The sequence below is a fragment of the Cyclopterus lumpus genome, chromosome 23, assembly GCF_009769545.1.
Source record: "Cyclopterus lumpus isolate fCycLum1 chromosome 23, fCycLum1.pri, whole genome shotgun sequence".
Lineage (NCBI taxonomy): Eukaryota > Metazoa > Chordata > Actinopteri > Perciformes > Cyclopteridae > Cyclopterus > Cyclopterus lumpus.
The window spans coordinates 6306232-6377397 of NC_046988.1; the positions used below are offsets into that span (position 1 = coordinate 6306232).

General features: G+C 45.7%; 5 protein-coding genes and 1 non-coding gene across 8 annotated transcripts in view; 2 read left to right on the plus strand and 4 right to left on the minus strand.

Moving 5' to 3' along the window:
- Positions 1-12062: 12062 nt before the first annotated feature.
- brd1a (bromodomain containing 1a) lies at positions 12063-25298 on the minus strand. Of its 3 annotated transcripts, none has more exons than XM_034526512.1 (13): positions 24660-25298; positions 22500-23916; positions 21829-21985; positions 21335-21466; positions 21121-21249; positions 18921-19233; positions 18484-18840; positions 16555-17187; positions 16065-16206; positions 15400-15533; positions 14547-14656; positions 14046-14200; positions 12063-13838 (listed from the first exon to the last, which is right to left on the minus strand). In XM_034526512.1, exons 2-13 carry the CDS (start codon positions 23897-23899, stop codon positions 13655-13657), a joined length of 3846 nt encoding a protein of 1281 aa, XP_034382403.1. In that variant the 5' UTR covers positions 23900-23916; positions 24660-25298; the 3' UTR covers positions 12063-13654. The 3 variants fall into 3 exon arrangements, with proteins under 3 accessions (XP_034382403.1, XP_034382402.1, XP_034382404.1); XM_034526511.1 differs by having other exon boundaries at positions 13249-13838; positions 21817-21985; XM_034526513.1 differs by lacking the exon at positions 14547-14656 and having other exon boundaries at positions 13718-13838; positions 21817-21985.
- On the minus strand, positions 19485-19557 carry trnak-cuu. Its single transcript has one exon. It is a non-coding gene; the product is annotated as a tRNA-Lys (tRNA).
- A 421-nt stretch (positions 25299-25719) lies between the features above and the next one.
- On the plus strand, positions 25720-32919 carry zbed4 (zinc finger, BED-type containing 4). The gene is given in 4 exon segments (XM_034526514.1): positions 25720-25985; positions 28121-29856; positions 29859-29975; positions 29978-32919. Coding segments are annotated over 3 exon segments (3765 nt in total). The 5' UTR covers positions 25720-25985; positions 28121-28316; the 3' UTR covers positions 32086-32919.
- Positions 32562-36335, minus strand: alg12 (ALG12 alpha-1,6-mannosyltransferase). Its single transcript, XM_034526515.1, is given in 15 exon segments — positions 32562-33532; positions 33608-33683; positions 33963-34132; positions 34417-34638; positions 34776-34816; positions 34819-34863; positions 34866-34885; positions 34999-35193; positions 35291-35464; positions 35542-35635; positions 35637-35663; positions 35665-35676; positions 36080-36121; positions 36123-36176; positions 36178-36335. Coding segments are annotated over 15 exon segments (1530 nt in total). The 5' UTR covers positions 36292-36335; the 3' UTR covers positions 32562-33288.
- Positions 36336-36541: 206 nt separating this feature from the next.
- On the plus strand, positions 36542-40342 carry creld2 (cysteine-rich with EGF-like domains 2). Its single transcript, XM_034526802.1, is given in 16 exon segments — positions 36542-36903; positions 37085-37169; positions 37450-37560; positions 37885-37966; positions 37968-37977; positions 38097-38128; positions 38130-38153; positions 38155-38241; positions 38243-38282; positions 38414-38490; positions 38492-38513; positions 38640-38723; positions 38870-38940; positions 38942-38966; positions 39518-39658; positions 39980-40342. Coding segments are annotated over 16 exon segments (1095 nt in total). The 5' UTR covers positions 36542-36761; the 3' UTR covers positions 40042-40342.
- Positions 40343-68082: 27740 nt separating this feature from the next.
- LOC117726364 (serine/threonine-protein kinase pim-3-like) overlaps positions 68083-71166 on the minus strand; it is a 4925-nt gene continuing 1841 nt past the window's right edge. Inside the window, exons 5-6 of the mRNA XM_034526600.1 lie at positions 70194-70370; positions 68083-69857 (exon numbers count right to left, since the gene is read on the minus strand). Of these exons, the coding sequence (XP_034382491.1) occupies positions 69655-69857; positions 70194-70370 (380 nt within the window). The 3' untranslated portion in view covers positions 68083-69654. The remainder of the gene's footprint in view (positions 69858-70193; positions 70371-71166) is intronic.

Here is a 71166-nt window from a genome sequence, read left to right on the forward strand (position 1 = left end):
TGTTTTTTTTTCTTCTTTTTCCGGCAAACATTTCTTCCTTCCTCCGTTGAAAGCGACCTTCAGCAGACCTTTCGCTTCCCTCCCTCTTACCCATGCAAATAGCCTGGAATCCACAGGCCCTGCACTTTCCCTGGGTCCTGTTTTTCCCTTTGCAACATGATATATATATATCAGCCTTTAATTGATTTTTGGTTTTGATTTGCGAGATAAAGCCATTCGGCGCGATTGTTTTAGTTTGCTGGCGTATTTGCACTCGCTTTCATATGCTGTTCTTTAATTTGCAGCTAGTGGGTGATTTATCAAACTATTACACTCGCGCTTGCGCCCTCGACACACACACACAGACCTGCATGCTCCGCCGCCCGCGGTTTTGTTTCCCCCCCCCCCCCCCCGGTATGTTGGGGAGGCATACATGTAACACCGCTCTGGTGGCTGGTGCTGTCGTGGTTGTGCTAAAGGGCTGGGAGAGAGCCAGGCCCCGTCAGACTGCAGATGGATGGAACCATGGGCTGCACACACGCACACACACACACACACACACACACACACACACACACAGGCTGTTTGCCCTGGCCCAGCCCGGACTTGACTGGCCGGGTCCGGCCTGCTTGTGAGACACAGCGAGGCTAAGTGGGGCAGCCGGGCCAGGACTCCATCAAAATGCTAATGTCACAAGATTAAAATCACTTGTAATTACTTGATTCTATCACACACACACACGCAAATGTGCACCCATGTTTGTGTTGCATTAATCAAAACGCCATGAGTAGGCATTAATGAATGCATGAATACGCACTTCACAATCTCCGGCTTCTTGAGGAATGCAAAACAAAAAATCAATACGGTTGAAACATAGAGTAGAAGATATTAAAGTTGCCTGATATCTGCATGAATTAAACAGACTAACAGCATCCACGTAAAAAACTTTCGCTCCCACGTCTTTATGCTTCTGTATGAATCAGAAAGGCTCAAAACTACTGAGACGTAATTGGTTGAAAACGGACAATGAATTGGACTTGGAATATGGCGTTAATATTTACATAGCTCGCATCTTATTTATAAATATAATACATCAGCTGTGACATGTGTGGCTTTATATTGTGCAAAGTCCCATGCTGTTGCTTGTGAGAAGCCCTGATAAGAGAGGCAACCAACATTGCTGTTGTTGAGATTGCTTCAGAGAGCCAGCTAAATGGATTGTTTGGGCAGGGGTGTTATTTTTTTTTTTTACAAACCGCAGTTACAAAATTACAAACTGAACAATAACACTGTCTCTGGCTGCGATGATTTTCATCAAGTGGATTTTTTTTCTAGGGGGAGCGTTTGAAACGTTTGTTGGATTGTACGCCGACGCCGTCTGCCGACCGTCTGCAACCATTTAGTCCGTGACGGAGGAACTGAGACGACACCGCATGAAGGAAGTGGAAGGCGGAGTGCGTGTTATTGATTTTGGTCTGAAAGGCCTGAAGTCTCGCCTCCCGAGTCGGCTGATCTTTCCCACCGCGGCTGGGGGGCTCCGTCACCTCGCGGAGCGTCAAAGTCTTCAGGCGGCCGGAGTCACTTCCTGTCAAAGAAAGTCTCTCTCACGGGCAAAACAATGCTCGGCTGCAATGTGGGGTGGGTGTGAACAGAGAGACATCATCTTTTAACTTCCTCTTCTTCTTTTTATTGTATTTCATCTTGACACGCTATCTCGACTAAATGTATTTGTTTGTCAGACTAGACTGGGCCTGTCATCTTTGACTCGTCTTACATCACAATAAACACACATGAGCGTGTGCATCCAAAGAAAAGGGCTAACATTTTTAAATCCTCACTACAAAAAAACCCACCATACTTAAACCATTCATCCATTTCTTTCAGTTTCATATTTTTGACGTCTCTCGCCAGCTGAATAGTTTTCAAGCGCTCTCGATCTCTGTGTTCCAGCTTCTCTCGTAAATCAAATGGAAATTGCAGTCTGTGATCATGCAAGGTATCTGCACATTGTTTTTCCGCAGTTGAAAACATTTATAATACCTCTCAAAGGAGAAGAAAAAAAAGAAAGAAAATAATACGATAAAAGTAATTTGATTAAACCCAACAGGCGTATTCAACGTTCAAACCAATGGGGGGTCGCACCATCGTCGTGGGATGTAAAAGGTAAAGCAAAACGTAGAAACTACAACTAAAAATATTCAATCTGCCCCAAAATAGATTTCAATTCCCTCTTGGGATTCCAGACATTTCATTTAGGACATTTCTAAGACCTTGAATGTCAAAAACTGAATCTTAGACTTTTTTTAGTCTCCGCGGGGAGTCTGTCATTACTTTCTAATTAACTCTGTGAGCTTTCCTTCATTGCTGAGCTGCTGGACATTAACATAGATTTCATAAGACCCCCCCCCCCCTGTGCCACCTTAAAACCTGGCCAATCCAATTCATACAGCCACACAAACACATAAATCCATAAGCAAAGAGACCTCTAAGCCAAGGGCGCTTTCCTTCCTTTCTGTGCAAAGTACTTGCTTTAGTTTAATCAACGTTAATTAATTGTATGCAAGTATTTCTACTTAATGAGCTATAGCATGCACAACCACTACCCCTCTTAAGGAATCAATATTTCCACTAAAGACTTTTTGTTAGCCAACTTTCACAATTGCCTTGCTTTACTTATTTAAAAAGGGATGTAATGGTGGATATTGTTCAGCTTATCTTATTCCCAAACACAGATTCCCTAGCTGGGTGATACGTCCTGTTTCCTGTGGGCTTTAGAGCCTCACATCAAGCTCCTAATACAGAGCAGGGTTAAGCCCCCAGGCAAACCTGCGCACACACACAGACTCAGGACCAGTATGCAGATGAAATCGCAGCCGACATTAACAGGTACACACATCAAAGTAAATATACTCCACAGCTTTTTTTTGGGCCAAGCTTTTTTTTGGGGGGGGGGGGCCTTATCAGCTCGGCTGTGTTTTTGTGCAACGGACAGAGGGAGCCGGGGAAGGGATGCGAGGAGAGAGCGCTGCAGGTAATTATACACTCGTACTCCGGGGGTCAGCATGGAGTCCCTCCCCCTTTGTTTTACAATCAATGGCTTTGGAAGGAGGCGGCGAGTTCGAGGAAGAGAGACAGGGAGGAGAGGCGAAGGGAAGAGACGGAGCGAGAAAGTTGGTGGGCCCTTATATTCGGCATTAATCATTTATTAAGTGTGGGCCGGTGGGAGAGCGACACAACGAAACACAAACACTTAAGTAGTCAGGTGCAGGGAGATATCTGGTGTTGTTAACAGGCCCCTACAGGACAGACGGGGACGATGCCCTGCGGGAAAAAAAGGGGAAATGGTTGGAGGAGGAGGCACAATAAACGAGCTGAAGGGCGAGAGAGCGAGAGAGAGAGATTATCACTTTTACTTAATCCGGCAATCTATGTGGGAAAGAAACAGCAGTGACTTTACTGTCGCCATCGAGCAAGATAACCTGGCGAGTTTATTTGACAGGAGAACGACGCCAGACGCAGCAGGAAAAACAGAGGCAGAGCACGGAGGAAAGCGCATCCCTGTTTCTCCTCTAACCTGTGAGACAGACGATCCTTTATTTCATTTTTTTACAGTCTCCAACCTGAGCGCTGCATTCCCCTGCAGCTGCACCCACAGCAGCAGCTTCAGAGGGACATTGTATGGATTTATACCCTTCCCAAAATAAGGGCCTCTCTGTATAACCCTCTGGAAATACCCTACATACTGTGTATATATATATATATATATATATATATATATATATATATATATATATATATATATATATATATATATATATATATTTATATTTGGATATATGTTGTAAGGCTGGAACTCAAGGCTGGAACTCAATTTTCATTCTCATTTTTTGTTGTTGTTATTTTCTGGATCGATTGATTAATCGATTGGTTTATAAAATGTTTAGTATAACATACTAAAAAATGGCCCTCACAATTTTCCTTGAGCCTGGCCGGTGGCATATCTTGGTGGAAATATAATCAACAGAAGACAAAGAAAACCAGCCAATATTCCCATTTGTGAAGCGGATACCAGTGAATTCGCGGGACTTTAACCTAAAGCGATGAAATATGACAGTTATGTTTCTTTCGATTACTTAATTGACGAATTGACGAGTTACAGCTCCAGATCGTATAGGATTGTGCCCGATAGGCGGTCGGATTGTGTAACGACAATCTGCCGATTTTAAACTTACGGACAGAACTCAGATGTTATGAACATGATTTCTAGAATCTGTGTCTCGCTGTGCATTCGTGTCTGCCCGCTGAGCCCCGTTAATCAGCACGAGTGACGAGAGAATCTGGAATCCTTAATTACAAACCGTGGATCTGAGGCCCCCACAGGGGACGGCTCACTGGAACCCTCTGCTCTCCACCAGATAAGTTATATATAGAATCAAATGTCATCTTTTTTACACTCGAAGCTTAATTGAGATTTTCAAATGAAGCTCTAAATGTCTGTCATCATATTCTATGATGTCATCGCCCTTAGAGAAAATGTGTGTGTGTGTGTGTGTGTGTGTGTGTGTGTGGGGGGGGGGGGGGGGGTAATTGATGACGCTGTTAGATTGTGTGCAATTTTATCATTTGCAGCAAAAGCTTCTATTATTCTATTATTTCAAAGCTGACCCACGCCGCCGCCCACTGGCCCACGATTGGACGATATGAAAATGGATGAAAAAGGAAACAATCGCCCAACCCTACTAGGTTTCTTTTATTCCTTTATGGTTTGCTTTTGTGATCCTTAAAAAGCGAAACACTTTGTTGGAGCTGCATACTTAGCCTTGGAGGGAGGGGGGTCTTTCTTACTCAGAAAGACAATTTCTGAGGACTCCTGGAGAAGCTAATAAACGGTCAAGCTGTGTCAAATAGTTCTGAAGCGTTTGTAATTTCTAACAACAGAGAGCCGACAGGACACAGACGCAAGTTATAAACCAGCTGTGTTTGTTTGTGCACATCCACACACATGCATGAGTGGATGAAAGGGTCCCGCATTCAACAGCGTCTCCACACGCAGCCAAGATAGAAACCCATTGTTTGCTTCTCAGCCGAAATAGGAATCCGTCTTGGTCTGCATTCGCTTCCCCTAGCCTCAGAAAACAGACCGAGATAAGGAGGGACGTCAGTCTCCAACCAAAGGGATACACCTGGATGGCAGGTTTTTCGCCCGCGATAAGGATGTTCCTGCCACAGATCTGTGGGAGACAACACTCGGCAATCTAAAAGCCCGGGGAGAGCAGGGGGGGGGGGGGGGGGGGGGGGGGGGGGGGGGGGGGGGGGCCTGCTCGCGTGGCAGCGGCCTCACGACACGGAGCGCGGCGAACCGACGACACAGTTTTCAAAGCCATCTGAATGGCATCGCGTTGACGACGCGCTCGAGGTGTCTTTGGGATCGACGGTAGCGCCGCCGTTAGCTGAGTGTCCGCTGTGGAGAGACGCCGTGGAAGCGCCTCAGACCTCCGGCCCGCTCTCATATTCCGGCGCCATGCTGCCATTTGCGGACGTGATTAGGCCTTGATGTATGCGAGGCGGCGGCGGCGGCGGGGGGGGGTTCGCCTGTTGGGGGGTTCGCCTGTTACGCAACCGGGAGTCGCCCTCGAACGCAGCGGGGTGTGGCGCTCCTTGAAACGGCCGGCCACAAATCATTGTTTTCTTTCATCTCATCGGCGCTTTGAGGCGCGAGGAGCCAGCAGGGAAAGTGCGATTATTCAGCTAAATTCTACGAGGGGACATTATAGCGCTGTGGCAGGCAGCAGGTGCGTCTACAACCCCCCCCCCCCCCCCCCCCCCCCGCCCCCCCCCCCCCCCCCCCTCCTCCCCCCCCCACACACACACACACACTTCCCTGCCCTTTCTACCCCCCCCAATCTCCTCAGGCATAAACAGGCGGCCAAACATGGACACATATGCCCCAACACACACCTGTACATAAAATACAATACGCACGCATCAAAATAAGCTCCCACAGTCGCACCTGCGCTCTTTTTTTCCCGCCTGCCTTTCACTCGGACAAGTAAATCCCCCCCCCCCCCCCCCCCCCCCCCCCCCCCCCCCCCCCCCCCCCCCCCCCCCCTCTCCGCCCCCGCCGTGCCTGGTAAAACACGAGCAGCGCAATCAGTCGGCGACACAGAATCCCGCACACGATCTCAACCACAATGCGGCGAGCCGGTAGGCGGGAGGATGCTCCAGAAGAGGGCGTTCTGTTTCTGTTTGACGGAAGAGGAAGAAGGGAGGGGACGGTAGGAGTATTGGGGCAGGCGGGGGTGGGGGGGGCGGTTTATAGCTAACACAGCGGGGGAGCCTCGTGGCAGAGCCCCCAGGATCAAATACCAATTCTGGCAAGATACACATTAAGCCCCCGTCAGTCACAACAGTGTCCTTGGAACGCAGAATGCCGATGAGAACGGCGAGAGGGGAGTCTCTCTTCCACGAGTGCTGGGATGAAGCCACTTAAGACACACTAAACCTCACTCTGGGGCGTCGCCATGTTTAAACCAGGGGGGGGGGGTTGTGATCCACAAGTCTACATCCCAACTCAGGTACTCTCACACTCTGAGGATTTGTTTTACTCTCTTTAGGCCAACGGAAAAAAAGGAAGCCACCTGAGGATTGAGGTGTTGTAACATTGAGACTTTCAAGGAAATAGAGGTGCACAGTTAAAGTAATGAAATATGATCATCGAAATTAATTAAACAATTTGACTGACTTTTGGTTCCTCGTCAAAAGGGGGGTGGGTTGCGTTGGAGGTTAAGACTGCTACAAGGGCTACATACAGTCAGGGGGTTGTCAGCCAATTATTATATATGTAGCCTGAACAATAGATGTTTACCAATACTACAAATATTGATATATTCTTTTTAATCTAAAATCTTAGACTTAGTAATAACTAATCATCTTGATACGGAGCCCTTAAAAGAAGTCTGAATTGTGACCAAGATATAAGCGAGTCATTCTAAAGTGCACAAACACACCGGTGACATCATTTCAAGCATTTCAGTGATGCATAAACCATTATTTAACCTCATTCACACTATGAATTATTTATTTGCTGTTATCTTTTGTGAGCGTTAAATATATAATATATTAATTTCCGCTCATATTAGAGGACTACTTCGATAATCTCCTGTAGCGTTGTCAGAAACAAAATTGGGGAAAAAAAGGTTAAAAGAAATGAACTGCACAAGACGGCGTCGTATTTTCTGTCCCACAAATCCTTCCTCCTCGCCAAAGCTAGCGCCGACATTACCCACAATGCAACGCGGCCGCCGATCGGTCAAAGGTTCGCGTGACTTCACTCAGCTCCCTCCAAACCACAAAAGGCTTCTTCCATGCAACTCTTCACAAGACAGCTAGTTCTCCCCGAGACCTGCAGACAAACCGTGACGCGTGAACTGGAGCTCAACGTGCATCCACGCGTGAACGCGTATGTGACGCCAATTCAACTCTCGGCGAAGAGGAAAGTCACGTGCTGAACGGCTCGCAGCTTGAGTTCAGTCATGCCACGGTGGAAGCGACAGTTTGCCGATTTACTTTTATTCTGGACTTTTGCTAATTATCCTAACTACACAAGTAATTATCTTTCACATCAAAGGGCTGCGCTCTGAGCCCTGCTGGTCCCCCCCAACCAAGCAACCAACCAACCAAACCGCTCCCTGACACACACACACACACACACACACACACACACACACACACACACGCACACAACCAACACATTTCCGGAGCCAGCTGAATCATGACATTAGCGGATAATTGGCTGCGCTTGATGGGGGCACATGTGACGAGCAGCCGCCTGTGAGTGGAGTTCCTGAATGTGAATGCAGAGAGGTGTAATGCACCCGCGATGCAGCGGCTATACTTGATCACAGGTGTTTAGACTGAGGCCGACCGAGTGAATGCCTGTGTAGTCTGTTTGGGATTGGCAGTAAATAAATGACACCCCCGAGGGACCATTGATGATTCTTTTTTTTTTTTCCTTTCTCTTTTCTTGGCCTCCATCCGCGCCGAGCAGCCCTTTCTTCTCGTAACATTAGCGACGCTCTTTCTGATCAAGGTCCACTCTAGTCGATGGCCGCTGGTCTGAATGCTGGCCAAAAAGCCGCGACTGAGCTGCAGGACCTGTGACTGCTATGGCAAATGTTTTGTGTGCATATGCTTTCGTTCATTGCATCTACTTTACTCACCAATGCCCCCCCCCCCCCCCCCCTCCCCCCGGTTTCCGCTAGAAAACACACAATAATCAGGTCAGCTGGCACCAGGCGTGAATCCTTCATTAACAATCTAACGATAATCTCTGCGAAAACATGTGACTGTGGGAGAGAATTTACATGAACTGTGAATTTAAATTCCTTTGAAGTTGTTTGTTTTGCTCACCTTGGAAACACACTATTTCTACTTCTCCTCTGTGGTGAGAAGTAAACGCACCCCATAAATATTTATCTACCTCGGGCCTGTGCTATTCTGGCCCAGTGTTTTGAACATAGCCACTGGAGATTGGGCCTATCAGGGACCCGCCGAGAGAGAGAGAGAGAGAGAGAGAGAGAGACGGGGGCAGGAGAGAGTGAAAGAGGGAGGTGGAAAGGGAGCTGTGGAGGATAATGTTTTTTTCGTGAAATGGCTTGATGTTTAATGCAGGAGGGTGGGGTCAGGGTTCAGAGTGCGTTTCTTTTACGAGTCACCTCACACATCTCCCGAATTTAAGTCACAACAAAGACGAGTTTTTGCAGTATTTTAAGGAGTTTTTTTGTGCTTGGAGGGAACTATTTCTTGCCTATAATTCCATATGACAACATGCTCTCCTCTCCAAACCCACCGATTCACAGGTAGGTCCGACATGCGTTTGAATATAGTAGATTTAAACAACACACAGAATAAAGAATCAAACAAATCTTCATTGCAACTTTCCAAATTCCAAGGCGACATCTTAAACTTTCTGGTTTTGTCCGACAAAAATTCAAAAACTCAAAGATATTCTGTGACCAACGAGATATATATATATATATATATATATATATATATATATATATATATATATATAGACCAACAAAGACAAGCCACAAATTCCCCCATTTCAGAAATTTAATGAGGAGAATTATTTATTTTTTTAATGTTCTCCAACTCTGCTCTGGGTTTGTTATCAGAGAACCAACATTGGCTCAGGTGCAAAATAAAAGCAGCCTCATGGCTTTCATTCTGCCTCGGTGAGAAAGGTGTAAAAAATATATAAAGAGCCAAGAAATCTAAGAACATCTTGGGGAGCAAAGTTATCAGGAATTAGTTGCCAGGTCTGACACCAGTGTGCAACACAGGCAACTATTGCTGTCACCTCCTGACATGGGAGCCACAGTTCCTAATAATCGCATGCATGAATATGGAACATGCACGAGCGCACACTCTCACACACACACACACACACACACACCTACTCGTGAATACCCAAAGCGAGTGTATCTGTGTGTGACATTTCTTCCATGAACCCTGGTGACACCTCAGTGCAGGGGGGGGGGATTATATGTCTACGGCCCTGTCACACACACACACACACACACACACACACACACACACTCGCGTCTTAGCTGGTGAGCTCTACAGGCTTACATACTTTCAGAGGCCTCCACCTGGATGTTATTGGGGCCCGCGGCACCCTGCTCCACCGCTCTAATGAGCTCACCTCAACTCAGTCAAAGTCATATGATGACACTGATGTGGGGAGATTGATATTCACGCTTGACTCGCCGTCCTCTCCACTTGACTGCCGTGTTTACCTCCCCACGCAATTAGTATCTGGTGGAGACAGACAGACAAAGGGAGGAGAGAGGGATGGTGTCAGAGTCTGCGGCGCTACTACATTAGCCCCGATTGTTTATAAAGATGGGAGATGTCTTTCAATGTGGTTTGAAGGTGGCTTTCTGTATCACCGGGCCATTACCAGCTCATTTAATCTCCATAACGCTACTTTACCTCTCTGAATGTCAGTGGCTTGAAATAACAAAAGATGGATTGGCTTAAGTAAAATGCATATTTCAACAGCTTGCATCGAAAATTTGCATCTCCACAAGTACGAATGGGGAAGTTACGGGTTCAACTCACATGCACACACACTGTTTACACTTCTAGCCTTCCATCACCGTTAGCTAACTTCCGTCTGAATATTAGCATATAAACAAATAAAAAGACTTAAGAGCAGAATTGTGTGCCCACTCTCGGTGGGAAAAGAAACCCCAAAACAAAGGGGAATTAAGGGGATGAGAGATGGACCTGTGACTTTTAGCTGAGCTTGAGGAGAAAAGTGTCTTTAAACTGATTTAGCATTAATTGAAACTCTCTCTAATCGGTGCATTCACCATTTGAACACAAGGATGGGAAACGGTGTGTGTCTGTGTGTGTGTGTGTGTGTGTGTGTGTGTGTGAGAGAGTGTGTGTGAGAGAGAGAGAGAGCAGGTGGACGTTCAGGTACTCCGGGTTAGTGGACGACGTCTCCGGCAGCATAGAGGGAGGTTTTGTGTGGAGCCACAGCGCCTCCCTGTGGAGACAGGCCGCCACTTCCAGTTGAGCTGACGTCACACTTGCATCTCTCGGTTCACTTCAGCTCGACGGATAGCGGCTGTATTTTCCTCACTTCACACTTCCAATACATTTTAGACACATTGTGCTTTTTACTTAACTATAATTATTTTGTACATGTTACTTTTCAGTTAGCTTTAATGTTGTACACGTGTAGAGTTCCCCTTTGTCACGTTTTCAGATGAGGTTGGGACCCTTTCCCTCCCAACTTAACTCTTACATAGGCCTTATTCTCTGGTTTGCCTGCAGCATCACCCTAATGGCTAATACATAGAGAGTTAACATCAGGCACTCCCACCTTAAATTCATTAGGGGAAAGGTGGAAAGACTGTTCCGGTGATTGGGAGAATAACCCCCTCCATCATTTTGAGAAATATAGATTTTCTGTGTCGTGTGATCCGTATAAATTAATTTGAAAAGCACAAAGCCAAGTAGTTTCTGGTAGTGAGGGCCAGCTCTGAAAGATACGTGCGAGAGCTGGCAGACTGCTGCTGTTAGCATTCGCACTTGAAAAGCTGCATTAGCATGACACAAAGCAGGTGCTTTCCCAAATGCATTATGTACCGAAGCACGCTAAAATGACAGATCAAACACTTGAGACGGACATTGATAATTAAGCAATGACAAAAACGAGGTGGAAGTTCAAATGAGCAATAAAGTTGGCCTTTAAACGTGTGCAACTTTACTAAAACACTAAGGCTCCTAGTTCCAGGAAGTTAACAACGGAGGAAGGTGAAGACGGAAAGGGGAGTGGGGAATCTTGTCCAATCAAACAACTTCAATTAAGTCCTAATCGGCGGATTAGGCCCAATAAGGTATCACGTGTGCTCGTAGAGGAAAAGAACGGTGGGACCGGAACCTGTTTTCTGGTCTGAGAATATACATTTGATAGTTTAAAAAGTCTTGTGAACCGATTCTGAAGCTGAAGTTAAAAGTCGAGTCGACTCGTTCCTCTCCTGCACTTCCGTTACGAAACTCGCGATCTTCAAAACTTCATGTGAAATTTGCTGGAATGCAGCAAACCCCCCATTATAAAGCTGGCAACCTGCGGGACACAATTTTCTCCGTAAGTGGCCAATCATCGGCCGAGTAGATGAGCAGGGTGCTGTGCCATATGGCGAGAAGTGGGTTGAGTTAGTGTCGGCCAACCGTGAAGGAGGTTCTCCTTATGGGTGACATTGTGGAGGAGTCGAGTCCCTCTCGTGCCGCAGGTAAGGCTCGGGGAGAAAATTATTTTCATAATAAATTGAATTTAAATTTTTGCTCCGTTAATGTCGCTGTTTAGAGTTTGTGAATGCTTGAAACAAAAGGTGAATAATTGAATAAGCGTTGTATACCGTCACTGAGAGACACTACATAAACAAACTAAAGCAAATGTTCTTATTCGTCTTTTATTTTTTGCTAGAAAAAACAAACAAAAAAAGCCCCAGCAATATTTAATAAGCCCTGATTAAAAAAAATATATATATATAAAAAAAAAAAAACTACAACAGTTAAGTACAAAATGAAATATATAAAAAACGGCCTAATGCTACCCACAAAAAAAAATAGGCAATCGTATAAAATTAAATGTGTTGAAGTCTACAACAAAACAAATTAAAAGAAGCTAGAAAAGGTTATTAAAAAGAAGGCAAGTATCCACCACAAAATGTGCCACGTTACCACAATCAGTTCGCACGTCTTTCCTTGGATATAAAGTAATGCAAATGCTTTACAATAAGTTACCGCAGGCCCGTCTCCCCACGACTACAGCAAAACCAAGTAACAGTCAAATGTATCACATAAAAATACACTTTACTTTTTTTTCTTCTTTTTTTGGCAACAATGTCACACATCACACAGGAAATTAATCAGCAAAAAAGAAAGAAAAAAAACTTCGGGGGTAGCAACTTTTTTGGTTTCTTGAGAACAATATATACGTTCTGGGTCCACAACATCAGACTGCCTGTATGAGCTTCAGAGACTTCAAATCATATAAATATATATATGAACAAAAATATACTAAAACTATTTTTGAATACAAAAAGGGTTAATGCCAAATGGAAGCTTACGATTATAAACTTCAATAACTTAAAAAAAAATGAATACTTTCATACTTTTCAGAAACATGACATTTTAGCCCTAATCTCCTTAATTAACACTAAGGCATTTGCACTTTTATTCTCCTTGATCATACATCACTCAAAATAGCACTCTCATGTTAGTGCCAAGAATGCATCAAGTATAAATACTAAGAAAACTCCTGTACAGTAACCATTTATGTCAAAACTACAAAATAAGTTAGTGTCAGGCATCTGTACAGATTATTTACAGTTTAAATACAAAAGGAAGGTATTTGGAAATAGAGATGACCAGTATGGAAATGTGACCTTGACGTAAGGTCATTTATTTAAAGGCTACAACTGAAAAATATTTCATGTAGCAGCGACTAGATGCTTCTTCTTTTTTTTTTTTATAACTTGAAATGATGATTGGCTGCCTGCCCAAATTAACCGACGATCAGCCAGTCAAAAGATGTTCAGTCGGTGTGACGTTCTTGTCTTACTACAAAGTCCTGACACCACAGGCGAGGTTGGTAAGGCTGCCGCGATATACGGAATCAATCACTGACGGGGCTTTTTGCCTTGAAATGACAGTCGTGATTGGTGGAGGCGGTGGAGGCGGGGGAGGGGAGGTGGGGGGTGGGGACAGGGGACATAAAAGAGCGGTCTCTAAGCACAGTTACGAGTCTGGAGGTGGTGGAGGAGAGGATAAGATAGACACATTCATTTCAGCAGCAGCCGTATCCCATCGGCACATGGTAGGAGGGCGGGTGTGAGGAGGAATGGATGAGGAAGAGACACCACCTGTTACGGCGGGTGCCCAGTAAACATTTGAGTCTCCTTGCAGAAACGGAGAGAGTTAGGAGAGAGGAGGGTATTTGGTACAGGAGAGGTCAAGGTGTGTGTGTAAGAGAGAGAGAGAGAGAGAGAGAGAGAGAGAGAGAGAGAGAGAGAGAGAGAGAGAGAGAGAGAGAGAGAGAGAGAGAGAGAGAGAGAGAGAGAGAGAGAGAGAGAGAGAGAGAGAGAGAGCGTCATCAGTCCACGTCGCTGAGGTCGCTGACCGGCTCGTCCTGCACGATGCTCAGGTGGTTCATGGCGCGGCTGTAGGCGATCTGGACCGCCTTGCGAATGCTGGACGTGCGTCCCTCCATCATTTTAATTTTGTCGATGGTCTTGTCCATTCCCAGAGGAACCATCTTGGATCTAGGAAGCCACTGCCTGAAGGCGGAAAAAAAGACGGCATCGATGTCAACGAAACCGAAACAGCTGCAGAGTGTTGTTTGTTTTCTCCTTCATGATTATAAAAAGGCATCATTTCCCACGAAAATGTCTGGGATTCAATTAAATGAACTAAAGTTTGATTTGGACACAAAGTGTCGCGAACCCACGGCAGCTCAAATCACTCCCGCAGACGGGGGCACTCACCAGCTGCGCTTGTTGTCGAAGAAGAGGACGAGGTAGAGTTTCTCTTCGGCTTTGTACTGCATCTGTTCCCCGATGCGGAGCACGTCCATGGGGGGCATGGGGATGGAGACCCCGTTGTGCTGGCAGCCCACGCGCGGCATGTGCGGGTCGACGATCTACACGCAGCGGGAGAGGCGACAGGGGGGGGGGGGGGGGGCGGCCGTTACACACACACATTGATGATGCTCATGAATACAGAGACACACACGCACAGTAAAGATGTCTACACTGTGTACTCGTTTGTCCTTTTACTCGGAGGTCAAATTTAACAGGTTAACGGTGAAATGCTGCCACCTAAAAGGAAAAACAGGACATTCCCAGCCACCTGAAAGAACAGCTGTAGTGAAACCATTGCTTCATCCTGTGGGACAAGAGTGTCATAATTATGTTCCAATGTGATGAGATGAGTAAAAAAAAAAGTCAGTCAGTGACTGTCATGCGTTCTCTCCAACAAACACTCACCAAGGCAGGGTAGGAAGGGTATCCACTACATTTGGCCCAAACTAGCTTTAGGGGTTCCAATGCAACTGTTGCAGCACTAGCGGGCATCCAAATATTGCTGTTGCCAACCTCTATGGAAGCGGGGACAACACCAAACAAGTCACGTGTGGGTTTAAAACACAGAAGCACATTTCCAAAAGCCGAGCTGCCAGTGCAAAGGAGCCCGCGGCGCAAATCAGTGTGGGAGATTCACTTTCCCCCCCTTCAAGAGCCACAGTGAACGACGGTTATTAAAATGCGCCGGCCACTTTTGGCGTTTTATTGGCCAAATGTGCATTTTTAGATGAGGGAAGAAGCTCCAGCTGCTGACATGGTGGCAGGCAGAGCATGAAAGACTCACCGGGCAGTGCCAAGAGCCACAAGACGTTGGCTGCTGCAGGCTGCTGGTTTTTAATATGTGTGAATACCAGGTGTGTGTAAGTTCTATCAAGTTGAACTTTTAGGAACAAATAGCAAAGAGCCAATTCTCCCGTTTATAGGTATTTTACAGCCTGTGCCGACATCTGGGAATCGACACGACGACTCACTGGCACCATGGAGTACTGGATCAGACGGAGTTCAACAATATATCTCTATCTTAGTATATATCTTAGTATATATATATATATTTTGTTAGAAATTCAGTATTGTTCAGGCTGCGATTCAGTTTCTGTCTTCAGAACAGGCAAACAGCTGTGTAGAGTGTAGCAGATCTATTAAATATCAACGTTTCACTGGAAAGAATCCTGTGCATTTATTCAAAATGGAGCATTGTGTCCATCATGTTAAGACTAACCCTCACACACGTGTGCAGCTTTTCTTTCGACCCGCTTACCGGCAGCGATTCGAGCAGCTTTCGCAAAGTTCCCGGTTTCGATGCAGGCGATTAATTCACTTTTATCGTCCACAGTGTTCCTCCGGACCAAGGCGGGTTTCCCTTTCCCACATTTTGGAAGACTGAGAACGGTGCTGCAAACAGAGAAAAGGACAAATACACACCAGAGTGATTTAGAGCAGAACAGGAGGAAATCTTTAGTTATTTCAATATGTATGCACTTTTCAACACCATTTTCATATTTGCAGCTTAGCTACTTCCAAATAAATAAATCATGACAAAGGAAATAGGAAGAGGTGGTCAGATAGTCTGGTAACTATCCTTCTGATACATTTTGATGATGTAATTATAATTTCCCCATCTTTGTGATTCATACTTTTCCATTATATCGAATCCCGGGGTGGGGGGGATTTTTTTCCCCACCCTTTTGTCATTTGCTTCAGTTCTGTGATCAAAACGGAGCATTGTATTTTTTTTAATCTTGACCAAGGCCAGTTGGAGGTTTTCCCAGTATGATTTGGGCTGCTTTAAAAAAAAATAGACTCCTCTGTAAACTATTACTCTGTTAGACTTCTAACCACACTGTGTTTAAATAAAATAATCTGTTCAAGTCAAATCAAAATGAAAACCGCAAGACCAGACAGGTCCTCCATGTGCTGGATTACCTGGTGCTTCCGGGCAAACTGCTACATGAGGAGATGGAGGACTCGGAGGCACAGCGTCTCCGTGGCTCCACGGGCCGACTGGCCCGACCGGAGTCCACGAGCTCCTTCTCCTCTTCCACCTCCAGAAAACTGCTCAACAAGCCTGGGACGCAAAAGATTAAAACAAATATAAAAAACAGATTTAAACCCCATCGCAGATATTCAAACGTTAATGTGTCTGCATCGGCCTCGAATCGAATGAAATAAAACGGAAACAGCAGTCGAGTGTTGTGCCGTTTCGACTGTGATGACTTGTGTGTCGTGTAACGGCTAATTGAGACGTTTCAACTGTCAATTTCATGGGTTGGCGGCACAGATAAACACGGCTGTACTAATTCAATCAGAGCGTAGAATAAATGTCATTCATATTCTGCCATATGGCAGCTCAAAGAAGAAGAAAAAAAACACAGAAGAATTGTGAATCTCTCCTTCTGTTTACACTTGTTCTTACCAGTGTCAAGGCGTTTCACAGGGGACTCTCTCTGCTCCTCCTCCTCTTCCTCCTCGTGCTCTCCCTCTCCTCCTCCCCCCTCCTCCTCCTCTTCCTCCTCTTCCTCTTCCTCGCTGCCCCTGCTGCCGCTGTGCTTCCTCTTCTTGCTGTGGAGCAGCGTCTCCAGCCGAGGTATGACCACCGACAGGAAGGATTTGGAGCCCAGCTGTGCGCTGTCGTCAGCTTCCTCCTCCACCTCCTGGCCTTCTTTCCGGTCTACTCCACCGCCTCCCTCGTCCCCGCACCTCGGCGGCTTGCGGGGGCTGGCGCCCTTCGACTTGCGGAAGAGCACGGCCGTCCGGCGGTTAACCGTGCCCGTCGGCGCCGCGAGGGTCGACGTGGCCACCACGCTCACGTCCCCGTCCAGCAGCGAGTTCGGGAGGCCGTCGCGGGAGTGGCCGTTGAGGCGAGGAGCGGAAGACAGCAGCTCCGGTACCTCCACATCGCACCTCGCGAACTTGCCCGGACGCCTGTCCTCACGGTCGGGGGCGGCGCCGATTGGTTTGAGGGTGGGGGGCCCGGGGTCTATGTCCGAGTGGTTGAGGGGGGGGATGGAGTCCGAAGGCTCCAGTTTAGGAGGAAGAGACGTGTCTCCTGTGAAGGGGAAGAGGAGGAAAAAAAGGCACACAGACAAACTGCTTATAGTCATCATTTTGACTACACAGCCAACATTAATCATTCAAACTGCGGACATTAAGCACAACTCATATTATTCATCTGACGGCACACGGGCTGTTATTCCGTTTTATTATTCATGTTAATGTATTTTTCTCTTTCATCCTCATTACTATTTCCTCATGGTGCCATGGAAATAGAAAATAATGTTTTTTTTGTGGTGAAGCAAAATAACTACATTTTTTTGGCACACTATTTTGGAAGAACAACAACTGACGACAAAAAAAGCTATTCATAAAAAAAGTAAAAATCATAAAAGATACAACACAAGTCCAGGCATGACAAAGACAAAAACATGACCTTAATATAGACAGTAAAGCGCTGCAACACCCACACTTTGTCCTTGTGTTTGGAGATATGCTGACATTACACATTATCATATGGCTTTTAGGTTGATCCTAAAAGTAAAACAAGGCTCTATTTAGCATAACAAAAAGGCGTTTTATGAATAAAAAATTGCAAAATAACCTTTTAACTTGCCCCACCCCCCCCACCACCACCACCACCACCAATCTTCACCAGACTTAATATGACTCAGCGTCAGTGTGCTGAGAGTTTAAACTTTCAAGCACCACTGCAGTGACCTTGGGATTTTAGTACAATGTTGGTCCTGAGGTTCTTGGTGCACTCCCATTCCTCCGTCAAAAGGACATAATGTATTGGTGCAACAAATATTCAGTGTGCCGAAATCACTGTAAAATATTATTGCACATTAGGAAACAATATCACCACTAATTATCCAATAAAAATGAAAAAGGTTTTATCAGTTAACTATATAAGTAAAATCCTTCTTGATTCTAATCTAATTAGTGAATAAAGATTTATTTTAACAACTGCCGGCCGCTTTCCCAAATACCAGGAACATCTGCAGCGTTTTATACAAATTTCCCTGAAACAGCGGACAGGTGCTCACCTCAACACAAACAGTGCAGGGTTCATAACGATTATGCGTTATCGGAGCCTGATAATCACTCAATCACCATTTTCTTCTCTCCAAATCGCTTAAAAGAATCTGAGATGAGGAAGGAAGCAGGCCTGTGATGTATTACTAAGAGCGAAGATGGCGATACTACAATGTTGGGGGGGCTAACCTATGACCTCTGACCTGAGCATCAGGATATTAAGGACATGTGATTGTCTTTAAAGTCCCAATGCACAGCAAATGTTTTTTCTTAAAAGAAAAAAAACAAAAAACAAACCCAAAGCAATACATACCCTCGTCATCATGGAAATGTCCATTGGGTTTCGATCTCTCTTCTTTCGGTTCTTTACTCAGCTCTGGGTGGGAGGGAGCTGACAAAGACGATGCTGATGTGGAGGGAGTCGAATGGTGGTGGTGGTGGTGGTGGTGATGATGGTGGTGGTGGTGGTGATGGTGGCCGGAGGGCAGGACTCTCTTCAGGCTCATTTCATTGCGCACATCGTTGATGGTCTTCTTGAGCAGCTTTAGGCGCTTGCTGCGGGAGGGGCTGGACTTCATGGCGCAGGTCAGGTCAAACTTCTCCAGTAGCTGCTGCAGCTGCTTGTCCAGTGACAGGTGCTCCCGGTTGGCTGGCGCTAGCAGGCGGTCCACTGAGGAGAGAGACATGGTTTTGCTCAACACGTTCTGTGAATATGTTCTCATCCCGCTGCCCCCAGATTGTACCCCTTACCGTCCTCCCACGAGAAGCACGTGGGTGCTTTGATTTCCGGCGCTTCGGCCAGATGCACGCCGCTCTCCGCGTCGAAGCCGATTTTCTCCACGTCCCGCCGGGCCTTCCTGAGCAGGGACCCGCCCTGGTCTCGGAGGCGGCCAGCAGCCCGGTAGAAATAGGTGTCCTTTGAGTTGTATTTCATGCAATTATCAATAATGAGGTTGAAGTCATTCTCGAACTGTTCAAAGTTGTTGTAGGCCTGTGTGTCGATGCGCTGACGCATGGCGGAGAAGTCCATTGGGTGCTTGATGTGGTCGAGGTAGTCGGGCACCTACAGGAGACAGTAAATAATGATTTATTTCATAATTCGTTCTAGTGTTAAAAGAAAAATGAAGCGGGTATCATTGTACGTTGCATGTCAACCAAAGATTATTGGCAAATATGTAATACAACATTATAAAGCCATTCATGGTAGATCATGCTCGGGCATATTATCTTTTACAACACGACGACCTGTCCAAAAAAAGAACACAACATGGATACGAATCCGTATTTTTCCAAATTGACCCGAGTCAAAAGATCAGCCCAACGTGGGGCTCGAACCCACGACCCTGAGATTAAGAGTCTCATGCTCTACCGACTGAGCTAGCCGGGCGTGACATTCAGCCCACCAGTCACCGTTTTAGGGCGTGACCGTCTGCCAGTAGACTTTAATCTCAAGTTACTCATTCCACTCAACAGTCACATTGCTCAACACTGTCGATGCAGTTGTCGGCTGTCTGTCGTCTTTATGTCGTAACTTTTGTTACGTGGCAATGTATGGGAAAAGCAGAGGACGTGATCATTTGCTTTGGGCAACAACAAAAAACGTGTTCAAATTCGCCAACATTTCTGCAGCCGTAATCAGGCAGAAAAACAGGTAAAACAGACGCAGGTTTTTTCCATTGGTGGGCTTTCATCCTGTTGAAATATGAACCAGCATGCCAAACAGGAAGTCTCTGGGTGGTGTACTCTGTACCGTACACCTCTTAAAAAGTTAATCATGACTGTCATTACTTTCCAAACGACAAATAGCCACTCGACAAAGTCGAGTTTTACCTGACATATCTGATTAGCCAACACAATGACAGGAAAGAAAACCTGTCGAGCCAGAATCTGCTGTTTCGCAGCACTATCTGCATTCACTTGGTGGAGCTTCGTGCTACAACACTACAATGTTCCACTATTGCACATAATGTTGCACGGTGTATGGATACTAAAAAAGGTACAGCGGTACCCATACGTTAAAAAGGATACAGCATATTTTTAGTATCGATACTTCATTAAAATAGCGTGCGGTCAGAGCGCATTCACTGTTCCGCTCCCTGTCATGCTGTCTGCACCCATTGACTGCAAGGGGGTGGCGGGGCTTCCCAATGCCCACACACACACGCAACAGGAGACATGGCATCAACTGCAGGAGCTTTTGCCGACGAAAAAATGATGCCAGAAGTGAAATGTGGAAGTACTTTGGCTACATTGCAGACAGTGAAGGAAAGCCTACCGACACAGAGACTTGTCTACAAAACTTGTTTCAAAGCCACACAGACCAGGGGGTTTCTTCTCAAAAACACATCTGTAAAATGATGTAACTCTACAATTGCTCATATTTATGGAAGGAACTATGTAGTCATCTGGTCAGATACCGACAAAAGGCCTACATAGCCGTGTATAATCAATGCTATGATGGCACCATGTAGTTTTCATTAATATCTTGCTGTAGGCTAATACTAATGTTAATGCCATTTGTTAAGTGTTCAAAAAGCTAGGCAGGAACAAGCTGGTAAAAAAAAAGAACCATACAGATGTTTTATTTATTACTATTATAGATTGATAGATATACCAGTATTGTATTGAATTCTGGTATCGTAAGTATCGGGTATCATGATATTTATGGCAGGTATCGTATCAAATTTATAATTTTGGTATTGTGACAACCCTAATTGCACACAATAAATCAAATACCAGCACAACAGACTGAGATGAAATGCATTCAGAGAGCAGCAAGAAAACTAAATCATCCCTTCAGAAAAAATAAATAAAAAGAATTGTGACACATGGTTATGGGCAATATGTGGCATCCAAAGGAGAAAAAATAAATAAAACAACAACAACGTAATAGATTATGTGTGGACAAATTCCACACAGAACTTGTGTTCATGCATCTGCTGAAGTTCACCTCATTGACATCCACCGGCTGGGTGAAGATCTTGGCTTGGTCTTTTGTCTGCAGCTGGTCCAACAGGGCTCTGAGCAAAATACTGAAGGGACTCAACCGTATCTCTAGGAGGGTCTCCTGCAGTCTGATCTGCAACACAGCACGGAGAGAAACCGTTAGAAGATCAGAGCTGACCACCGGTTAAGTCAGAAGAGGTCGGTTGCTCCGCTCCTACCTCTTCCCTCTTGAGCTTCTCCCTCTTGCGGATCAGTTCCAGCAGCAGCCGGGCTCTCTCCAGGTCGTGTCGGAGACGGTGCCACTCCTTCAACTGGTCCTTCAGGGCCCTGCTCTCCTCCTCGCACTGCCGCTGGAGAACACATTGAAACAAGAAATGCATACATTAAAAGCACGCGATAGACTCGACGAGGATTCACAAGAGGTTACATGTTTTTTTTTCCCCCTTACAATGCGGCCGTCTATTTCTTTCTGGCAGACAGATCTGCATTTAGCTGAAGCAGCATGTGAACACACAGCACTGTCATCCACCTTGTTGACAACAGGACGTGTTGAAAAGCATACGAGGAGAAACATTGGAGGATTCACCGAATGTGTGAAAATGACTGACGGTAAAACTACAACATGTTTCACTTTCTAAAAGCTATGGGTACGTTTGTTAAAGGCAAAATGAAGACTGAAAGCCTTCTGTGGTTGACTGACAGATGAACAAACCGGTTGCGCATTCTTCTGAGACTGCATGCTGGTCTGAAGGCGTCTGATGAGGGGAAGCCCATTCCTGGATTGCCTCTTTAATGTCCAGTAATTCAGCACCAGCTCCACGAACGCTTTCTTCTTCTGAACCGACACCTGGTTCAGAATGGTTTGTAACCTGGGGGGGGGAGAGCCAGGAAGACGGGTATTAGGATACCGCCAGGGAGAGACGGCAAACAAGTAGCACACCTGAAGAGCCACGGGCCGCTTGCTCGGATATGGAAGCCTGAGTATAACTGAGGAAACAGGGGTTGTGGTTAATGAGTAATATTGACATTACCAGCCATAGACATGCCTCAAACGTTTAAACATATTAACGGCACTCGAAACAGACCAAAAGCATGCGAGCAGACTCCCCTCCCCCCAAAGCTTCCGTTTGTGAAGGAAAACATTCACCGGTGTCACGCGCTCAACACCTGCAACAGCCAATGTTTGTCCATCAACAACCGTATGCCCCGTCAGCGTCCTTGAGGAAGACAGAAGCCCTCCCACGAAGGCCACTCACACTCCAAGCAGCAAGCCTCAATACTAAAAGTAGCTGAATATGCCCCAACTGACCCAACACTTGATGAATTGTTTGACCGGGGAAGGTACAGTAAGTGGACAATCCACTTAATACAATTCAAGTGTACCTGTGAGCAGGAAACGTAGGCACAGTAGCAAGGGTTGCAGCTTCACTTTCAGGTTCCGGCTCGGGCTTCTTACTCTTCTTCTTCTTCTTCTTTCCTTTGGACCGTCCTTTACCAACGCCTCTCCCTCTTTCCACTTTCTTACATAGTCCATTTCTGGGTTTTGCATTATCGTAGATCGTGAGAGGCCTCCTCACACACCCGTTAGGCGTGTGAGCCCCACAGTAGGCTGTCTTTTTCACGGAGAACGTGGGCTCTCCGGCGTCCGTCACGTCTTTGATCGGCTCCATCTTCATGAAGAGGCCCGCCTTTTGGGCACAGCTGACATGGAAGGCGGTGTAACAGTTAGCTTTGTGGCACTGGATGCACGCCCCGACACCTTTCTCCTTGCAGAGGTAGCAGGTGAGCTTCCAGCGGGCTGGAGGAATGTGGCTAACGCCGTCGATGGGCTCGATGAAGGTGGTGTTGGAGAAGCCGACCTCGGGGACCCAGAGGGCGCACACCACGTGGCCCCAGCGCTCGTCGTCCGTCTTCTTCACCGCTCCGCCCTTGTTGGGACAAAGGATGCAGTCTGCGGGCTGCATGGGCAACTGGAGGCAGTGTCTGCAGAGCCACTGGCCCTCGGGAATGTAGGGCACACCGTAACACTCCTGGTGCACGGCCACGTTGCACATGTCGCAAAACAGGATGGCGTTGCTGTTGTGACACTCTCCGTCCATGCAGATGCAGCAGACGGCGTCCTCGTCGACAGGCGCTTGCTTTTCGCTGCTTTTGTCCAGGCTCTCCAAGTGCAGCTCTTTCTCGAAGCGGTCGACCAGGAACTCAAAGACATTGTGGGAGACCTGACTGGCCCCTTCGCTTCTCCGCTTCTCGTTCACCAAATCCAGCCAGGCATAATCCTCCTCATCCATGTCGTACTCCGTTTCCTCATCCAGCTCTTCCTCCGTCTTCTCCGTGTATTTGTAAAAGGCCGCGGAGCGCTTCGGAACTGCTGGGAGATTATATTCCACCGTACGAAATTTGGGCTCTTGAAGCTTTGGAGCGGCATTGGTGGCGGCCTGATGTCCGCCTCCCTCTCCCTGAACAGTGATGCCCAGGGCAGCGTTTCTCTTCTCCTGGTTGTTTTTTAGTCTGACTGACCTCAGGAGGACCTGTTGCTGCGGTTTCTCAGCGTTCTCCTTATTGCTGGTGCACTCCATCATCTCCTGCACCATGGGGTCGTCATCCGAGATAACGTCCAGCTGGTCGTATATGCTGACCCGATGGAGGCGGCCATCGACATTGAACTCCACCATGCGCTGCGCCTGGGCGTATGTCAGGATCTGCTTGTTGGGCGACAGTTTGATGGGAGACGGTGGCCTCTGCGGCACCGCGACCCGGTGCTGCCGAGCTTTCTTCTTCATCTTGGCGCTCCGTGTTGCTGAGGAGACACAGGGTGGAGAGAAGTCATTTACAGCATCCCGTGGCATAACGCACACTTCTCGTCAGACTCCCAGTGTGCACAGTACCAACACATTCAAACAGCAGTATAATGGACAGCGCATGTATTGTTTGCATCAGCACGAGATAATGCAATCACAATATTGTGTAAACCAGAAAATAAGATAGCAAATGCTATACATATAATTGCAAGAAATAACCATCCAGAAGTCTACGAGGATGAACTTGTTTCAAATTGTGTCATTATGCTTTAATAACGTTAAAGTCGAGCATCGAGAGGGAAGAACACTCCGTGGATGTTACAAAACTACAGAAACTATGGTGACCGACATGTAATGTTAGCGGCCGGCTTGTACGTTACAGTGTTGTCAATGAGCGGAGGCATTTCAGTGCGGTGGGAGGCGGCCACACGGGGCACTTTCAACACGACCGCGCAGGAGTTAGCGCTCGCCCATCCTCTCAGTTAGCGACCCGCAGTCCATTCTGCCCAAGTTGCTAACAATAACATTAGCGAGCAGGCTAACTAGCAAGAGGCGCTAGCCGCCACCACCTACCCCCGCAGCACAAGAGAGAAAAAACGGAGCAAATGGCGTCAAACAAAAAAACAACGTATGCTAATCATTGTTGAAGTACGCACTGGCTGTCTTCTCGTGGTCCCCGTTCAAAGTACAGGAGGAAAAAGGCGCATAATACCAACACAAATAATTTAAAAAATGAACATACCTCGGATTGAAGAGCAGCTTTGCTAGCTGAGGAAGACGGTAGCCAGCCAGCAGCCGTACAAAGCAATGGCGACACGGCCTGCTAAGTGGCTCTAATTCCGTACACAGTGTTCTCATCCAACGGGCGATACTGGGGTCTTTTCAGGGACTAAAACCAATAAAAAAAGGGGGCCTGCTTGGTGCCCGTGGGGGTTTCGACGTTGAAATCGAAACGGAGCATGCGACTGGTTTGCTTTGTGGACCACTCAGAGGCTGGAGTCGCTCGCTAGCCACAGCCGACCAGGAGCGAACAGCTCGAGCAGCTCTAGCGGCTCATCCCCCAACACAACAATGCGTTTCACGAGACAACTCCCACCCGCACGCACAACTCTACGTGTGACGCTGGAGGTCATGTCGGTGGTGAGTCGTGGATTTCACACAAAAGCCCATCTGTCACACGATCAATGAGTTTCCTTTTTTTTTTTCCTTTCTTCTTTTTTGGTGTTTGTGTCGATTCTTACGCAGACAAAAAAAGCTCGAACTTTGGGAAAGCGGAGACCTGTGTCGGTGTGTTTTGTGGATCTTGTGAGTTTCAAACGTTGTGTCTTTCTAACTGTCATGCTCTGGGCAATTGATTCAGTGTATCTCCTCTTGTTACACAGTCAGGACGCAAAACAACCCCCCCCCCCCCCCCCCCCCCCCCCCCATGGGGACCAGTTGACCCCAAACGCGGTCCTTTTAACTTGAGCAGTATTGCGGTGATAAACTCATTTAGTTTGATCCCGAATGAAACCAGTTTGAACTCCTAGTGACCACGAATGCAATGCACGATGGCAAAAAATAGTAATTAAAAAGTAATGATTTCGTAGTAGGCCTAAGTTACTTTAACAACAAGCGACCTTATTTGTGGCCGATTTCTTTTTTTAAATCTATTGTTGTTATGTTTTCATATCAACTTTATTTTGGTTCGTCCTGAACTAAAACACCATTTACTTTAGCAACTGTCCAATCATATATAATATGACTTTATTTTCACGAGTGTCATTATAAGTATTAACATCGCAACGCAGCGTTACTTCTACAAGGTATCGTCAATACAAGTAACGTTAATGCACATGTCGCTCGAACGCATCACGACACCCCCTTCGGAGGACCCTGCGCCCGATGACATCATTAAAACATGTTCCTTCCGTCCGACGCTGTGTGGAGCTGCTTCGGCCGAACGTGAACTGCGAGCGAGCCAGGAGACAAAAGCAACAAAGTGAACCCCCCCTCCGGATCAATCAAATGTGTCATATTTAACCGTTTGGGAGCCGAAAACCCAGCGATCCCACCGCCGCACTTCACGGTGAGTACCCCGAGCGCGCGTACGCGTCCGCGGGGGATTTGATGTGGCCGGGACGTCGTGGCGAGCGCCGGTCTGATTCGGATCCCGTGTGGTTCGTGTGTTGCCACGGCTGGGTTCTGCCTCGCCAGGTTAGCTAGTGCGTCCCGTGTGTGTGGCCTAGCTGGCAGCTAACCAGCTAGCATCCTCGTTGTGGTCCGATTTTTTTGGGGGGGGGGACTAAACTGTCCGCTGCGACGTCAAGAGGGTCGTTGTAGAAGTCGTAACGTGTCGTGTGTCCGTCCCGTCGATGGGACAGAAGCGACGGACCCCGTTTATTGGTGTTTTTTTATGCGTGTTTATCAGCCTCGGCGCTAACCCAGTTAGCACCAGGGATAGCCACCGTGGTGTTTACTAATGGTTTTAGCGTAACTGGCGACAGGGTTTCGTTATTAAATAAGTGGTGCGAGGGTCGTGTTCGGGGTTCGTGTTTCTCCGTTGTACAGTGAAGGCGAGAGCCGGTTTGTAAACGACGTTGCTCATTTGGTTCAAGTTGTGTGAAGATGTGAAAGCTAGCCAGCGTTTGGGCTATTTTTCTTTTCCTGCTGCCTCTCGCATCTTCCTGACGAGTCAATCAAACCCGGAAAAGCGGCTCTCAGAGGAAGTGGCCCAACGCTGGTTTTGTTTTTTTAAAATTCCCACTTAACTTCAAATTAAATCTTTTAATATTATACGATACAAATCGGTAATGTTGTCCACATTCGTGAGGTTAGAATAAGGATGAATGAGCAATTATGTGCGTTATGTAAGCTAGACTGCATCTGGGTGAAAACCTTACTTATGTAGTTATATATAATATTATCAGTGTTTGAGTCCTGCACGGACACTGTGCACTAGGTCCTGTTTGCAACTGTCATGTATTGTAAAGAACAAAAACAAACTTGTCTCGTAAAGGACTGCTGTCTCAATATAGTCCCTTGCTTATTGTAAAAGCATGTCTGTTTATTATCATGCACGATCTGGATTGCATTGTCTTTTACGATCAGTATCAAAGTAAAGCACTGCTCCTTCTTAACAGTCCACAGCAGACCTGATCAAGGTACAGGGAGAAAGCACACCTCGTTAGCAGTTTAGAACAGCCCTGCAATAATGACTACTTTCATAAAGATGACGTTCAGTTTATGTTTTAAAGAGCCGTTGAGTCGACTCGATGATCACTGGAGGCTGTAGACTGTGACGCTGTTTGATTGTATTGCATTATATCGAGAGGTAGTTTTGCTATTCCAGGATCGTAGTATTAGAGTGCAGTAAGGAGACTGTCTACACAAACCGGAGTCACTAGGTTCTTCAACCAGAACATACCGCAAAGCTGATTTCAGTCATTAATCAATATGTGCTTTGATGTTTAAGAGTTGTTGCACAGTTTCTGTTGTCCATAGATCTAATGTACCATGAAGCAGTAATACATTACCAAATGTGATTTTTTATTTATATATATATATATATATATATATATATATATATATATATATATATATATATATATATATATATATATTTTAAATAAACGTTACCGGCATTACAGAGCAGATAAGGTTCTGAAGCTGAAAATTAAATTAACATTTTAAGTAGTTATTCCAATACATAAAATGACAATATTAAGATTCAGTTTGAACGGGTGTAAGGAGGAAAGCGTGTTACATTTGTGGGGATGACTTAGTACAGGCCCATGAGATCCAGAAAGCCTAACAAATTGAGCTACAGGGCTGTAGGAGGAGTTCAGATAGGCATCCTCCCGATTAGCATATGTAAGCTGTGAGCCCGGTCCTGAAAGGGCAGATGGAGCAGAGGGCCCTGAAGGCTGAATTTAACACTGCGTTTGGGCGGTGTTTGCAAATTTTAACATTTCAGTCTATAGAACCACACCGTTGTTTACAAAGGGAGATTCAAAGTGCTTAACACCGGCGTTTTGTGAAACTTGATTTTCGAGCAGGACTTTTGATGCCCTACACTATTCTTAGGGGGCGAGCCTTGCATGAAGAGCTTGTTCAATCAGTATAAGAAACTATAATGTCATGTACGTGTTATTGCAGAACTTACCTGTTTGAGTGTTTTATTTCTTAAGAATACACTTTGATATGTTCTCTCTGTCTCTTTAGGTTGGTGTGTGTGGAGAGTTGGGACTACTTCAGTCATAAATGGAGAGGGACAAGCAGGCCCCCTGTGTCCCGGACAGCCACCCGCTATTGACGACACCTGCTTGAGAGCTGCAGTGCCGATGACTACACCTGAAAACACTGATTACTTTTGACAACGCAGACCTGACTATTCTACCGAAACCCTTGGGCTGCTGCCATGGATGGGGAGGAAGAGGTGTCTCGCATGAGTGAGGATATGGTCAGTGAACCTAATGGCCCCGTGGAAAGTAAAAAACGAGAGGCCAAAGGGACCTGTCTCAAAATTGAGGGCCAGGATGGCTACGTTTTTAAATCCTACAGCATCAACCCACATGAGGCTGCGGATGAAAAGTCACCTGCAAGCTCCTCAATAACACTGGATAAAGACTCTCCCCCTTCTCCCTCTTCTCCCCCATTATCTCCTCAGGATGACAAAGAGTTGGAGTCGGACAAAGCAAGTGAGACTGATCCAACTTCTTCCCCCCCTTCAAACAAATGCCTAAACACTGATACCGAGGGAAACCCGGATAACGAAAGTTATGAAAACGGGAAAGAAGAAATTCTGCATATCAAAGAGGAGCCCGGAGATGCAAATGGACTGGAGGAGGAGGAAGAGGAAACCCCGGACGATGAAGGGCTCGGGTTTGGCAGCTCTGTTGGCCCGTTTGTAACGAGAGATGGTGACGATTATAGTAATTTACTAAGTGGATACACGAGCACCCTTTATGATGTCGCCATGGACGCCGTCACTCAGAGCCTTCTGTCATCTATGAGGAGTAATACCAACCCGAGAAAAAAGTCCCCTGCATGGAATCATTTCTGTATATCGCCGCGAGACAGTACCAAAGCAATCTGTTTATACTGCATGAAAGAGTTCAGCCGGGGGAAGAACGAGAAAGACCTCAGCACAAGCTGTTTGATGAGGCACGTACGAAGGGCTCACCCCACTGTGCTTTTACAAGACGGAGCAGACGCATCCTTAAACAATCTGATTGGCTCCCCTGCCTCATCTTTGATACCTCCATCCCCAAGCTCACCAAAAAATGGAGACTTGACAAACAGCGTTATTTCTTCTGCCTCACCGTCCACCTCCTCAGCTGAAAATCCAGACCTGTCCTCCAAAGAAGTGTTGCCCAAAGTCGAACCAAAACTGGAACCGTATGCCAACAGCGACACCATTTTCAGCACGCTCTCATCCTCACATTCCAATGACCACAACAACCTTGAAGACATGTCCGATGGCGGGCCCGAGCGCCTCCTCGGGACCCCGAAAAGCTCGAGTTCCCGCCGGAGATCAGCTGTATGGAAACACTTCTACCTGTCGCCTGCTGACAATTCCAAAGCAGTATGTATCCATTGCATGAATGAATTCAGTCGGGGCAAAAATGGGAAGGATCTCGGGACAAGCTGTCTTATTCGTCACATGTGGAGGGCACACAAAGAGGTCGTCATTGAGGAAAATGGACAGGGCAACCACATTCCCCCACCCTACACAAACCCGCCCTCACTACTGTCCCGCACACAACTACAGGATCCACTGGAAGTGAAAAAAGAATCGCCCCTTCTTCCATCCTCCCCCGAAACCACATCGGATGAATTACCCCAAAGCATGGATATAAAAGAGGAATCTGATGAGGCGATGAATCTCTCAGGGCAGGACTCCTCTTTCAATCTCGCCTTCAAAACTCAGGGGGAGGACACGCTCCCTACTTTCTCCCCATGCACCTCTCTGAGGGCCCGAGCCTCAATCAGGATCATTCGGTTTTCCAGCAAAACAAGAAGATCATGAAACGGGTGAAATCTGAAGTGTGGCACCATTTCATAGTGTCGCCGGTTGACAGTTAAAAGCACTGTGCCGTTACTGTCCATGCGTCATCAGTCGGGGGAAACGGGGCGACTTTGGTACAAGCTGTCTGATGAGGCATCTGATGAGACGCCACCCAGACGTCCTCAAAAACCAAAAAAGCATAGACGAGAAGGAGTCCTCCCCTCATCCCTACACCAATCTCACCGTGACAGACGCAGTTTCAACCAAAGAAACTGAGAGCTCCGTTGGTAAGAAAAAGCCACAAACACTGCCCGCTTTCAGTAAAAAGACATCAAAACTGTGGAACCATTTCTCCATTTCACCCACTGACCCCACAAAGGTGGTTTGTTTGCACTGTGGCCGCACAATTAGCAGAGGCAAAAAGACTACAAACCTCGGCACAAGCTGCCTCTTCAGGCACATGCAGAGGTTTCACGGACATGTTCTTGAAAGTAACAATGCTATCTCAGGTGATGTGCAGTCTGCTGAAATTCACGTCAAACAAGAGCTCATGGACACTTCAGTTTTCAACACGGAACAGAACCGCGAGCGGTTCGACGAACACCACCCGGTTGCCAAAAAAATCACCAAACTTATCGCAGAAATGCTCGCACTGGATCTTCAGCCATCAGCCGTGGTGGAGAACGCTGGTCTGAACCGACTACTAGAGTACCTCCAGCCTCAGTATTCTCTACCACCGTCTTCTTACTTCACCAGCACTGCCATACCAGACATGTACGAGAGGGTGAAGGACGTCGTGCTGACCCACCTGAAAGAAGCAGAAAGTGGGGTTGTCCACTTCACCACTAGTATTTGGGTCAGTAGCCAGACCAGAGAATACTTGACCCTTACGGCCCACTGGGCGACGTACGAGTCAAGCGTGAGACCCCAGGGTCAGGACTTTCACTGCTCCGCTCTCCTAAGTGTCTCCCAAATCGACTGTGATCACGATATGCATGACATCCCAAAGCAGCTGGAGTATCTGTGGGATTCCTGGATCACATCATCAGGGCTGAAAAAGGGGTTCACTGTAACCGATAACACCACCATCAGAAACACCTTGGAGGACTACAGCCACGTCACCATGCAGTGTTTCGGACACACCATAGACCTCATTGTTAGCGAAGCCATAAAGAGCCAGAGAATGGTTCAGAACCTTCTGAGTATTGCGCGGAAGATCTGCGAGCGCGTGCACCGCTCGGCGAAGGCCAAGGAGAAGCTGACTGAGCTCCAGAGGGCCCATCAGCTGCCAGAGAACCCACTGATTCAGGATGTCCCTTCCAAATGGAGGACCTCCTTTTTCATGCTGGAGCGGCTGGTGGAGCAGAAGAAGGCCATCGACGAGATGTCGATCGAGTGCAATTTCAGGGAAATGATCAGCTGTGATCAGTGGGAGGTGATGCTGTCTGTCTGCAATGCACTGAAACCTTTCGAAGTCGCCTGCAGGGAGATGAGCAACCGCACTGCCACTCTGGGTCAAGTGATCCCGCTCGTTCACATCCTCAACAGGAAGATAGACCTGCTGTTCGACGAAACCGTGGGCATCGACAACATGCTCATGTCTCTAAAGGAAGCCATGGTGAGCAGAATGTCCGCGACGCTGCACGACCCACGGTACACCTGGGCGACCATGCTGGACCCGCGATACAAGACGTCGCTGTTCACAGAGGAAGAGGCGGAGCGATGCAAACAAGACCTGATCGGGGAGCTGGACACGTCCTCTTCTACCTCACCTGCCGCAAAGCCGCCGCTGCACAACGGCTGCAACGAGGCCCCCGTGCCATCCAACCCAAACAAAGACAACCTCTGGTCCCTGATGGCTGACATCCGACAAAAGATAAAACACGAGGAGAAGCCAAAGTCCTCAGAGCTGGCCGTGCTGGAGTACCTTGAGGAAGATATACTCGATCAAAGCTGTGACCCCCTCGACTACTGGAACCTGAAAAAGTTCCTGTGGCCTGATCTTGCCAAAGTAGCCGCCCGTTACGTGGGCTGCCCTCCCAGCATCGTCCCAGCAGAGACACTGTTCAGCACTGCCAGTGTCAACTGTGCCCTAAATCAACACCGGCCTTTACTGGAAAACATGGAGGGTCTGCTGTTCCTCAAGGTCAACCTCCCGTTGATTTATTTTCAGTACTGATTTCTGTTGAGCACTAACTTGAAACCCCTTTATCAAGGACCAAGTTGCATAGCTGTGAAATGGGGCTTTCTGTTGGGCAAAAATGTAAAATATTGATTTATACACTGATTGATTCTCACTGCAAAGGCCAGATTTGGAGGATTTATTTTATTGTGTACTACTGTTAAACACTTTGGAGCTGTTGTGATGAAAAGTCTCAGACAAAAGTGTATCAGGGAGGGAGGGTTTTTTCTAGCTGTAGGGGTTGGTGATAATGTGTTTGCTTGTTAATTGATGTTTTTTTTTGTTTTTTTCTGTGTCTACTCTCTCCTTGTGCCTTATCCAAAACTACTTCAGGTCAAAATGCTGTAAATATTTTTGTTAAATTACACAGATCACGTCAGGACACTTTTTGATTATTGTGTATTAAAGATGGATGCAGAGTTGTTTTCTGAATGAAAACATGGCCCAAAAATAAATGCTGTGACTGAAAGATGTTTTAAGTTAATGTTATTTAATTTTCATTGTGAAATTGTGGCTCATGGTACTGTCGTTTAGAAATAGAATCTTTTTTTTTTTTTACTTGCTGAAATGTTTTTAATAAGATCCTGTATAATATTGCTGTATTTTCAGAATAAGCAGTTTGTTTGGAATATACAATTTGTCTCTTAAGCACAATTTTAAGTTTATGTCCAGGGGATTAAATTATGGGTTTATTATTGAGTAAAAATTGTGTACTGTACATTTTTTTTTATATGAAATGACTTCTGAACTAATTTGATAAATGTTTTAGCATCGAGACTGAAACCACGCAAATTTTTTGGTCATTTTTAAATAAAGGTTTTCCTTATGCAATATCGCAGAGGTTTCTCTTTTTTTTTTAGCAATCAGCTTTGATATAATGTACCATGGATCCAATATGAATTTAATCCCCTCAGTTTCAGCTGTATTCATTTATAAAATATGTCTACAAAATATGCAAATAACAGGCTGCAGTAAACAATACAAAGCTATCTGCAAGACAACATGACATACACATACACATAGAGAGATGTCCGACAGTTCACTGCAACATTTATCTACATGGGTAGCACATGTCGGCAGTCAATGTGTCAGGTGATCGAACTGTGTTGTTGTTTACCTGACACCATTATAACCTTTGAGGACACTTGTTTTGATCACCTTTGTTCGCTTAGAAACACCTTAATCCAAGATTCCCTGAAGTCACTCTCTTTGCTGTCCGGTTGCAGTCTTTCTCTCCATGAGCACAGCTTTTCTTGCTAATCGCACACTAATGGGCGGGATGTGAAATATGTTGAAGGCAATGTTGCTGTAGCCTTCAATGACGGCCAGAGGCTGATGGGTGTCCTGGAGCAGTTGTATCTTGGTGACATTAGCCTCCATCAGAAGGTGTGTGTACACTTTCATGTCAAGATTCTTGAGATTCAGGTCCTCACGTTTGTCATATCTGTTTAAAAAATAAATACAAATGATTGCAATACTGGGTACACTTTTTAATTTTTTTAAAGGAAAATACACTAACCTCCAGTTTCTGTTTTGCTCTAAGAAGCGGGATACTCCAGTTTCAGCAGAATAGGTGTCGATATGAACAAAGACGTCTGAGGGGACAAAGGCGCACAATGTGAGAAGCATGCATTCAATGATTGATTACTAAGAAAGTAAAAGAAGACAACATTTTGTCTCATCCACAATTATTATATTCACATATGAATGGAGATCCTTAAAATAAACAAAAGGCGATTTCATAACTACCCCCATACTATATGCACATATGATTATTTTTCAGTTATCAGCTCCTCTTAAAAGGTGATAATAATTAATAGTGTTGTAGCAGCTCCCTGCAAATACAAAACTAAAGTGCTGAAAGTGATTCCAACCTGCTGTGACTGGCAACAGCCTGTGTAGCTCCTCCATTCCTCGGCCCCCTGGGTAGTTGTGGTGGGAAATGTAGAGACTAATACTGGAGTACGCTGCATTGGTAAAAAGATGGCCAACCACCACCGCAGAGCCCAGTTTGTACATCCAGGATTTCTGGTAGTTGCACAAACTAAAGCACAAAAGAAAGAGAGAGTGAGCAGTAGCCTGTGTGGCGTTTTCACCTCGCACTCAAGATGTGATTACAATGAGCAATATCTGGAAAAATAGCTGCTCAACATCTACCAGCCAAGGCACAGCACATCACCAAGTCAGCGTTCTCAAATTAATTCTGAAAAATTGAAGTGTGTGGTTTGTGTTGGAATCTGTCAGACATTGCCGTTGGTGAACAAATTGTACAATTCCTATCCTGCGCTTTTGAATGCAAAGCATTTTGGGTAATATGTTTCCACTTGCATGAAAGAACAGCCTCGGGCAACCACCAAGCTGAGCACAGGGAAAGTGTATATGACGAAGCGCAGCTCCTTATGAGGCAGGAGCGAGTAGATGAGGATGAAGCCCACGGTGGGCAGCAGCAGCAGCCTCATCCGCCTGTCGAGCAGGCCGAGGGGGAGGAACAGCAGCGTGCAGCCCAGGGCGCGGGGCACGGCAGAGTAGAAGTACCACAGGAAAGGAGCGGTTTACTGGGGAGACGAGAGTCAAGGAGAACTGCGGGGTGGAGATCAATCCCTTGATGACTTTCAGTGGTAGTAAATTCACAAAATGTTAAAGTGAATGGTTTGGAACATGGTGTACTCGAGTACATCAAAAAGGATATTCCCCAGTTGGAACTTTTGTTGAGAATAGTGGTTGTACCACCAAAACCTGACCTTCGGGCCACAACAATTTCCTCCCAAAAGATGCCTGTCAATGGCCACTGTCAAAGCTGTAGAAAACAACAAAAAAGAACACAAGAAATCAAAACCTGATTGGTCAGCAGGGCGTAATTTATATGTATGAGTGATGTACTATTCCTATACTGTACATTCTACTACTCACCCAGTGACGAGATCCCAGCAGGAACAGCATAGTAAAGCAGCTGCAGCAGTCCCAGCTTCCTGCTCAACATTGATATCAGTAACATGAGACCCAGGAAGATGCAGAGCTCGGACCGGAACACGATGATGACTAAAGCGGAGAGTCTGACAAACCGGCCGTATTTCTGAGCCATCCACGACGTGAACGCCACCAGAACTGAGGAGAAGAGCTCACTTATTTAGGAAAACAGAAAAAAAAATAATTCCAGAGTGTCTGGCCGACGAAGATCATGAAACCATGCGCAGTAGCTCACCTAGTGGCAGTGCGAACACATTAGGGAGCGTCCTGGTGCTGTAGAACATGAGGTGAAACTGAGAAGCACACGTCAGACAGAAGAGCCCCGCAACCGTGGAGCCAAACTGCCTCCTCACCTCCTTCTGCATGTGCCACAGTGCACCAACGACGCACGCTCCCAGGGAAGCTCGGACTGCAGAGAGCACATACAGGACGCATTTGTTTGGACTGCTTAAAAGCACATCAGTGGGTCAGATTAGACTTGTTTACCTGCCAGCTGGGTGTAGAATTTCGGCGCATCCAGTAGAGAGGACAGAAACGCAACAGGGGAGCAGAGCACGGAGAGAAACAGGGGGCCGAGGAACGGTCCGTGGCACCACACCAGGGAATTCCATGATGGTCGTACTGAAAAGACAACAAGGGCTCTGGTGTCAACAAACAATCAATATAGCCAGACCTGAATATGGTTGATCTAGAGCTCTCAATCACATAACTTGGTCTTCATCAGCAGAGGAAGTTTGCCTAGTTGTCATGGAACTGTAGAGGTTCACATTTCTATTTTGTGTAATTCATCCTTAATAATAGCCTTTGTATGCATCAAGTATGAATGTGCCCTCTTGGTGATTCATTTTACATTCTAACAAATGACTCTAAACTGCAGAGCTCTAAAATACATTACAAACTGTTTGTCAGCCGTGTGACTTTTAAAACAATTTTAATTGCATACACTGGTGCTCTGCAGTTAGCTTGTTAGCACACCTAGTGCCAGCATCTAGAGATGCCACAGACTTACACCTGCTTCACTTACCTTGTCAAAGTTAGTTCTGTGATACAGAATGTCGTGCGCCGCTTTGTAAATTAAAGCTTTCCTCAACTTTAGTGAACGGACAAATAATTAAATGCAAAAAGAGACACAGTTATTAATAAAAGCAATAGTGGCAGACCTAAAACATTCCTCTTTTTCAGCCATGACAGCTGAATTGTTATCACTTCCGGGCTGGACCGGAAGCGAACAGTCATATCGGGAAGATAGAATATCTAATTTATTTCTGGTAATGAGATAGAGATATTGCTTCGAAATTTTTTCTAAAACGTCACTCGACAGATTGAATCAAATAATTTTTAAATTCTACAACTAAAAGTAAAAATGTACTCACAATGGGGTAGGAGGCGTCTGACTGAACGAGCCGGTTGGCCCGCGCGTGGCGGCTTGTGATTGGTCGTACATTTGTTTGACAGGCAATCTGAGCAAATCAGCGCAAAGCCACAATTCGAGCAAGAGGCTAACGCGGAAGTCTAAAGCCGAATCGTTTTTTCCTCACAACCGGCATGTACATAATATATTGCAGCGTTTTGCATAGACAACGCTAACTTAGATTTAATGTCAGGAGCGGCTCATTTGACGTGTCCGAACCCTGCAGCGCTTTAATATTAGTATCTTAAAACGTGCGTGTCCTGATATGAAACTGTGTCCCCATTGATCGGCTGAGATGCTGCCCGCCGGTCCCCAGCTGCAGCTACTGCGGCTGTTGTCCTGTGTAACTCTTGTTTTACTTTTACAAGTCACCGGCGCCAAGAGGGATTTCAAAAGCGCCTGCTCTACCTGTCAGCAAGTCACTGATAACTTCAACAGGTGAGACATCAGCACTAAGCCTCGCCTTGTGTGTTTGTCTGATAGTCATCATCTTGCTTTGGTTTTGTGACTGTATCCCTTTTTTTAAAATGCTTCCATATGCCATGAAATGTCTTTTATTTACACCCTTCCCCTGTTTCCTTCTGTACAAATGGTAACACTATGTATTATATGTATTTCAGGGCTTTGACAGAACGACAAAGCAGAACTTTGGAGGCGGCAATACAGCCTGGGAGGAGAGAACACTGTCTAAATATGAGACGAGGTGAGACGGTTCATCATCCCCGGTCTGGGTCACCCTGCCACGAAGAGCCGGTCACCAGAGCAGAGCAGAGCAGAGCAGTGTTTGCTTTGCACCAGAGCTGCTGGCGCTGGCACCGGGCACAAAGGAGCTTATCGAAGTCGTAGATGAGCAATATGCATTTGACTGTATAGCTGGCAAACAGAAGACGTGTGTTAATTTGCCCCTCTGGCAAGCCACTTCCTGTTTTATCACACAGCTTCTGGGTTAGCACATGCTCATCTCCACCCTTTCTTTTTTACAGCGAAATCCGTCTGATGGAGATCCTGGAGGGGCTGTGTGACAGCAGCAGCTTCGAGTGCAACCACATGTTGGAGGAGCACGAAGAACATTTTGAGACTTGGTGGTTCAAGAGGTGTGTGTGTGTGTGTGTGTGTGTGTGTGTGTGTGTGTGTGTGTGTGTGTGTGTGTGTGTGTGTGTGTGTGTGTGTGTGTGTGTGTGTGTGTGTGTGTGGTGTGTGTGTGTGTGTGTGTGTGTGTGTGTGTGTGTGTGTGTGTGTGTGTGTGTGTGTGTGTGTGGTGTGTGTGTGTGTGTGTGTGTGTGTGTGTGTGTGTGTGTGTGTGTGTGTGTGTGTGTGTGTGTGTGTTGTGTGTGTGGTGTGTGTGTGGTAAATATCGGCACACAATTGGGCATGTTGGTTGGAAATATGTCAAATCTCTTTTGCTTGTTTCAATGCAGGAAAACAAAACATCCCGATCTGCATAAATGGTTCTGCATTGACACCATAAAAACGTGCTGTCCAAAGGGAACGTTTGGACCGGGAATGCAATGGTGAGACTGGATATGCTTTCGCTCAAAAGTAACGCACTAAACAATTAAACACAAGGACCTGATGCAAAAAAAGTGTTTAATATTTGTTGTTGTTGTCTTTCTGATTTTATTCCTCAAAGCCTGTGTGGGTGGCTCTGAATGGCCGTGTCACGGGAAATGGACATTGCGATGGCGACGGGGACTCGCGGAGGCAACGGAGAGTGCAGGCTGTGACAACGGTTATGACGGGGACTCCTGCGCCTCGACTGCATCGACGGTTACTTTACACGAAGTGGAGGAACGGGACACCTTCTCTCTGTGCACAGGTACATCCGCGCCAACACCGGTCAGGGGAACAAGTGGCCGCCGGCTTTAATTGTCATTTGACGCCATCGATTAGCTATATTTACACACAAAAGGAAAAGATGCGAGTGGTGAAAACGTTGTTCTCTTGCAGGATGCCACTCTTCCTGCAAAACCTGCACGGGGCGACCAGTCAGGACTGCGATGAGTGCCAAAGACGGCTGGGAGGAACGATGACCAGGAGGCTTGCGTTGGTAATGAGGACCAGTAAAAAGTCGCCGTCTAGTGTGCAAAAAAAAGAGAAAAAAAAACGGAAGCAAAAAGTGTGTTCTGTGTACACCGCTGTCTCCCTCACTGCAGTGCATCTCATGCTGTTACAGATGTAAACGAGTGCTCCGCAGATCCTTCGCCGTGTGGAGAAGAGCAGTACTGCGTGAACACGGACGGATCTTACTCCTGCGCGGGTAATTCCGTTCCCTGTTTTTGCACATTTTGTCTGCAGAAATAGCCACCCCATAATGAAGTATAGCTTGTGTAATTAGTGTGTGTGTGTGTGTATATATATATATATATATATATATATATAAATAAATCCCTTTGTCCTTCGCAGGTTGTGACAACATGTGCTCCGGGTGCACCGGGGCCGGTCCTGATAAGTGCCGGGCTTGTGCCAGTGGGTATCGAGGACACAGAGGGCACCTGCACAGGTATAATGTAAATAATTCGCTACTTGAAGGATTTCAGACCCGGACATGACGGACTGACTATAAATTGCTCTACTGTTACAGTGTTTCCATAATAAACAGTAGATGTAATACTGAGGGCACATTTCTAAGCAGCAGGGCATTGTAGTTTTTAAGCAATGTTATTCAAACATCTTATATGTGCTACTGATGTATGGCACCTGGGTGCTGATGTGATCGAACCGAGATAAACTACATTGCCTGTTTTAACTAACTGGAGGAACATGTGACCCCAGTGCAATGGTTATCCCTGTGTGGATTTTTACAGTGTATGTGGTCAGTGGAAAGTATCGCTGCCTTTTCCTGTTTGTCTGAGTCTTTTTTTTTATTTGTGCATCACATTGAAGTCAAATAAAAAAATGTTTAACTACTTTTCCTCGACCTCGATAGACTTGGAGGGGGGGGGGGGGGGGGGGGGGAGTGTGCCAGTGCCACAACAGCAGATGTTATAGTCGTGGGTCTGTTGTTTCAGTCAGGTTGGTGTATCAGCTTTGTGTTGTGTTGTGTTTTTCCAGATATTGACGAGTGTTCCCAGCCAGAGCCGGTATGCACCAAGGAACACGAGCAGTGTGTCAACACTAAAGGCAGCCATGTGTGCGCCTGCTCGAGTGGTTATGAGGAGCAGGAAGGAGAGTGTGTCCCCACCCTACATCCGGGTGAGGATTAGTGTTGCGTTTAGGTCTGGTGTCGGGTTGTTTAATTTAGCTGGAGCCTTTTTTTTTTTAAATGTCATTTGATTTCTGATCAAATGACATTTATATACAAAGTTTAGTGATGCTACAACCCTATAAAACTAATTAAAAGTATGCTGTGTCATTTAAAGGCTATTTACGCATTGACACAAACCAACCTGTAATGACACTTTTCTTTGATCCATTCCTGTTAAGCTTCACTATATTAATTTTAAAGGGAAACATTGAGACTTTAAATATTTAACATTATATATTGTTATTTATTCATGCTTTGATTCTCATCAGAAAAAGAAGAGGAGTCGGAAGCGTCCGAGACGACCACCGATAGTCCACACATGGAGCTTTAATTGGAAAACCGAGACGAAGAACCGATTTGTGTAGTGCAATGGATTAAATCTGCACATCTGAAGCCGCCCATTTTTTTTTTTCTTTTTTTTTTTTTATGTCGACTACATGCACTTAACGTACCAGATGAAGTTTTTCTCCAGCAGTGGCTCATGGATTAAAGGACAATAAAAGAGACATTTGATGCTCTCAGGTTGCTGGTTATCGTTGCTTTTCCCTGGTGTCCACAAACTACCACTTATTTGTCTTTATCTGTTGTATGGTTTTAAAATCAAAGATTCAATAAAGGTGAAGTAAATAGAATTCAAGATAATCCCTTGTCGACAAGGGTGTGTATATTTTCTTGTACAATGTGTGTGTCTTGTGTAGTGCAATGGATTAAATCAGCAGGTGAATGTTAGGTTGTGTTGCAGTGATCCAAGATAACCACACGGTGGCAGTGTTGCCATGTAGAATATGGACGCTTTAAAAGATGAGTGCCTTCTTTAAATTGGTCGAGAAACTCATGATCAACATGTCTCATAGCCATGTTGATGAATGGTCGTATTTGAGTTTTTTTTATCGTAGGGAATCATATCTCATATTGGATATCTTCACGCCTACATGTTCAATATCCTCAGTCTTGGAGTATAGTTCTCCAGTTTTCCCAGGTGGCCTAGACCTCACAAAAGCCATTCTATCGCCGACCACTCGGGTGATGGGAGCCTTTTTTGGAGAGACCTTCCTGTGGCCCCCTGTTTGGATCAAAGCATATTTTTCTAACCTGGGTCTCACCTCGCAATAAGGCTTCCCGGCTTCCTGGGGGATGATGTCAGCTGTTTGGACTCGCTTGCCAAGGTGGAGGAGCAGCCAGCCAGTTAAGACCTGTCTGGGCTGGTGGTGAGGGAGCGGGGACCCCCCCCCCCCAGCTACCTTTCCACTTTTCACCTCTGGATGTTAACTCTACTCCGGAAAGGCTTCATCAGATGGACAGGCCCCAAGAAATTAAAGACTTGCTCACAACCTCCATCTTTTTTTTTGGTGGGAATATAATCAATTCTGTCACGATATTTATAGAGGTGTGTGTTTATCAACACATCCATGACCCCATATGGTAGAAACCTGTCCAAAATGACTTGAGCAAGGCAGCAGAAGTCGTAGAGTCTTTATCACTACAGACATTGCAAGTATTTGATTTCTCTGGCCGAGTCAGATGAGAAGATTGATACCGCTCTCACGTCACGCGTGAGGCTCCAGCGAACAGCAGTTAGCTTAGCATAAAAAGTCAAATAGAGGAACGGCTAGCCAGGGTCTGTCCAAACGTAACAGAATTGGCCTACCGACTCATTAATACTGCGTTCTTTGATTGAAGATTAAACAAACGTCATTTACCTGTGGAGGGAGCCAAGCTAGCTAGTGTCCCCCTTGTTTCCAGTCTCTGTGCCCAGCTAAGCGAGCAGTCTGACACTTTCACATTTAGCGTACACACATGAAAGTGGTAGCAATGCTCTTATTGCCCAGAAAGATAGCAAATATCCCCCCCCCACCCCCCCCCCCCCCCCCCCCCCCCCCCCCCCCCCCCCCCCCCCCCCCCCCCCCCCCCCCCCCGAAACCAAACAGTTTCTTTAAAACGTTTTTATTAACACAATTAAAGCAACAAGGGCAAGAGATGGGGCAAGAGTGCCAAAGCAGAAAAATAACCCCCCAGAATACATGTGTCATTAGTAGCTCGAGGGAGAAAGGGGTTGTCTTTATAAGAGAAGATGAGGCCCCGAATAGAGCGGAGAAAGCACGAGTCAGCATGACTAATATACGAGTCAGTGAACCTACTACTGACGCTACAACACCCATTTAGGTGAATTTAGCCTTCTTTCAGAGCACTAGGAGAGGAGAAATGTTATGTGATGCTTCATGGCTTGGAAACGACATTGACTCCACTGTCACCGCCTCAGTGATAGAAACCGTTCAACCAGGAAGGTTTGTGATCATGTCGCAGCAGGCTGGCTGGCGCTGAGTGACTGGGTTTTAATCACGACACATCCACATCGCTTTTTCTTCACATTTGCTCCACGCCCAAGCAGTGCAGCAGCAACGATTTGGCGATTCATGCCGGAGTTAAAATAATATACTCCACCCGACTGATCAGCCTAAACCACAGAGTGGGGCTGTTTTGCCTAGAGATTTTTAGCACTTTAAATTAAGTTCCGTCAAAAGTAAAAGGAAAGCGATCATGAATTATTTCATGAGAAAATTAACACAAACTAGATTTTGTTTTCCATTCTGACTTGACCCTTACTTTGCATTTCATGACGTTTAGATCAAATGGACGCAGTTATGACAACGAGACCCAGATTGAAATATATACCACAATGTATACTTTAACAGTGAAAACAAATTATATATGAACGGGCTGTGGAGAATATAATGATTATATGTAAACATGGTAGATAAAAAAATTCTACTACTTTCTTTCTTGCCAGAATAACTTAACATTTGATTGAGCAGCATACATACATCTCATCATTTACAAAATGACAACAGAAACTTTATTATGGAGATACTCAATGAGGTAGTTCCTGAGAATCTTGCTTAAAGCTTTCAATATCTTGAACTTGTGACCTCTTCTAGGATGGCTCTTCTAACCACGGCCCGCCTGCTGTTGTTGAATATTGTTTATCCCACATATTGACCTCAACCTTCCTTGCGGCGTGGCGAATCCCATGAAAACGTGCACCGAGTGGATGGTGTTTGTGTGTCCCACGTGCGTGTTCACACACACTGGAGCGGCGAAGTGCACGAATACTCTGCGGCTGGAAGGGGCACCCAGCTCTTTCCTCTCGACTTTGTGGTGGTTTTCGTCTCCCAGTAATTCTCAGCTGTGCAGCACATGGTCCAGCTGGAGTGGGGTGACTACGAGGACACTGACAGGGTTACTGGGGAAACCCAGGAGCATGCGGAGCATAAAATAATAGTGTGCTGATAGCACAATAATCTCCTTCATCTATGCTTCTTACTAGCAGGCCAGGACACCCTGCCCTTTCTGCTGTTTCCCAAGCCTATCCTTAGACAACAATCCTCTTTGTTCCATGAAAAGGCGGTGGGACTGAGATAATCATAGTGCTGAGGTACGTTGAGGGAAACTGCATGCTAAACTAGAAGCCAGATGTGGCACCATGTGCTTTTGTTCAGCTGTCAGTGGCCTGCACCGCCTCTGATGTCGGGCACTCCTTAAACTTGTTGCCCTCTATGATTCTTTTCCCCCCGCTTGACGCTCAACCGGCAACAATTATGCCCGACAAATTGGAAACTCTGCCGAGCAAACCCGAGTGCAGCTTCGATACGGATTCTCGCGGTGCCGCTTGGGAATTCTTTCACCGGTGACGTTCCTGCTCCAAGGCGCTTAAGAAAACGCATTACCGAGAACATTTGTTGGCTGCATGTGTAGCCTGAGGTTAAGGAGGGGGAAATTGGGAATTTGTGTTGTGTGCAAAAGATATATAATGCACGGACGTGTGACCCCTGAAACTCAGATGAACCCAAATGAGAACACATTATGCACTTTTATATCGGCAGATAACTTTAAATGCAAGTCTGTGTCCACGCACGTGTGTAGCCATACCTCTTTATCTGTACACAAACCATTTCCTAGTTTTCCCCCGGTTCTATTTTTCTAATAACACCTTCTTTAAAACACCAGATTATATGTCCAGTTACTCAATTTGAGCGACGGACTTAAGATCACTGTGACTGCCTTGTGAGTGACTCTATGAAGTGGCAACACTATGAAATGTTAAAATAGGCATGTGAAATGAACGCAGTACAAACAAACAACAAACACAGGACTTTAACTCAGGAGACCACTGTACATGTCATGAATGCAACTAAAAGTCAACGTAGACTTGTTTTGTGAATGCAGTCGTACGTCCTGTACATGTCGCGAGCGTATATATTGACACAACCTGCCTGACACTTCCCAACCCGATGCCAGTGGGGTGCCCAGAGCATCACCAAGCATTGAGTTTGATGAAGTAAGAATGAGTAAGAAGAACAGACATGAAGCAACTCAAGCATTCAGTTTCAATTCCATTTCAGGCCACCCTATGAAGCTGCTCCCTTTAGCTCTGCTTTGGTCTCCACCAACCTTTGAGTTGAACATCTGGCTTGTAGTTGCTAATTAATAAACCCGCAAAACTGTGACATAGCCGGCCAGAAAAACCAAAACAATGAGCTGGAAGATGCTAAAGCGCTTCGTGTCAGTTGATAATTCTGTGTGGGTTTGTCACTAAAACGACTGCTTTCGCATTGGTCAGTGCAGCTTTATAAGTTGCATTTGGATGAGTTACAAACTGGGTTTAAGGCGGTTGAAGGGTATTGTTCATGTGCCAGCTGCATGAAATCATCAGTGTTCATAAGCAAGCAGAGATTGCAAACTATAAAAGATTCATTGTAATTTGAAAGGTGCTGTGAGAAATCACATCATTTTCAAACGCCGGTATGTTGTTTGTGTCGTGAGATGTAACAATAGATGTTCTTCCTCCGTATTAAAGTGGATTACGTTTGTTTCCCTGAATCAAGCATCGCAGCGTTCACTGAAATTGATGATCTCGTCTGCGACACTTTCAATCGACTTTCGAGAGGAGCGAACAGGGAACCGTAATGCGATTCTGAATTATTTACCTCACCCCGACAACTATTTTCTCCTCAGCCCGGTGGTCAAGCGATGCGGCACTGAAGGCAGCAGACAAATAATGTATGAGCGAAACAATAAACAACACCGGTGTTTTCCTCTCTCATGTAAAAAAATGATATTCTACCTGGGACCTATTCTGTTCAATAAGAGTGCGAAACCAATCCAAACAGTTTTCATTATTCAGCATGATATGTGGCCCCCATTGGTTCTTTGTGCTGGGATGGAGAAGTTATTACTTCTCCTTGTGATGAGAGGATGAAAGGCTCACATTTTGTGTACTTTTAGAGGGTAGAATAGCCGTATACATGCACCACTACTACTACTAAAATGCTGCTTTCCATGGAACAATGCACCTACTCAAGCTGTGTTTCCTCAGGCGAGAGAGGTTGGGTGCTAGCTGGCACGCTGTCTGCTGTACAGAGATTTCACAGACAGGTCGGATGGATTGATGTATCCCACCTTTGTTTGATCTCAAAGAAAGAGCCTGTGTGTGTGTTTGTGTCTGTTTGCACGGAAAAGGCATATGTGTGTACGCCTGCATGACAGTAAGATGAGATTTGGCATGTGTGTGTGTGTCTGTGTGTGTGTGTGTGTGCTACGGCCTCGGCTGGCCTCTGGTCTCTTACACCCATCTGGAATGAGAAGAGACAGTGAGGGCGACTTTGATGTTCCTCTAATGAGAATGCCTTAGTCCTCCCTCCTAAAAACCATCCTCGTTTTTTCGTTGACGCTAAAATGGGAAAGTCAAAAGAGAAATAGCACCTGAATAAATCCTGTGTCTGCTGTGCACCGTTAGCATTGGTTATTGCACTCATTTAACACGTATGCTATACGATCAGCTTTGTCAAGAAACATTTGGTGGCGTAGGGGATTAAAGAAAAACCTGATGTGCCAAGTCTACTTGGAAAAGTACTGTGTTGGAAAAAATCTGAAGCAAGAGGACCACAAAACAAACCAAGAAACATATCAGGGCTATAGACTGACTCTTGGGTCACCACCCCACGGCCTCTTGGGAAGATGTGGCCTCTTGACACCCGCAGGTAACGGATAACCTCACATGTCCCGAGACACACACAAACTGTGTTCTATGAAATAATACCAAACAAACACTGATGAACAGTCGCTGACCAGCTTTGGGTCTTTTTGGAATCATGAATTCTTCACATGTCCTGTGTGAACTCTCCAAATTAGAATTTGGCGTCATAACTAAACAACACAGATGTTGATGCTCAACAGATTTTGTGAGTCCAGACTTATTGCCTCAGGTTACATACCATGTCATAATTTTGTCATGCATATCTTCAGAAAAAATCTATTTCAGAAGTGTAAAACCTCAAATAAAAGCTTTATTAGTCATCGTGTAGGTGATAGTATGACCTTTTTCTCACACTGGGGTTGTACAACTGGATCTTTTCCTCTGAAGAGTCCTTTTTTGAAACACCTGCAGGAACATAAAACACGAGCCGGCTCCCCACATCAAAGGCATATTTCTCTCCCACCGTTGGACCCGACTTCAAATGACTTTCAAAAAAACTCTTTCTCCATAACCAGTTGTAAAACCCTGGTGGAATCCGGGGGCCCGATTCCTCATAGCGGTGTGTGTTGCCATGGCGCTCAGACGGTGTTGACACTGGAGAGTGTAAACAGACGTGGAGGAGACTGGACAAGGTGGTGGTGTGTAGGAGATAGAGGGATATAAGCCGATGCCCCTCTTAGCCATTTTCCTTAATTCATATCTTTGTAGGTTATTGACCACAATAGAGAGCATCATGCTTTCCATTGTTTCTGTTCCTCTTGAGTTTATTCTCTTTCTCCTTCTCATCTGTGCTCTTTCTCTCTCTTTTTACCCGAGAGGACTTGTATTTCTCTGCAGGCATGTCCCTTAATCTCTATTTTTTCTTTACCGCTTGAGTAAAGAGCGTGGACCACCGTGTGGCTGTCACTAAGAAACACGTATATGCTGCATAAAACCAAAAGGAATATAACCATTTCTTGAATTATTTAAATGTATTGAAATGTGTCCTGCTCCATTATCGCCTGCATGCATGGATTACCAAAAGAGGCCTGCAGGCCCCGAGGGTTCAAGTCATCATTTTTGACTGTTCTCTGCCTTGTGTTTTCACATATTCTAATGTGAAAAAACAATGCCATAAAACCTTGAATTGCAGATGTGTTTGAAAGGGCCTGTGGCAGCAAATAAACCACCCGGCCTTCAGTTCTTAAGCTACGTTTGACTCGTAGTAAATCTTCAAAAATGTTGCAGAGAGAAATATTACGATGCTTTTCATTTAATAATTTGCTTTCGATGACCAACAAGTATATCCAGAGAAAAAAAACATATTTTAGATCAGTTGAGTTGAGGCTATAGGGTGCAAATGAGAACTCATTGTTCATTGTCCCCTGATCAAACAGAGCATTTCATATTACACGTGACAGTAGTGCAACTTAAAAAAACAACCAACCAACAGACGTGACATCATTTTTATGTATTTATTTTTAAGAAGAGATTGTTTGTGTAGCTGAAGGTGTTTCAGTGGGTTGTATAGACCCAGATCAGCAGGGGCCCAACCTGAGATCTCTAAGAAGACAAGGAAAAACTCCCTGTGTGTGTGTGTGTGTGTGTGTGTGTGTGTGTGTGTGTGTGTGTGTGTGTTTGTGTGTTTGAGATCCTACGGTTGTGAATGTTAATGCAGATCTTCTGCCTTTTTCAGCTTCCCGTTCTCAGCTCTCGGTTCCTCCAGCTGGACATGATGGGAAGCCTGGGATCTTTCCAGCATCTTCTTGGCCTCCTCCTCCTGATTTCGGAGGGCTTCCTTCATCTCGCCCAATTCCCTCTGTAGCGTTTGAGTTTGAGCCCCCTCGACGTCCAGATAGCTCTCCAGCTCCAGAGCCTCGTTGGTTTTAGCCACTGCAAACATCCGGAGATCCAACTTAAATATCTTTGCTTCATTTTTCTCTTTTCTTTTCATCCGCTCCAAATTGACGTGCAAATTGAATTGTGTAAATGTGAATTAGAAAAAAGGAACTAGATAACTTTTTTTTTTTTAAAGCGAGAAATGAAATTGGTACAAAAGTGGAAGGTTCTTTTGAAAATAGCAGAATATTTTGTTGGAGACTGTGACAGACTCGCTTTTGGCTGACGATGATGGGTTGCAAATAACTACATGTGTATATATAACTTCACTCTCAAAGCCTCAGTGCTCAATTAGCGACATAGTCGATTCTTAAATGTCCGTCACGGTACTTTATCAATCAAAATTGTGTCAGCTGCACAGGTTTATCAAAAGCTCCTCACATCTTGATCCAGCTTCTGCGACGTGACTCGGTCTGAGCCGCGTTTTTATTGGCTAGTTTAGTGGATGTGTTCCATTGCGACGTAATAAGAGAGGACATGAGTCTCTTATGGACCTTCAAAGCCACACGGCCACATGAAAGCAAAGCATGACAACAGGCATCAAGTCCATTTTACCCCCTTATTATAATTGACTGGATATGAAGCAGGCCCGGGCTTCTGTGTCATTTCTCCATGGAACTCATTTCCTGGCTGCTATCGGCTCATATGGCTTTGTTTTCTCTGGACGGGGGAACCGTGGAAAAGAGAGAGCCACGATCACAGGAGGGCTCAGCAGCTCAGCCATGCTGACCGACCCCATTGGTGGCAGTTATGCAACGGACAGGGCTACTTTCGGTCAGAGCAAAGGGGGGAGGGGGGGGGGGGGGGATTCACGTTCAGCTCGACAACCTCGGGGTAAAAACAAACTCCTTGCTTCGCGATGGCAGATTTTGAAACGGCACATACTCTAGTTTTGAGGTTTGATGGGCCGCCGTCATGGCCCCTGCATTTTGTATTGAAGGCTGATGAGTCTGCAGTCAGACCGAGTGGTGGTGGTGGGGGGAGGGGGGGGAGTGCAGCTCTGCTGGGTCAGCTAAGCCTTGTCACCTCTCTGTCAGCTCAGCACTTTTGGATATATCTCTGCCGTGTAGAGCTGATGGGCCGGTGACACGCCACTCATTCCCCACTGAAGCCGCTCACTTCCGACATTTGAAGCAGTGGACGAGGAGAGAGCATGACCTTTAACACCCTGGGTCTGAGTCCTACATTCCGTGGCCCAAAATGCATTTATTGCATCTTTAGTAAGACGCATATTGCCTATTTAATAACAGTGTTTCGGATTGGCACACTAAACACCAAACACAGTTTATACAAATGAGGTGTCATTTTGTCCACCCCCATGATACACTGCCCAGTTTTGGAAGAAGCATTCCGACCCTCCAAATGAATATAGCAATCATGCAATGTTAAAATACTCCATTTGTCTTGCACACATTGAAAAAGATTTTGCTTCGAAAAAGCACAAAAGTATTATCAGCAAAATGTACTTTTAATATGAAATAAAAGCACTGTAAATGCGACAATTTCAGTGTTAAATTCTTATATATATATATGTATATATATTCTAAAATTGCATTTTTATTTATAATTTCCCCGCTGGAGATCAATAAAGGCTTATGCATTATCATCTTATTAATGCATCAATGTGTTGACAGTCAAGTAACTAGTAGCTACAGCTGTGAAGATTTCTCTTTTAAATGTTGTAAAGTACAAACTAACATAACATGGTTAGTGTATCCAGTGTGTACTTAAGTGCAGCGCTCGAGTGAATGCACCCATTCCCACTCTGGGTCCCATTGGAAGACTTTTCCTGTCGTTACGCCTCTGGCCACCAGGTGGCGACCTTGGCGTAAGAGCCGATCAGTCAGTCCGTCGCCCCGCTGTGGCGCACACATGCACCGACTTAATAGCCAGAAACATCTGGACACACGAGCGATTCAAAGGCTGGACACAGCCGTAGACAGCAGAGAGTTTCCCTGCAAGCGGCCAGCCTTTGTTTTACTGCTCTGAGTTGGTGCCGGCATGAGCTTCTTCCCCTCGGGACCTGAATCTTTTAGTTTAACGACAGGCCGCTAAGAGACACTGCTCCTCACTGTCGTTACGTAAGCAACACCGTGCCTTCCCAGTATGTTCTCTTGTGGTAGAACACGCCCTCGGGTGTCTCCTATTTTTTTTTGTGTGTGTGTGTGTTTCTAATAGCGCACACACCGTGGGAGACCGATCCACGGCCTTTTCTTGGGGCTTCGCAGGATGTACCAGCCTGGCCCACGTGCATGGAGGGTGGTCCGTGCAGACCAGTAGGAGGTTAAATGATGGGGACATGACACGGCCTTTGATCTGCAGGCTTTTACAGGTATCCCCTCCCCCGTCCCGTCCCGTTCTATAACCTGCTGTCATTGGTGGAGAAGAGAGGACAGATAACAAGGGCTTCCGGTGTTTCATCCCATCGCGGAAAGAAAAAAAAGAAGTAAATTAAGTGTGTGAGCAAATGACTGCACCGCTCGATCTGGCAGAGGATTACATAATGCTGGAACCGAGTCGGTGTTCCGTGGCCGAGCAATGGCGCTCCGCCTTGGCCTACATCCTGTTCCTGGGACTCTTTGATGATGGCTGTGAATGGCTCTGGTAGTGAATGCTGTGGAAGTGTCTCTGATTGCAGAGAGAATGGAAGGCAGTGAGCAGCCCACTCACCAGCCTGCCGCTGCCCACACACACACACGCACGCACACACACGCACACACACACACACACACACGCACACGCGCGCGTTTACGCTTGTACAGGAACACTTGCATATTGGCAACAAGGACGCCGTTGGTGTGCTCTCCTTCTATTCCAAACGGCAGGTGTAAAAAATAGAAATGACTAAATTAAATTCCGAAAATGTGATTTAATCGATCGCATTGAGAGCGGATGAAGCCGATACGCTCACTCGCACACACACACACACTCACTCACTGGACTCTTTCCGTCTTGCTCTCGCCCACTGACGCTCTCTCGCACGTTTGCATGTGCCAATGGAGTACTCCCAGATGGACTACTACCAGAGCAGGAATTACGTAACAAAAGGCCTGTTTCAAACTACAAGCTTGAAACTTAAACGGAGGGATTCATTACTTGATAGTACTCGCTATGGCAGAAAGATTACCACCAGTAGTACTAGTGGTTTTGACCCCCATATGATGTTCTGATATGACAAGGTCTGAGATCTGGGAACCTTGGACAGAGTCTGACTAAGTCACAAACATGATGGACTGAACAGTTTTGCTGGATTATCTGAACCACTGTTAAAAGGATGCTTGTTTGTGAACCAGGACAAGACACTTGAGCTCTAACAGTGTGCAAATCCGCGTTCCAAGATCTCAGCAATTAACGAAAAACAACAGGACCCATATTGTGATAATTATCACTTAGAGGTTGCAGAATGCAATCAACGGAAACTTCTCCCGTGTTGCCAAACGCGGAGGAGAAATATGGTGAAACGTGAAAGGCCTCATCTCCAGCCAGTATACGATTTGTCCATTGTGGGCTACTGTAGAAACATGGCGGTGCAACACGGTGGACTCCATAGAGTCGTAGATATAAACGGCTCATTCTATAAGTTTTTTTGATTTTCAGGTGGTTATACACTAAAGAAAACCTACTTTTTATGATTCATACTTTGTTATATACTTTTAAAAACATGTACTATATCCCATTTCTCTTCATGTGCGCACTAAAACGGATGATGGTAACATTCATAACGCTAACACAACTACCATCCACTCCTTTTCATACTATCAACAAACTGCTACTGTTTATTTGTTTGGCACTCACACGGGCATGATGAGTGGACTTTACTGAAACCCATTAAACCCTCCTGCTCACATCTGCACTCGTCTCCACTTTGAATGCCAATGAGGAGGATTTGTAATGATCTCGAACTCTCACCCTGTCAAGGAGTCGGTTACACAACTGGAGGTTGCGAGAGAACAAGATTCGACTGTTAATCGAATGCATCTCGCGTCATCTCGCGCCAAGCAGCAAACCCCCCCCCCACACACACAAGCAGGGGAGGAAAGAAAAGGGGTTGGAGGTGTGTGTGTGTGTGTGGAAGGGGGGGGGGGGGGGGGGGTAAGTGGGAACAGATGTAACTTCTGCCACGAACACATACACACACATCCGCACACACACACACACACACACATGCTCCGTAATCCATGCTCTCACTATCTCTCCCTCACTCATGTCCTCCGCCTAAGACCATGTTTTCAATATTGCTTCCCTTCCTCCCCCACCACCAAACACCACCATGTCTTACCTCTCAACCCCTCTTTTTTTTTTTTTTTACCCCTTACCCCCACTATAAACGTGCATGTTTTAACAACAGGCTCAGTGTGGCCCACTGGCGTCACCTTGCTCCTCCACCGGACACAGGCTACTCTGTCTGGATGCGGGAGGGCCTTCTTGAGATGGGAAGGGGGGGGGGGGGGGGGAGTACCACCACGACGGACACAACCGGCAAGTATGTTGGAAAAAGACACGGAGAGGGAGTGTTAAATGCGATCCCTGTCTCCCTCTCAGTCGGTCTTTCCTTCCCATCGATCCACTTCCTCGTCACTCACACCTGGACGCCGGTTAAACAACGTGCGTGTTGTCCAAAGCATAACACTGTTAGGTGCCTCTGTTCCCCCACCTGGCCACATCACACACAGAGAGCAGCTCAATAGCCTTGTTGTGTTGGCACTATTGCTCAAGAGGGAAATACAAAGTTCATGCTGTCATATCCCCCCCCCCCCCCCCCCCTCTCTCCTCTCGTCCCCCCCCCGGAGTGATGCAAACAGCGATCAGAACAATCGCTCCTTTATAAAACCTATAATTCCCTGCAGCTCAGAGTTGGATGGTAATAGGCAGCCGGCGTGCTGCTCATGGGGGGGGGGGGGGTTACGTTTGGTCCCTTCTGGATTGAATTAAATGCATCGAGCTGGTGAGAAACCGCAGGGTTAGTTCAGGTCTCTTCCGAAAAGACCTTGCATATGTTGCATTTCGACTGGAAGCCACCGCCGTGTGCAAATTAGTAAACGTCACTACCCCTCCGCGCAAACAAACAGAAGCCCCCAAAGTCAAAGGCCACTGGACTTTTCCGTTTGGTCTAGTGGATGCTTTCTCACTCCGATGACTCTCACGTGAGGGCAATCTGACCCGAACGACCTGCGGCTGACCCCGATGACTCTCACGTGTGTCACCTTCAAAGCGTTGACGACCCAGAGAGGTCGTCAACGCGCACACGAGGTCGACGTGGCCGCACACGCTCAAGGCTTAACTGCAAGTCCAGTGGTCTTTGACCTGTCGTTATCTATTATTGATTTCCATTCGATTTCAGATGCAAATAAGGAAAAAGGCAGATTAGTTACAGGGGGATTTGTCCAACTCCTTCTCCTCCCTGTTCCCTCTGGTATTATACGAGATGACAATGCCGCCATGTTAAAGGAATGCATCCCGTATTCCCCACTGAAAGCAGGCAGGATGTTGCTGATGCCCATAGGTTCTTTCAGCCGGCAGGCCCCCTCCCCGCGCCCCCAGCCAATAACAAAAGACCCCGCTGCCGGCTAAGACTGATTAACCAAACAAATGCCACCGGTGGCACAAAACAACGTCTGTAAATGCACGTGGGCATTCCTAACATGCCTGCCTGTTTATGTGGCTGGGGGTTCAGGGGGTTCATTTGTTCTGTGTGAATGAGGACAGTGGATGGCCTGGGCCACTGAATTCTGCTTCACACACAATTTGCTACCCGTGTGTGTGTGTGTGTGTGGGTGTGTGTGTGTGTGTGTGGCAGCGCCACAGAGGGCCGTGATTGTTGGGCTCGACCACTAGTTGTGGGGCCGCTAGGTGCCGAGCCATCAAGAGCCTCCGTCATTTGGTGTTTTTATGAGGGTGGTGTCGAGCTCCAAAATCTCCCAAAACCTGATTTTGAAAGTTATTTTATTGGGTTGCTCAACGTATTCAGCTTATTTCTCTCAAACAAAAGAAACATTTGGCTCGACAACCAGAGCCCGAGCCCTAGTCTTCTAAGCAACATGTTTTTATTCATAAATTAAGACATGAATTAACCAAAACTATGGGAGTCTGGAGGCATGGGCAAAAAGAACAAAAGGGAATGAAGGAGGTCCACACCTTGGGGCCGTCGGACCCCAGAGAGAAGAGGGATGTGTGACGCACAGCTGCACACAACACACACACACACTCACACACACAACGTTACAATGGACTCGGTCCCCTGCCACCGGTGAAGAAGCAGTTAATTCCACGCAGTGACGACAAGCTCCGCCATTCAAGGTCCCCTCCGCAATGGCCGGGTATTGTGTACCTCCGTGCATCACTGTCGCGTCTGGTGGCAGTGGGTCGACATTTTAATAAAAAGTTCATGTGGATGGACCTCAAATGAAACTGCAGTTCCCGTATTCACGTCCCCGATGTGTTGGGCCACAGCTGATGTACGTGGTAATAGTTTTTTGGACAACAATTGGGGGCTGTGGTCCAGAGGAAGAAGCTTTGGCCACACATGCAACTTGTTAATTGGGTAAATAAATTGTTCATTATGCTCTTTTTCAAGGAATGTGTTGATTTAAAAAAATAATAATAATCTAGAATATTGCCATTTGATTTTAATATTCGACAGGGAGATATGAATGTGTGCCAGAACAATAAGACCACCCATCCTGACTAGAAACCAAAACATAGTTATGATACTAAGAGCTTCCAGATAGGATCAGAAATATGATTTAATGAATGCTTTGTGAAGAGCAAGAGTCATCCGTTTAATAGCATAACATCACACTCAACTTTAGGGGGGAAATAAGGGACTAACTGTCTTGTTGACTGTGAGTGTGTGTGTGTGAATGTGCGTGTGCGTGTGGTGTGTGATTGTGTGTGAGTGACCGCACACCTCCTACCCCTCTGACAATGGATGTTATTCACCAACAGGGTGAATGCGGATGCACACGGGGAGTGTGATTAGGGGAAAAGCCTGGAAGATATTATTATCGTCCTGCAGCGGTGAATGACACAGTGACATGCACTCAGGGGTGACACAGGGGCTTTCTTCCACTTCACATCCCGGAAACAAAGCACAGCAAGTGTGTGTGGGGTGTGTGTGTGGGGCGGGGGGGGCTAGTCCTCAGCCTTTTTCCAGGTCTTGAATAATTAAGCAGTTCTGAGCAGTTCACTGGTCAGATAACCAAAACTCTAATTTTAGTGAGCGTGAGCCGTGCGTTTATGCACTTATTGTAAGTCGCTTTGGATAAAAGCGTCAGCTAAATGACATGTAATGTAATTAAAACGTCAGAGAGGACGAACTCGTGCACACGTCTGCTCGCGCCCCCAGCGTATGCGCAAGGAAACCAGATCTTGTTTTCAATACGCACACGCGATCTTTCCCCCCTGCATCATACCTGTCTGCACACACACCACATACACAGTCACACACACACACACACACACACACACACAGTCAAACAAATATTTTCAGTGACTCTCTTAAAGCCTTTTTTTTGGGGGGTTCCAAAATTCGCAACTCAAAAGCAACAAATGGCGATCGATGACACAAAAAAGAAGGGCAAATGGCAAAATGTTCTCCGGCCATGCGGATGGTTTGACCTTGAGCTCGATATCCATCTCCGAAGGTTCTGCCTGCACACAGTGATATAGCGTCACGCTTTTGCAAAGGTTGTCGATATTCTATCCTGAACGACAATCTTTGGCATAAAATGGAGACATTATTGAAGGTCTGTCGAACGACACGTTTCCCAAGGTGCTACTGGTGTTTTGGTGTATATTCTCCCACATCAAGGCCACAACATGGTCACAGCCACAACATCATCGAACTAGCCAGAAAATAAAAAAGCTTCTTTTTTTTCCATATTCAGCTTCACACCTCATCTTAAATATGCACTTTAAATCCTCTCCGAGGAAAATCACGGCACCATATCACTGGGCTTAAGTCTTGCTTGGGTGCACGAGGTTCAAAGAAATATATTAAACCTGAACAGGCTATATAATAAGATAAAATGCATATATGCATACGTATGTATGACTGTGCATAAGTAGATATCCTTTTCCCCCCTGAAGCTTCTTGTGACCTGCGTTTGTGCGCTGGCCGACCACTGAACCCCCAAAGCCTGCTGGGTAAGCATTCTCCTCAGCATCCAGGCAGGCTGGGATTGGCTGACTTCACGGCATAGATACATGTATATATATATATATAGGTTCTGAATATATAGAGATTGTTCTTAGTCCCAACTCAGTGCAATAAAGTTGCTGAGCAGTGTGTCTTTTTCTCCTTCTATCCAACCATGCCTCGCATTTTGTCCTCTCCGCTTCAGTAGCCAGCACAATGCTGTCACATCATGTGTAATCATCCTACTGTGAAGCTTTTTTTAAGAGTTCATGTGGAATATCACATGCGTGCGTATTACTTGAGTGCATGCACAGTTGTGTGTGTGTGTGTGTGTGTGTATGTGTGTGCGTGTGTGTGTGTGTGATAAGGGAACGCAGGAAAATGCGAGAGGGACTCCAACGTCAACAGAAATGAACACACACACACAATATTTGCCTCCCCACGACGTCATCCCGGAAAGCTGCCTCTTTGCATAGCAAAGTCACCAACGGTTGACCAGCGATGATGTCACTCACTTCGGACTGCAAAGCAAATAAAAGGACTCAAAGCTGGTTTTGTCAGACTGCTTCATTAATATTGTCCTAATATCTGAAATCATAGCTGTAGGGTGCAGCAATAAAATCCCATATTGTTCCCCCGGGTGCCACATTATCTTGCCCACAATGCTGATCATATTAAATTACTTTTGTCTTTTCAAAATAAAAGTATAAATTGCGATGGCGATTGTGGGACATAAGCATATTTTCTGTTTAGTTAGATGACTCTCCTGTCTGTGCTTTACTGTGAGTGCAGAGCCTGAAGCTGGAGTCTTGTTAAAAATGAGAATACATGTATTTCCCAAAAGTATCAAACTAGACCTTTGAAAGTTGATCTTACACTCTACACATCATGTTCCATCCAAAAGCTTGGCATTTTTTAGAAGATAATTTACATATCAACATAGATTATATATTTTAAAATTGCCGGTCACACATTGTGGTAGTGTGAACCAGGCGGGAACATTTTTGATATGCCGACATTTTCACAGACATCTTGAGGTATTTCTGTCACCTGTCACTCAGAGTCTTGCATGTTGTTGAGTTGTCGCCGACATTTAAATTTTTCTGTTGATCAGATGATCGCACGAGTCTTAAACAGTTATGTCCTTGATTCCACTGCAGTCAAAACAAGTCATATTTACACACATATAAACCTTTTTGTGACCTCTCGTCGGGCAATGTTTATATGTATGTGAACATCACCACAATTCGTGATCTTTCCCTGCAGTGAATTAAACAATGTTGGACAAGTCACTGGTTCCGTGTGGTAGTGATTTAACAGGCTCAAAAAATAGATCAAACACACACAAAAACAGATGGCATTCTTGATATGTGGAACCTTTCATATTGACAGACTGGGTGTTGCTGGTGACATCATATCGTGTCCTCGCCGACAATCAGGAGCAAACAGAGAGAAGGCAAACATGTGCACCAATGACCGGACACGGAAACAACCAAACACACTGCGAAAGTGGCTTTCATATCCACCGCACGTGCATTAGTTTGGAAGTGATGCTGTCGTGATGCCGGACTCTTAAGTCGGAAATCTAGCATGAAAGCCATCGGAGCGGAAAGGATCCTCGGCTGTAAAGCACTCTCTTAGCCGCTAAGCTAATGGGCTGTTTGCTTCCTCGTGTACATAAAGAAATAAAGATACAAAATAAAGTTCTGGGAGTGTCCCCGTCCTTGGCAGCATCATTGGGACAAAGTGTCCTGGGACCTTTCCCATCCACCTGTACCGCCGCATCAGCATCTCTCTCTCCGATTGGCTTCTGGTTTTCTTGTGTTTCTGCTCTTTAAAAAAAAAAAAAAAAAATGTCTCTCTCTCTTCTTCTTTGGCAGAGAAGAGCAAAGTGGTTTGTAGAAAGTTATTTTGAGTTCATGGGCTCCCACTCGACCTCCAAGCGGAAGGCAAGAATCACACTCAGGGCTGTATTGATCCACCGGCTTCCACTTCACTGTGCGGCCCGAACATCTTCCGGACGTAAGACGAGAATCCTCTCCTAATAGCCATTTTGTGAAAAAGAAATACACATTTGATCAAAATGATTTGCTGAACACGCCGCTCGTGCATCCATTGTTCAAAGTATGGTTGGACTATACTTCCTGTGTCAAACCTCTTTTGTGTGCCGTGTAACTTTTGAAAGAAAAAAAAAAAACAGCGAGGTTTGCAACAAAAAAAGAAAAAAAGGGAAGAAAGTAGTCCGTAATCGGAGGCCTCGCTGCTCACACGTAGCTCCACTGTGCTGTTGTGTGTTATGATGCTGGATGCGACCTAGTTCTGTTCACACGCTGCAGATTGTACTGCATTGCACTCGCTCGCTCCCTGAAAGAGTAAAGCGGTTGCGACCCGGCTCGGCTTCCTGCGGTACCCCCGGGGGTCGCCGGTGAGAATTCGTGCTCGGGCCGCCCTCTTGTTTCATAAGACGACCTCTACACCTTTGCCCCTTCACGCGGCGGCACGCTTCAGTCACACATTTTTCTCGTCAGACTCGACCATTCTAGGGTAAAACAAAAATTATCCTTTAAGCAGGATATACTTAGTTTGATTAAAGACTTCTGTGGCACAGGAGGAGCTTTTTAAAAAGTCTGACAAAATAAAGACAAAAGTCGTGAAACATCTCTTTCCACATCTCTGTAAGTTCAGCAACTTAAAGAGATCTGGTGATGGGCTTCCAAGCGAGCTACATTCCTAAAAGATATATATTAACTATAAGTTATAACTACCCTTGAACACGTTAAGTTAACTGCTTCTAGCTCCCACTCCCACAGATTCTGTGCCATTCATGGATATTGCTCAGATTTCCAGGCTACATTTCATAGGCAGGTGAGTTGCATTTTGGGTATTGCAAGATCCAAAAATGTTAACTAAGATACCATGACCCCTTTTTTGTAATCTTTTTAAGCATAATTGAGCTTCTTTTTTTATTACACATTTAAAGGAGTTTAATGAGTGAAACAAAATATAGTTCATATTTAATTAGCCGAGTCAATTGCATTATTTAAATAAATATTAAATCCCATGTACCTGTAACCTCCATGGTACTGCGTGTGAAGCTGCGTGAGTGCACACACGATACTGTACCTGTTTGTGAGTGTGCGTGAGTGTGTGTGTGTGTGTTTGTGTGCGTGTGTGTGTGTACATATTTGTGCCTTCATGTACAAGTTTGTATCGGGTGTACTCTTACGGGAGGGGAGTAGCGCCGAGGGAGAGAGCCTTTTGGGAACAATAGTGGCTTATTATTGGGAATCCCTTGTTTCCCCTCTCTCGGAACTGGCTGTCCTAGTTGTAACACGATCACTGTGACAACCGTGGCCATCGCCGTGGTTACGGGGCTACAGGTAAACAAGGGGGAGGAGGAGTGAAGGTGAGTGGAGGAAAAGCAGGTGGATGAGGAAGAGGATGACAAGGAGGAATTAGAAGACTTGAGCCGCGAGTAAACACAAGAGACAAGAAGAAGCTGCGTGCAGAAGAAGGAGAAAGGAAAGGAAAGGAGAAAGGGAGCAAGTAAAAAAAGAGTGGAGGATGCACAAGAAGAGGGGAAAAGGAGGACAGTGGGAAAGGTCAGATGACCCAAAACCAGAGAGGAGTAGATTCAGATAAACAGGATCGAGACGCGCTGGCACTGTATTGGGGTCACACTGTTCCAAGAGGAACTGCTTTATTTACTAGGAGGATGTTGACGCGCAAAAATGCTGAGTCACACCTTGAGCGAACATAGCAACCTTGAACAAAGCAGGCAATGTGTTTATGGCAACGGAGATCAGCACGGTTCAGACAGTAATAATGAAAAAACATTTCATTCCAAATGCTTTGGGGAAAACTTGCTTTGGATATTTTTTTACTGAATATCAAAAGGTATTTTAAAATTGAGTTTGTTACTGATTTTCTTCTCTAGAGTTATCGACTCTCAACCCATCTTTCTACTCGGAGTGATTCTGAAAGTATCCGTTTTATTACGCTGATTAAAACACTAATTATATGTATTACGTTTATTGGCGATTTAAAGTGGAGGAGGCATGCGTTGATTTTCCTTCCCAAAGACAAACGAGAAAGAAAAACAATTCGAGACACTTTGAAACAGTGGTAGTTAGGCCCGGAGAGAGAGAGAGAGAGAGAGAGAGCTCCCGGAAGCAGAGACCAGTAGTAGAGCGGTGACACAACCATCTGGAAATGGGCCTCAGCTAACTGGGTCATAACCACACACACACACACACACACACTGCTGCCATGAGTCTCTTCCCATAACCCCACAGATTGCTTGTCTCATCTTTTCAGATCTGAAGGGAAAGCTGCAAATGTAATTTAGTGCACCATGAAGACTTCAGTTTACGAGGCCGGCCAACACATATGCATCATGTCAATATGGCAGATCATATTGTATTGAGTTTGAATGCAGCCAGGACACTTTTTGCAGCACCAAGAAGGTTGTGGGTATGAACCCCAACCAATTGGATGTGTTTGCATGGTTTTCCACCGTGTATTTTGATACTCTTTGATCAAATAGTGTCTGTACGCTTCCAACAAAGTGCTTGTTCACCTTCTGAAACCCGCTCTGTCCACAGCTTTCCGATGTTGGAATTTGTATCCGAGGCAGGTGCCATTCAACAAGGCATTTGCTGGAGTTGGTTGGAGGAGAACCAATCTCCAGTTGGAAAAATCCCCTGTGTTTGGAGAAGTGAAGCAAATGTGTAAATGCCTGAATCATGCATTCTCCCTAATGGCCATAAGGGGGCGATGCCTCTGGTTGCAGAAAGAAGTGAGTTTGTATCGAAGTCTATGAGAAAATGACCCTTTCCTCGTGTGTTTTCGCTACATGAAAGTTATTTGGAACACAAAACAAAATACATGTTAATGCTGAATTCAAGGCCTCAAAACTGTTGTGCCCAAACCAATGGAGGGGACATCAAGGTGACTCTGTGCACTTCCTACTTATGACTGGCGTTATTGTGATGCTATACCAGGATCTATGTGATGATGTGAACCGAACAGGGCGAGTGTGTTGCATTTATTGGAGATTTAAAGTGGACGAGGCATCCACTTTAAATCATTACGGTTTCCTTCATAATGACAGATTGTCTTTTTTAAATGGTGAATGTTTCTTCAGTCATCCAGGAAATCGGCAATCTGGACTTGGTTATTGCAGGCGACATGACAAGCTCTCAGTTTCATTTTCTCAGCATGTTCACTTCTTAGAAAAGGGAAACAACCCCCATAATTCTCTCCTCTCAGCTCCCACTTAATCCCAGGATCCGGCCGAGCCGTACGTTCTCCGGCTGGACGAGCGTTGAAGGTGCAGCCGCGACGGTGCACCTACTGAATGTGGCTGAGCGCGAAAGCCTGGTGGAGGGGCGGTGTTTTGCCCACACAGTGGTAGTTTTCTCCCCACTCCGTGCACCTCCCATACATTCCTGGTAGCATGAGGGGAGCGACGCTCAGCCACGAGTGGTTGTTACATACCTGCGGCAGCCGTGGCGCCCTTTAATCATCATGGAGGCTGAGTGCCCTTCCATTCTCACAGCTTGTAATCGAAAGCCCATCTTATATAAACTGTGTCTGTCTACCACGTCGTGATATTCGCACAGTTACAATAAAGGGGAAGTGGATTTGTTTTTTATGATACAACCCTTTTTGTGCACACTGCTCTCCTTAATACAGATGGTCTGGGCCCAGGAGTGGGTCATGGAAGGTCATGGAGTCTTATTTTGAAGGAATTTGACATGTAAAATGACTTGTTTCGTCAAAGCTTTCAAATTCAGTGTTGAGGTAGTGCCAGCAGGGGGGGGGGACATCAGCTTGAAGGTAAGTGATCAATTTAGCTTGATTGTAGTATACAAGAGTTGTGAGTCATAACAAAAATACCTTGTGCGATATCGGTCTCAACACACTGGTCTTCTCTTCCTGTAACCCGTGGGAGGGAGTGATACCTGTAAGTCTCATTCTGGCTCCTCCTGTCAAGTGTATTTGATTTTCTTCTATTGCAACTGCACTTGGATATCAATATTTTTGTCATGAACAATTGATCAAACAATTATATGTTATGTGCACGCGATCACTGATCAACACACAGAAGTAGCGCCCAACTCTGCAGCTCTACAGAGCATTTTAGCGCCTTTTGGCTGGTTGTTTTGGGTTCGCGACCCCACGGCTGATGGACTGAATGGGCTGTTCTTTGGCTGAGGAACACTATCTACAGCACTGGATACACATAGATATCAGGCGCATTACTTCTGTAACAGTTTGACTACAGGACATTTGAACTGTGCTGAATGAGAAAAATGTTTTTTTGATCTGCAAAAAGAAGGTCCCATTCATGCTTTACACAAGGATTAGAAATGCTACAATCCAGTTTTGCACTTCTCGGGTTCCCTCCTGAACTTTGACACCCCTTGTGTCCTCAGTGCCGTGTGCAAAGAAAGCAAACCAGAGATCCACGAAGGAGCGAAAAGACACCTTCGAGTAAAGTCACTCATCCATTGTTCACACCACCGCACACCAACTCACTTTTGGATTTGACTTCAAGGAAACGCTTGAGAGCCGAGATCCTGCAACAAAGCCTGACTGACAGGGAGTCCTGCGGCGCTCTCAACCATGAGAACATTCAGTCTTTCCCTCTCTTCCACCTGTTTGTTATAAGGGCACAGGGGGTTGGAGCCCATCCCACCATGCATTGTGGCGAAGGAAAGCGGTCTGGTCTGGTCACCGCCGGGCTCTCTTCTCGTTCTCGCTGCACTTCAGCTGGATGTCTTCGGGTTGTGGGATAGAAACCCGAGCACCAAGTGAACGGTCCAAAAACTGGTCACAGAGCGTCCCGAGGCGAGGAGCTGGAAACATCTCGCTGTGTGTCCACAGCGTTAACCACCGAGTCACCGGGCCTTCTTACTAGCACAACATATCAGTGTCACCGTGTGAAAACTCCAGTTTGAATGATTTTCATGTTCACGCTCCAGTATTTTTCTCTTACTGCATCAAAGTGTGACATCGTTGACCCCTCTCAGAGCTCTTTAAATGGCCCGAGGTGAACACAAATGAACGGCCGAGTGTGGAGATCGGCCAAATCAGCAAAAGGAGGGGTGCAATGCTGAATGAGCTATGGTGGCGTTGAAGGTTTGAGCCAAAAGCAAGTAAAGCAAGGTGGATGTGAGCTTAGTCAGCTGATGCCCCCCCCTGTCAGCCAATTGACTGCTGAGGTTGGACGGGACATTAGTTAAGCAGGGATTTGGAGGCAAACCAAAAAGTATTGAACAAATTGAAATGCTAACCTGATGGCGGCGCAATATGGTGAGTTAAGGAACCTGCAAAGTAAATATTGTGAAGGTGACACAAGAATTTCGTCCTCATCCATTCGACATTTGGCTTAAAACTAAAAACCTCTATGTGGCGTGAGAGAAAGTGACGAGTCAGCCAAGATGTTAGAGTTCCATTTTCTATGGACCATAAAATGCGTCCATCCATTTGGTAAAGTGTCGAGACATTGGACAAGATAAATGAAGGAAAGAGAGGAAAAGGCAAAGTCATAACGATACATTGTCCGGGAACCATGACTGGAAAAACTGTCATGGCGATCCATCCAAAAGTTGTTATAACAGCAGGTATTAAAAAACACCATCAACTGACATGACAGGGACCTCAAGGTGGTTGTTACCTGACTTTCAGTCCTTGACTTGAAGAGGGACCCTGTGTAAAGATGTAGTTCTCAGATCTCAACCACATAGCTGATCCAGTGCAGTACTCTATACTTAGATCAATATCTTCATAAACAACAAGTGAAACATGCCGGAAGGGCTCGTGGAATAATTTCACATTAGAATCCTCCAAAAAGAAAGACTATACAGAAATAGCGTTCAACGATACCTCAGAGTGTTGCTCTCATCGGGAGAACGTCTCACAAACTGTCATCAGAGGGAGAAAAGGGCTTCTCTCATTACACCACGATACGCTCACATCGTTTCTTTTTGGTTGACTCCATTTCACCGTGTACGTGTCTCATGGCAACACATCAAACGGGGAACGGAGAAAGAAGAAACAACCGGCCGCTTGTGCTACGGGAGATGTTGTGTTTGGACTAATATTTACACGACATGCTGTTGTCATAATTATGCAGGAGGAACAGATAACAGCCAGCGGGCAAACTGAGCGGCAGGTCAACGATGCCTTTGATCGCATTCCAAGGTTTTAAAGAGACGGTAACGATTACGATCTCGATCTCTTGCTCTGCCTCTCTGCACAAATGCTCTCACACACTTTCTCCCCCTCTCATCCCGCCTTTCTTCTCATCTTGCCCGCACTTTTTGTCCTTTTTTTTGTTCCCCCCACCCCACTTTTCTGCCTCATAATAAGAAGACATGATGGACAAATTGTTTCCGACTCGAGACTATTAAGCTGTTGCAGTCGCCCGGGTTCACCTGCCGAGATGCGTTGCTGTTGTTGTTGATGTGGTTGTTCGGGAGCTTGGCAACAGCAGCAGCGATCGAGGCGTTGTAGCCCTGCTTCTGTCTAATCTCAGTGTGTGTGCGTGTGTGTGTGTGTGTGTATGTAGTGCCTGCGCATGCTCCTTTCTGAGTATCATAAAACGCACTCTTACCCTCACGTGTACAGTGTGTGCCCGCCGACTCAGAACAATAGGTTCCTTCACGGCGCTCGGTGACGGCAGACAGGTAGCCTTCTCCTTTCTGGCAGCGGCGCGGTGTTTAATGAACGCTGAGCCAGACCAGTGGAAAGTCCCCGCGGAGGCTCTGCTCTGGGCAACAGAGAGCAGGAGGCCTCCAGAGTGGGCAGTCAGGCATCCTGCAACCCCCGAGGGCTAACAACAAAGACACCTACACAACACTAGCGCGTAAACATGGCTGAAGGCGCAGGACGACTGCAGGCTCTACCACATCACCATTGTTGATGTTTCACCACACCTTGAAAAGATGTGTGACATTTGCGTGACACTTTTATCACTGTTTCAAACCAACCAAAATGAAGTCATAATTTAGACAGATTACCATATTAATAAAACCCCTGTTTGATATGCAGTTAAGCAACGGCTAACGAGACAAATCCTGCTTCTTTAGCAGAGAGAAAGATACTTTACGACACTATATAAAGATACTGTGATGCACTCGTTTCATGGGTTCACTCTGCACTGATGGAGAAGAGCAGACTGGCATATAGTCCATTCAATATATATTTGTTTTCTGCAGTGTATTTTGGTGTGAGAGCGTTCACAGACTGGAGCCCAGAGACATCCAATGCAACAGCGTGCCCTTATGCCAACTCATGCATATCAATGTCCGTCTTCAAAGGGTCAGACAAATTGGACCCACACACACACACACACTGAAGTTGTCCGAAGTGTAGTATCGCTGGTGGTGTGATCTCTCTCTCTCTCTCTCTCTCTCTTCTATTCCGTGTCTCGGTGCTGGCGCCTGTGCCGCCTGTGTGGGTGCCACCCACCCACCCATCTGTGCCCATCGGGGCCCTCGAGACCCAGAGTCCATCTGGCATCTTCCTCTGTGTCTGTCGAGCTGTCACCTCCGACGGCCGTGACGCGCCAGCACTTTTGTTCAGAGGATAACGTGAGAGGAGAGCTCTGTACCGCAGCTTCAGCCAAGGGGTTTACGTTCAAAATGCACATACTCAAAGTCCACAATCACAAGTCATAAATAATAAGACCCCCCCCGAAAGTAACAACTACCTCCGACAGAATTGTTTCCTTACGCCTCCAACTTGCCACCTCACCAGAACAGTCTAGCACCACTGATGCTTGTTTCACAGATCCACATTTTAAAGAGGCTGCATACTTACCCTGTGACTGGATGTTAGTTCAAGAAAATGTTTAGATTTATGGGAAAGACGCTTTTATTCTTGCGAAGACTGGGATTAGAAGATTGATGCCACGAAAGACGACTCATTAAATGGTTTGCGCCTCCTGTCTTCTAAGTGGGAGTGGCCATGGATGGATGGATGAAAACAAATAGTGTTGTATTTGCGTAATATCTGGCAGCTGGCAGTCATATTTAGCGTCACAACAATCGGTTAGCTAAGGCGTTCCCGAGATCTTGTTAGAGTGTGTGGGACAGAGAATGACTTCCAACAAAGTCCATTTTCTCCTGATTTGTGTGTTCAAAGAATAGCATTTTTCAGAAGATATGTGGCTTAAATGGGTCCAATATTTACTTTGTGGACTAATGAGCAAAGGAATCGGTCCCATTGGAGTTAACTGTGCAACAGCTGATTGGCTTAGATTAGGATACACACTGGAAACAGGTGGCCTTGTATGATTTAAGCAAATATAAATGCGTTAATGAGTGAGTTTTAAAGATGCAGATAGGTAGATTTAACATATTAAAGGATGCAAGCTTTTATTTTTAGTGTGCAGACATGATAGCTATTCTGTTAAATGTTATCTTTTGCTCCACACAAAAAAAGTCAAATAAGTAACAAAATTACAATTACCAAAAAGTTTCCAGTGAGCTGAAATATTTAATAATGGCAAAAATGAACACCGCTTAAGATCTGCCGATCAATTTAAAGTCAAGAAGTTTACTTATGATTTGGACACAAATGACCAACTCAGCTCACGCCATCTGATCTTTGAATAGATTCACGACAAAGCGGTGGCATCTTCACGGAGTCGAATTGAAGTGTCAGTGATGGATGATATTAACCAGCCTGTGGGATTAGAATTCAACTCAAAGAGACAACAGCGTGGCGTACGCCCCGCTCCGTTTAATAGGGATTTCACGGTGAGAGAGGATGAGACCTCTCTTCTGAGCAGAAGGAATTCTGATGGAGACAAGTTGGCGGTCATTTGCATGTTAAAGAGCCCGGAGACATAAAGACAATAGAGGATTACCGGCGACGCGTATAGAAACACAGCTGTCAACGTACTGAGTCTGACACCAGCGATCATTTATAGCTCTGTATTTCATTGAAGGGTGGTGCAGGGGTGCTTCTAAGAATGGGAGTTTGAGATTGATTAAAGGAGGCTATCGTATTTCCCCATTGCCTACCTGAAAACGAAGGGATCCCAGTTTGATCATCTCCAGATAAGAGAGAGCTAACGATCTCCTCATGGAACTCCAGACAAAAAATAAATAAATAAGTGTATTGCCAAAATGTCCAGCTGTTCCTTGAAAGCAACATTTAAATTTACATTCACACAAATGACTTTTTTTTTTGCACAAGACATGCATTTTCATCTCAAATGGAGTTGCAATAAAGCTATATTTTCAATTCTAGCTCCTCTAGAACACAGTTAAGAGTAACACTGGATCGCTGCTCTGAATGTCTTAACTTGCCTACTCCATGTAACAAGATGAATGAGATGAATATCTCAAAGGGCAATTAAAGAAATATTTCCCCCCCCCCCCCTCCATGCACACTAATCAATCTCTTTATCAGAAACTGTTATCACTGAGAAGATTTAATGACCAGCGGTCTTATGATGGTGGAATTGGAAGCAGCCGGTAAAGTATCATTTAAGTGTGGTTCAGGTTTCTGTCGTGCCAAATCACCTACTTATGTCTTGTAAAAAAATATTATAGGCTACACGTAATAGTGATATCTACAGAAGGAATCAATAGCAATTGTTTCAACAATTGGAAAAAGTACTCCAGGAGATAATGGCCCCGACTCACCAGAGGGGGCAGCACCTCCCCAGACCAAAAGAAACAGCACCCCACTCACTCCTGCTTCATGGAAACCCCTCACACACACTTAGTGTGTACACACGCTCAGCCTGTTCATATTCATATGGCCTTCCTGCAAACAGTGAATGAAGGATGTCATCTTGCCGTCAGTAGGCGAGCAAGGGGCTCCAAATAGTGAAGCAAGTTGTTATAATATAAAGGGCTGCATGTGTGTGGCGATGCACGACGCCCCTGATCTCTCTTCCTCCAGCATGCCAGCATCAGTCCCCCCCGAGACACATCTGTCTCGTATCAGCCCTGTGGTTGCTGCGGGTTGTCATCCGGCTAATGGCTCCTCCGTTTCTCCTCAGTCATGTCACATGGTCTAATGTTGTTATTTCTATAGACAAGTGTAAATGAACCCAGTGCTATATTGGAAATGCCATATTAGGCTCCCAAGGGGCCGCTGTTGAGGAGCAATGTTGGCTGAGGGTTTCATTAACGTGTGCGCAAGGTGTTGAGACTTCATTTACAAACAGTTTGCCCTACGTGTGGTGCAATGACTGAGTTTCCACCATGAATCTTAAAAATCTTGTATGTTGAGGTTTAAAACTTGTGCAGCTACAACACATCATTTGCAAAATGATCGAGACACCAGACTTATTTCTGTACATAAAAATGGGAGTTTAATTGAAACTTTTGTATAAAAAAATAGCAATATCCATCCTTCACAGCCACAAGTCACACAGCTGAACTGAAAAAGTCTCCACTATGAGGCTATGTGACAACTACGAAAGCCGTTCCACCCGTTGTTTAGCTTTCTGTTGAACTCATAATTGACAGGACAGAAAGCAGATGGATTTCTCCGATAGTTAGCCATTCAACATTACCAAAAGACTTTTCGTAAAGTAGTTAAATAACATTCAAATGCTCTTTTCAAATTTAAGTAAACTTGTTTTATTCTGCTTTACATCGACAACTGCTTCAGTGCATCCTCCACATCTCAAAAACAAAACAAAAAAACACATGTTGAAATGTAAAAATAAGTTATAGGAATGCAAAACAAAGGCCAAGTAGGATATGCAAAGTTGAGGGGATTTTAAGCATAGACAATAAATAAATTAATAAATAGCCACAGAGTGTGGAATGTCTACATGTTTACAAATAAATTAAATGCAAACGGGGAGGAAAAATAATGTACACAAAAAATAAACAGGTTGTACAATATTTGTTGAAATAATAAAAATACATAATTGAGTCCATGAATATTGCATTGATTGTGCATTTCACACCCCAAACCCTGAGGGAGACCAGAGGCGGGGGCCATGTAGTGTCAAGCAGTGAGATGGCGGGAGGCAAAAAAAAAAAAAAAAAAGAGTTGAGGGCCAAACACCCCGCAAGGGAGGGAGGGGGGGGGGGGTATGTATGCGTGTGTTGACATTTTGTAGACATTCAGAAAAGACAGGATCCAGTTTCCAAACACCTGTTCAGGCTATAGAGTGAGTGAGCAGCGTTAAAGAGAGCGACACAGAGTTGAGTCGAGTGTTTTTCAAGTATTCCATTGTCAGGAAGAGCCCCCACCTCCTTCTCTCCGATCTAATGCTATCTTAGCCTCTTGGCTTGGGGCTGCTTGGCTTACAGTGATGGAGAGGGGAAAACACAGCCTGACTCCCACCCTCTTTCCATCACAGCACAGGCAACCTAGCCACCAGGCCATAGGCAAATCCCCCAAAAAAAAACAGAGTTGTTGATGAAAGCCCCCCCCCTCAAGAAAAGCAGCTTTCCAAAAAAAAGGCACTACAAAATCAAAATCAAAACATTTAAATAAAAAGTTTTTCTCCAAGCTCTATGAGAGCAGCCACGTCTGAATAGGAGGGCCTTGCCAGCTGCATATACCAGCCTAGTAACAAAACGAGTAAAATAAAAAAGGTAAAAAGGGGGGTAAATAAATAGTGCTGGTAAGACCACCCAAACAGAAAAATGTTCCCGATTAGGAAACAAGTATAATTAACTGGAAAAAAAGGGGGAAGGGAATGGGGTAAAATAAGATAAGGAAGAACAAATGGTAATAAATTAGAAATTCCCTACAAAAGAGGAAAAGTAAAGTACATTTTTCTTGCCGGACCAGCTGTGACAAGTGCCCAGCTGCTGTCGGGCCAGTTGGGCTGCAAGCTGCCGGCCTTGAGTCCACGGCCCCACCCCTCCCCAGAAAGTCTTTTCGGTCCATCAGAGCCACCATCAGAGGCTCTCTTTGCTCGAGCTTGTGCTTGACGAAGAGTCTGTGTTGATGGTCCGGAGGCGGATCTCGCTAGCGGCCGGCTCCTCTTGCGACTTGGGGGACTCCGTTGTCGCACTCATCCAGGGGTGGTCGCAAATCTGCTCCATGGTGGGCCTGTCTGAGGGCCGCAGGGCCAGGCACCATTTGATCAGCTGCTGGCACTCTGGAGGAAGGAGGCAGAGACAGTGTCACGATGAGAGGCTCTGAAAGGCACCGCACTGCATGTGACTCGGTGCGGATCTACAACATCCTGGTGTGTCTTTGGTAACCGGGGCTGTTACAAAGTGCACCAAGGGAAATTCTTAACGGCAAAAAAATAAAATAAAGTTCTCTAAATGTTGGTTATTAAATCCTAAACAAGCCATTTCAGCAGGTAATCCATTAAGGCTGTGACCAGATTCATAATATAGTCAAACCAGGATGTGGATCTGGGGCTGTACCGGTTGCCGTGGCTAGAGGGCAACAGTGTCAATGTGTGCTGTGGCTGTGGTGGACTCACCGGCTGAAACTCGTCTCCTGAAGTACAGTCTCCCTCTGAGGATCTCATCATCCTGCTCAAAGGGGATGTCTCCGCACACCATGTCGTACAGCAGCACGCCTAGCGACCACACCGTCGCCGAGCGACCGTGGTATCTATGGAAGCGGATCCACTCTGGTGGGCTGTACACTCTTGTACCTAAAATGAAATAAAAAAAATTGAGGGGGGGGTTAGAGAAAAGTGTGGAGGTGAGTGATGAGTCTGTATTATAAAATATAGTAAATATAGTATGAACCGGTGAAAAGGGAGTGAAAAAGTTGGGTGTAACAGTGAATCTAGAGGGAACCAGTGTTTGAAATATGCAGAGACTGAATATTAAAAAAATAATAATAAAATTATTAATGTGTCTGTGTCTAAAATGGCTGAGTCATAGCACAAATGCTTTCCATCTTCCTTCAGCCACAAAACACAAACTGGGTGACCTGCCTGCGTCTCCTCCCTCCCTCCCTCCCTCTCTCTTTTCCTCCCTCCCTCTCTCTTTTCCTCCCTCCTCCCTCCTGGAGGGAGGAACTTGGAAACCAGAAAAAAAAGGGCAATGTGAGCCCATCACGTGAACCGACGACTCAGGTTTCACAACAAACAGATGTTACGTGGCGCTGACCTAATACCCACAAACTATGACTGTTACTCAAGCTTTACTAACAGAATAACAACCGGAAACAGAAAAGTACCCTCCATCTCACAAGGCAGGGATGAGTCACAGATTAAATAAAAATAATAATAAAAGCAGCCACTGCGAGGATGAATACACTGAGTCATACATCTGACTCCACAACAATGAGCCTCGCACACGATTCCCGATTAAAAATACAAAATAAACACACAAAAAAAAAAAAAACACTGGAGCTTTTCGTTTGGCAGCATCGATTTTTACATCCGGAATAAATGACGAGCCGCGAGACCCTCAGCGAGGAAAACCCTCAACCAAAAACAG

What these genes read in the sequence shown, in the direction of transcription:
- brd1a (XM_034526511.1), bottom strand. Translation starts at nt 23,899, where the DNA reads ATGAAGAAGAAAGCTCGGCAGCACCGGGTCGCGGTGCCGCAGAGGCCA. An exon ending in AGCCGGTGGATGTCAATGAG is followed by an intron (nt 19,234 to 21,120) that starts GTGAACTTCAGC and finishes TGTCTCCTGTAG; the next exon opens with GTGCCCGACTACCTCGACCA. An exon ending in TGTGAAACGCCTTGACACTG is followed by an intron (nt 16,207 to 16,554) that starts GTAAGAACAAGT and finishes TTTGCGTCCCAG; the next exon opens with GCTTGTTGAGCAGTTTTCTG.